General features: G+C 41.8%; 2 protein-coding genes across 3 annotated transcripts; both read left to right on the top strand.

The window, feature by feature from the left end:
- Positions 1-6630: 6630 nt before the first annotated feature.
- Positions 6631-47999, top strand: cluap1 (clusterin associated protein 1). Of its 2 annotated transcripts, none has more exons than XM_034180032.1 (13): positions 6631-6711; positions 17727-17807; positions 17899-18010; positions 18101-18185; positions 18290-18469; positions 23890-23985; positions 25044-25127; positions 30330-30463; positions 33987-34128; positions 34583-34655; positions 37354-37464; positions 44157-44203; positions 47705-47999. In XM_034180032.1, exons 2-13 carry the CDS (start codon positions 17786-17788, stop codon positions 47861-47863), a joined length of 1245 nt encoding a protein of 414 aa, XP_034035923.1. In that variant the 5' UTR covers positions 6631-6711; positions 17727-17785; the 3' UTR covers positions 47864-47999. The 2 variants fall into 2 exon arrangements, with proteins under 2 accessions (XP_034035923.1, XP_034035924.1); XM_034180033.1 differs by having other exon boundaries at positions 6689-6793.
- An 8871-nt stretch (positions 48000-56870) lies between these two features.
- On the top strand, positions 56871-60423 carry ccdc124 (coiled-coil domain containing 124). The gene is made up of 4 exons (XM_034180031.1): positions 56871-57046; positions 58196-58382; positions 58515-58620; positions 59745-60423. Exons 1-4 carry the CDS (start codon positions 56888-56890, stop codon positions 59947-59949), a joined length of 657 nt encoding a protein of 218 aa, XP_034035922.1. The 5' UTR covers positions 56871-56887; the 3' UTR covers positions 59950-60423.
- Positions 60424-66783: the final 6360 nt, after the last annotated feature.

Genomic DNA, 66783 nt, shown 5'->3' with positions numbered 1-66783 from the left:
GTAGCGGCTCAGCTCCAAGTCCCTCCCAGATAGTCGATCTTCTCACCCTGTCCAGTAGTGTAAGCCCACATACCCGATGGTGGAATCTCATTTCTGCCACTTGTATCCATGAGCTTATTCTTTCAGTTATTACCCAAAGCTCATGACCGCAGGTGAGGATAGGAGCATAAATTGACTGATAAATTGAGAGCCTCACCTTCCTGCTCAGCTCCTTCTTTACCACAACGGTCCAGTACGATGTCTGTAAAATTTCAAACACTGCCCCAATCCATCTATTGATCTCCCACTCCAATTAACTACTATTTGTGAACAAGACCCCGAGATACTTAAACACCTCCACTTGGGGCAGTAACTCTCCCTCCTAAGGGGGGGGACAATCCTCTATTTTCTGACAGAGGATCACAGTCTCAGACTTGAAGGTGCTGAGAGCCGCTACTTCTTCACATCGAAAGGAGCCAGTTGAGGTGGTACATCTGGTGAGGATGCGCCCTGGTCGCCTCGCTAAAGAGGCCTTCGAGGCACATCCAACCGGGAGGAGGCCCCAGGAAAGACCCAGGACATGCTGGAGAGATTATATTTCCCAGCTGGCTTGGGAAAGCCTTGAGATCCCCCGGGAAGAGTTACAGAACTTGGCTGATGATAGGGAAGTGTGAGATGAAGCGCTTTCTCTGCTGCCACCACGACCCTGACCCGGATAAGCAGCTGAAAATGAAAGAATGAATGAGTTAATATTTTTCAAATAATGTGAAAACTAATGTGTTTATTAACTGAGTTGGTTGTTAACTACATATTTCTTCAGATAAAAACGCAAAACATCTGTCGTCCACCTGAGTGGACACATGACAAACTCCTTGAAAAAAATGTGTTTCAATAAATTAAGGTCAAAGTTTTTTCCTTGCTCAAAAATAAAACCACTTACAGAAAAAAAAAATTGTGAGGTTTGCATAATTCATGCATGAAACGGTTAAAACACCTGAGCATTGGGTTTTGGCAGCATTTTGTGTGTGTGGTGCAGCACGGTGGATTAGTGGTTAGCACTGTTGCTTCACAGCAAGAAGGTCATGGGATTGATTTCCACCTGTGCCCTGTCTGTGTGCAGTTTGCATGTTCTCCCCATGTTTGCATGGGTTCTCTCTGCATACTCCGACTTCATCCTACATCCAAAGACATGCAAGTTTGGTGAACCGGAAACTAAATTGTTAGTAGGTGTGCATGTGGGTGTGGATGTGATTGTCTATATGTGGCCCTGCAACAGACTGGCATCCTGTCCAGGGTGTACCACGCCTCACACTCTATGACTGCTGGGATAGGCTCCAGCACCCCCAATGCCCCCCCATGACCCTTAATTGGAGTAAGCAGTTGAAGATGAGTGATAGCCCGACCCTGAATTAGGCCAGATACTGGCCTCTTTCTCCTAGCCTGTGATTGGTCGGCAGCCGAGACGCTGATGTCAGCCTATTCGTCAGCCTCGCTGATCTCCTATTGGTCGTTGAGGAGTGAGAAATCTCACTCCAAAATGGAGGCCAGTATCGGCCCAATTCATAGCTGGCCGGTTGTCGGGCTAGATGAGTGAGTGTGTGTGTGGTGCCACCTGTTGATGGTTGACAGTCACTTCACATAAGCTGCCAAAACCCCACTCAGATTAACAATAGGAACAACCACAGGCTGCACTAATAGATGGTTCCCTGGGCAAACGATGATCTTACCACTGACAAGTGACACTTTTCTGCAACCTATAGTGCAGTGATTGGGATTGCCTTTCACTGCTATGCTGATTATACTGAGTTGTACATGCTGATAACTGCTGGTAATCTCATCCACTTAAAAAGATTGGATTACTGCAATGTTTTATTTTCTGGCTTATCGCATTCCAGCATTAGGGGTCTCCAATTGGTTCAAAATGCTGTTGCCAGATTTTTGACACGAAGCAGAAAGTTTGAACACATTACACCCATTTTGGCATGTCTTGACTGGCTTCCCGTTAAGGATGTGACAATCGTACTGATGCACTGAAGCTTGCATCACTCCTTTCAAAGCAATATGGTCCGACATGGTGTGTTGGAGCTTGTGTCCACCACGTGACTAATGATGTGAGGAGCATTGTACATCACTGGTATGCTGGGAGGGGTCCGAAACATGCCGCTGTCCCAGTGGATAAAAAGACATGAAAATGTTTCACACAAGCAGGTGTATCCATGAGATGGCCTTGCGGTATTTGTGCACTCCAGCTTCCTCTGTCCCTTGTGAGAGGATTTTCTCCAAGGCTGGGAAAATTGTAAACAAACAGAGAAACCGGTTAAAACCCACTGTTGTGGAACAAATGCTTTTCTTAAATGAAAATTTGGAAAAATGTTAACCCTGTTCCACAAAACACTCCTCAGTAAACACATTACCCCAATATCATCCTTTGTTGCACAAGCACATTCCACACTTCCCCCACACTGATAAATTTGTATAGCACTTTACTGTATATAGCACAAGCACTTTTCCACAAGCCACCTATATGGAATCTTTAGCCCATTGGCTAAAAGTGCACTCCCCACCCTGAACTCATTCCCATCATGACAACACCATCTACAGTGAGGAAAATAATATTTGAACACCCTGCGGTTTTGCAAGTTCTCCCACTTAGAAATCATGGAGGGGTCTGAAATTTTCATCTTAGGTGCATGTCCACTGTGAGAGACATAATCTAAAAAAAATATCCAGGAATCACAATGTATGATTTTTTTTAAATGTATGTTACTGCCGCAAAAAAGTATTTGAACACCTAACAACCAGCAAGAATTCTGGCTCTCACAGACCTGTTAATTTTTCTTTAACAAGTCCTATTATTCAGCACTCTTTAACTGTATTATTTGCACCTGTTTGAATTTGTTACCTGTATAAAAGACACCTGTTCACACAATCAATCACACTCCAACCTGTCCACCACAGCCAAGACCAAAGAGCTGTCTAAGGACACCAGGGACAAAACTGTAGGCTGGGATGGACTAAAGGACAACAGGCAAGCAGCTTGGTAGAAGACAACAACTGTTATGATTATTTATTAGAAAGTGGAAGAAACACAAGATGACTGTCAATCTCCCTCGGTCTGTGATTCCATGCAAGATCTCACTTTGTGGGGTAAGGATGATTCTGAGAAAGCTCAGAACTACACAGGAGGACCTGGTCAATGACCTGAAGAGGGCTGGGACCGCAGTCACAAAGATTACATTAGTAACACATTGATGCTGTCATGGTTTAAAATCCTGCAGGGCAGCAAGGTCCCCCTGCTCAAGCCAGCACATGTCCAGGCCTGTTTGAAGTTCACCAGTGACCATCTGGATGATCCAGAGGAGGCATGGGAGAACATCATGTGGTCAGATGAGACCAGAATAGAGCTTTTTGGAATGAACTCCACTTACCATGTTTAGAGGATGAGAACAACCCCAAGAAAACCATCCCAACCGTGAAGCATGGGGGTGGAAACATCATACTCTGGGGGTGCTCTTCTGCAAAGGGGACAGGACGACTGCACCGTATTGAAGGGAGGATGGATGGGGTCATGTATTGCGAGATTTTGGCAAATAACCTGCTTCCCTCAGTAAGAGCATTGAAGATGGGTCATGGCTGGGTCTTTCAGCATGACAATGACCCCAAACACACAGCTAGGGCAACTAAGGAGGGGCTCCGTAAGAAGCATTTCAAGGTCCTGGAGTGGCCTGGCCAGTCTCCAGACCTGAACTCAATAGAAAATCTTTGGAGGGAGCTGAAACTCCAAACCTGAAAGATTTGGAGAAAATCTGTATGGAGGAGTAGACCAAAATCCCTGCTGCAGTGTGTGAAAACTTGGTTAAGAACTACAGGAAACGTCTGACCTCTGTAATTGCAAACAAAGGCTACTGTACCAAATATTAACATTGATTTTCACAGATGTTCAAATACTTATTTGCAGCAGTAACATAAATAAATGATGAAAAAAATCATACATCGTGATTTACAGATTTTTTTTTTTAGATTATGTCTCTCACAGTGGACATGCACCTAAGATGAAAATTTCAGACCCCTCCATGATTTCTAAGTAGGAGAACTTGCAAAATCGCAGGGTGTTCAAATACTTATTTTCCTCACTGTATGTGGAGTTTGTCAGTTATAGTTTCAACCCTAAACTATAGGCTATAGGTAGAGAAAATGCCTTCTTTCTGCAATTAGTACACATTAGAAATGATAGACAAGAAACAATCAGGTAAACATATTCGATTTCTTTAATAATCAAGTAAGACAATGAATTCTCCCGGTCATAACATTTTATAACATTCCATTTTCATGGATGTGTCAATACTGTTTCATTAGGGGTTTTTTTTTGCCTGTTATAATTGCAGCAAACCACCAAATGACGCCAGTTGTCCCTGATGCTTTGATGCCTCAAACCTTTTTCTGATACAATCAGGAAGAAGATCCTAAAGCCTCACAAGGTTTCTTGCCCATCCCTACTTCCTGTCAGTGAGATCGGATTTTAAGGTTCTGCTACAACAATGTGGTAACCTATAAAATTGTTCACGTACTGGCACCTCTCTACATAGCTGATCTAATTAAATCCTACATACGAGCCAGGGCTTTGCGTTCACAGGATGCAGGACTACTTTTGTGTCCCTAGGGTGAATAAAAGTCTGCAGATCATAGAGCTTTCTCTTATCGTGCCCGTTCTGTGGAATGATCTCCCTGCAACAATAAAGCAGTCAGATTCTGTGGAGACTTTCAAGTCCAGATTTAAGACACACTTATTTTCCCTTTTATATGGGTAGCATATTATGTTACTCTGCTTTTTACTTTTACTGTAAGTTTTAAAATCTTTTACTGTGCTTTTTTAATCTTTTAATTAATTTTGTTTTTGAATTGTTTTGTGAAGCGCCTTGAGACGACTCTGTTGTGATTTGGCACTATATATAAAATGAATTGAATTTAAATTGAATAGTTCATTGATTCTGAAACCAAAGTCGATAAGCTTTTTGCGGTCACCATACCAAACACACATACCAAGTTTGATAACGATGAGGCAATTTGGAAAGAACTCAAGATTTTTTTTAAAATACACTTCAGTAGCCTTGGCCTTTTGACCCCAATATCATTAGCGTTCTTGGGGTCACCATGCATAATATAGCAAGTGCCCCACAGTAAGATCATAGGAACACATCCCGCCCTTTCTTTGTGGAGTTTGCATGTTCTCCCCGTGTCTGCATGGGTTTCCTCCCACAATCAAAAACATGTTTATTTAGGGTCTGCTCCTTTTCTCTGCCCCTGACCAAGGCAGCGTCTCTACATGTAGAGAAGCTTGAATCTTCTACTGGACTGTGTTGCTTGACACGAGGATGTTTCCCTTCTATGAAGGGTCAAAGTTTGACCCTTCATACCCTTCAAATTGCAGCTTTCTCAGCAAAATTCCTTGCTGTGGTAGTCTGACTTCTGTCTTGATTCTTCTTTCTTCTCTGCAAGAGTCAAGACAGAAGTCAGACTAACAGAGTAAGAAATTTAGCTGAGAAAGCATCTGCGTTTTGAAGCGAAACGTCCTCACGTGAAACAACAGTCCAGTCGAAGATTCAAGCTTCTCTCCTATACACGTGGAGTTGGTTACCGGGCGCTGGACTGTGGCTTCCCACTGCTCCTCGTGGTTGGATTGTGTCTAACTGTAATTAGGATGGGTTAAATGCAGAGGACAAATTTCAGTGTATCTATGTACAATGACAATAAAGGCTCTATTCTATTCTACATGAACAGCGCCTCCTGCTGGCCTCCATCACACACATATAGCAAGTCTGATAGACGAGAGAAATCTTTCAACATTTCAAAAAGTAATCAGGAAGTTACAAAGGCACTATACACATTACAACAACAACAGTCATTTATTATATTTTCATATTTCGTAGTGGATATTTCTGTGTACAAAAGCTGGCATGACGATCTTTCTAACGAATGTTGACACGGTAAAAAGGTCCAGTGGATGCAGCTGCACTCTGACGTTGCTGTTTTTCTTCACCATTCCTCCGCGGCCCTGTTGGAGTCCTCGTCGGCCACGGCGCAGTCCAGCTGCTGCACGCCGCCCAGACTTCGGTCTCTTTGGTTCAGTTTGTCCAGGAAAGAGGACAGCAGCCGTTTGTTTAAGTGGTCCGTCAGCGTTCTTTCCTCTACCTGCCGCTGTTTGCTTACAGCCGCCGCCTGTTGCTGTTCCGCTTCCGTGTCACTGCCCGCGTCCATCGGGGAGTCCGTCTCCATCCGCGTGATTAAAGAGGTCTGCAGGGCCGCGTTCTCCAACTCCTTTAAACGTTTGCTGTGGGAGCCGCCAGCTACAGCTTCGTTTCCAGCCAGTGTGTTGTTGCTGTTGTTGTTGTTGGTGTGAAGCGGCTCGCTGCTGCTGCTGCTGCTAACTTGCTCCATAACGACAAAAGCGCTTCTGTGGTAGCAATCACGTGACGCGTCTACTGATACTTGTCGCCGCCTGTGACCACCAGCAGTACTGCACCAGTAAAATTCGATCATCAGCGCACCAATGTCAGTCTATGCACCTATACTCCAGAACAGAAGGTGGCGATAATGAACCAATACGCTGGATGCCAAAGGTCGTAAAGAAGAAGTGAATCGCGACATCTCAGCAGCGGAAGTTGAAACTTGATTTGGTTTGTTATGTTGACGGGAGGAACGAAGGGAAGGTTGAAGTATTTTGCGTTCTTACTGGTAAACTGTACATTTACTAAGGACCTTTTAAAAAGTTATTTGGCTTTTTGAGCTTGTTTAATATTTTATATGGAATAATCCGGTGAGCGTAAGAGAAAATAACAAATACATTTGAAAATGCCAAATGAATTGTGCATCAGGTCATGTCAGCATCTTTTTTTAAAATATGCGTGTAATTTAAGATAATCTTTACTTTAAATGATTAAAAAATGTGTACCATGCTGTTGTGAATAAGCTGTTTGATTTGCAGCCTGGCTGTTGCCATGGCAGCAGGTTGTAGGCCATTACTGAGTTGAAAATTATTCTAATCCAATTGCATTTGTTCTGCAAATCTGATTGGTTAATCGTGTGAGATTTCAGACCATAAAACATCGCGTTGACGGTGGCAAAATTTTAAAAACCGTTTCACGTTTGATGTTTTACTCCACGCCCTGTCCGCATATGTAAATAATGGCACAGAGCGAAACTGCCAGAGCAATGCTGCCAAAATGGATTAATTTAAGATACCATACGAAAGTATTGATGTCAGTTCTGCTCAGAGTTTCCACTTTGGCATGAAGACGCTGTTGTTACGGTAAGCTTTGACAAGCCGACCACACCCTTTGCCTGCGTAACAGTTTAATCGACCTATATTATTATGCAGATTAAGATGTAGCCTTCAGTGGTAGATATGGATCCATGCAAACGTTGGAATTGGATTAGAATGGGAATAACACCCTTGTGTCTGATGATTTGTGGACGTTAATGCTGGATTACCACCACTTTAATCATATCTTAGATCTTGTTCTGACTTATGGTATGGAAATAGAAGACTTAACAGTATTCCCTGATAACTCCCTTCTGTCTGATCATTTCTTAATAACATTTACATTTACTCTGATGGACTACCCAGCAGTGGGGAATAAGTTTCATTACACTAGAAGTCTTTCAGAAAGCGCTGTAACTAGGTTTAAGGATATGATTCCTTCTTTATGTTCTCTAATGCCATATACCAACACAGTGCAGAGTAGCTACCTAAACTCTGTAAGGGAGATAGAGTATCTCGTCAATAGTTTTACATCCTCATTGAAGACAACTTTGGATGCTGTAGCTCCTCTGAAAAAGAGAGCTTTAAATCAGAAGTGTCTGACTCCGTGGTATAACTCACAAACTCGTAGCTTAAAGCAGATAACCCGTAAGTTGGAGAGGAAATGGCGTCTCACTAATTTAGAAGATCTTCACTTAGCCTGGAAAAAGAGTCTGTTGCTCTATAAAAAAGCCCTTCGTAAAGCTAGGACATCTTTCTACTCATCACTAATTGAAGAAAATAAGAACAACCCCAGGTTTCTTTTCAGCACTGTAGCCAGGCTGACAAAGAGTCAGAGCTCTATTGAGCTGAGTATTCCATTAACTTTAACTAGTAATGACTTCATGACTTTCTTTGCTAACAAAATTTTAACTATTAGAGAAAAAATTACTCATAACCATCCCAAAGACGTATCGTTATCTTTGGCTGCTTTCAGTGATGCCGGTATTTGGTTAGACTCTTTCTCTCCGATTGTTCTGTCTGAGTTATTCTCATTAGTTACTTCATCCAAACCATCAACATGTTTATTAGACCCCATTCCTACCAGGCTGCTCAAGGAAGCCCTACCATTATTTAATGCTTCGATCTTAAATATGATCAATCTATCTTTGTTAGTTGGCTATGTACCACAGGCTTTTAAGGTGGCAGTAATTAAACCATTACTTAAAAAGCCATCACTTGACCCAGCTATCTTAGCTAATTATAGGCCAATCTCCAACCTTCCTTTTCTCTCAAAAATTCTTGAAAGGGTAGTTGTAAAACAGCTAACTGATCATCTGCAGAGGAATGGTCTATTTGAAGAGTTTCAGTCAGGTTTTAGAATTCATCATAGTACAGAAACAGCATTAGTGAAGGTTACAAATGATCTTCTTATGGCCTCGGACAGTGGACTCATCTCTGTGCTTGTTCTGTTAGATCTCAGTGCTGCTTTTGATACTGTTGACCATAAAATTTTATTACAGAGATTAGAGCATGCCATAGGTATTAAAGGCACTGCGCTGCGGTGGTTTGAATCATATTTGTCTAATAGATTACAATTTGTTCATGTAAATGGGGAATCTTCTTCACAGACTAAAGTTAATTATGGAGTTCCACAAGGTTCTGTGCTAGGACCAATTTTATTCACTTTATACATGCTTCCCTTAGGCAGTATTATTAGACGGTATTGCTTAAATTTTCATTGTTACGCAGATGATACCCAGCTTTATCTATCCATGAAGCCAGAGGACACACACCACTTAGCTAAACTGCAGGATTGTCTTACAGACATAAAGACATGGATGACCTCTAATTTCCTGCTTTTAAACTCAGATAAAACTGAAGTTATTGTACTTGGCCCCACAAATCTTAGAAACATGGTGTCTAACCAGATCCTTACTCTGGATGGCATTACCCTGACCTCTAGTAATACTGTGAGAAATCTTGGAGTCATTTTTGATCAGGATATGTCATTCAAAGTGCATATTAAACAAATATGTAGGACTGCTTTTTTGCATTTACGCAATATCTCTAAAATCAGAAAGGTCTTGTCTCAGAGTGATGCTGAAAAACTAATTCATGCATTTATTTCCTCTAGGCTGGACTATTGTAATTCATTATTATCAGGTTGTCCTAAAAGTTCCCTAAAAAGCCTTCAGTTAATTCAAAATGCTGCAGCTAGAGTACTGACGGGGACTAGAAGGAGAGAGCATATCTCACCCATATTGGCCTCTCTTCATTGGCTTCCTGTTAATTCTAGAATAGAATTTAAAATTCTTCTTCTTACTTATAAGGTTTTGAATAATCAGGTCCCATCTTATCTTAGGGACCTCGTAGTACCATATTACCCCAATAGAGCGCTTCGCTCTCAGACTGCAGGCTTACTTGTAGTTCCTAGGGTTTGTAAGAGTAGAATGGGAGGCAGAGCCTTCAGCTTTCAGGCTCCTCTCCTGTGGAACCAGCTCCCAATTCAGATCAGGGAGACAGACACCCTCTCTACTTTTAAGATTAGGCTTAAAACTTTCCTTTTTGCTAAAGCTTATAGTTAGGGCTGGATCAGGTGACCCTGAACCATCCCTTAGTTATGCTGCTATAGACGTAGACTGCTGGGGGGTTCCCATGATGCACTGTTTCTTTTTCTTTTTGCTCTGTATGCACCACTCTGCATTTAATCATTAGTGATCGATCTCTGCTCCCCTCCACAGCATGTCTTTTTCCTGGTTCTCTCCCTCAGCCCCAACCAGTCCCAGCAGAAGACTGCCCCTCCCTGAGCCTGGTTCTGCTGGAGGTTTCTTCCTGTTAAAAGGGAGTTTTTCCTTCCCACTGTAGCCAAGTGCTTGCTCACAGGGGGTCGTTTTGACCGTTGGGGTTTTACATAATTATTGTATGGCCTTGCCTTGCAATATGGGGCGCCTTGGGGCAACTGTTTGTTGTGATTTGGCGCTATATAAAAAAAATTGATTGATTGATTGATTGATTACGGTTGCAAATAGCCATTTTACAGGCTCCGATGACACGTCACCAGTAAAACTCAATTTGTGACTGTAAAATCCAGCATTAATGTCTGCAAATCACCACACACAACAGGGTTATTCTCTAAATAGTTAACAGGCTGAATACCCATAGCCCCCTCACTGGGTGGCCTTCTATATATCCTCCTGACTACCTACCAGTAGTTCAAATTTGTTTTCAAACCTCCTGCCAAATAAAAAGTGGTTAAAATAAACACGGCTTTGATTAAACTGCATCTTCATGAGGCCAGAAATACGCTCTGTCTGTGCCTCCATGGATCAGAATCAGAATAGCCCTTATTCACCAAGTATCTACAAGAATACAAGGAATTTTACTCCGGTTTGAACTGTACTCTCTCTGTGCGAGCATGTATAAATAGGCACTAAATTCACAGTAAAAATGTGAAAATTTTAAAATGTGCAATTAAAAAAAAATTTGTGCAAATGTACATGATGTAGGTATATGAATTAGTGAGTTTTTTGGCAGGTGAAATTGTTCATCAGTGTGATGGCCTGTGGAAAGAAACTGTTCCTGTGTCTAGTTGTTTTCACGCACAAAGCTCTGTAACATCGACCGGATTGGAGGAGTTTAAGCAGTGTCCAGGGTTTGAGGGGTCTGCAGAGATGTTACCAGCTCACTTCTTGGTCCTGGACCGGTATAAGTCCTGGACAGAGGGCAGGCTGGCGCCGATGATTTTTTTGTTTTTCCTGCAGTCCTGACAGTTCCTTAAAGTCTGCCTGTCATGTTTGGAGACAGGTTTCCCTCTGTCTCCAAACATCAGTCACACGTTATTGTGCCCATGATAACTCGAACAAGAAGTTACCAGATTTTCAGCAAATCTTAACATCCCAAATCAGGGTATCTTGGAAATGTTTGAATTTGAGCATAATCTTGTGTGGCCAAGTTTGTTCACATTATTTTGTCCATGATAACTCGAACAAGAAGTTACCAGATTTTCAGCAAATCTTAACATCCCAAATCAGGGTATCTTGGAAATGTTTGAATTTGAGCATAATCTTGTCTGTCCAAGTTTGTCCACTTTTCACTGAAGATTACTGCTCTGCATCATGATAATTTGAAGAAAATGTATCAGATTTTCATTAAATTTAAACTGGACATCTTAATTAGTGCAGCAGATAACCGAAACAATCCCACAAATGGTGATACAAGCACCACCATTTTTTATTTATTTTTTTTTTTTTTTTGAAAAAAAAAAAATTGACGAGCCACTTGAATTTTCAATAGGTCGGGATCAATTGAAGAATTACACAGGGGTCAAAATTAAAAATGCTCCAGTCAAAATGAAAACTAAACTACATTATTTGTCTGATCATAGCGATTCCAAAAAGGTATAGTTTGGACTGCTTATTGTTGTGTGACGCTGAAGAGGAGGTACTGCTGGCCCACCACCACCAGAGGGCGCCCTGCCTGGAGTGCGGGCTCCAGGCACCAGAGGGCGCTGCCGCCTCACAGGAGCAGCCGGGGTGACAGCTGTCACTTATCACCTACGACAGCTGTCACCAATCATCTGATCTGCAGTGGTATATCAGCAAGACGACATCTCCACCTCTTTGCCGAGATATCGCTCTACCTAGGAGGTACAGTACTCAGCCGGCTGTGTTGTCTTTTTGACATTAACACTTTGTTACTTTTGTGCGTTGAATAGCAGACATTTCTTCCGACGAGAGGTGGAGGTGGTTTTCCCGCCATACGTGTTGCTGGGTGCAAACGCACCCACATTTAACTGTTTTTGTTCCTCGCTAGCAGTACCAGATCCGACACGCGGACGCAGTGGCCACCTGGGAGTTCGGGACTTGGCGGCTCCAATATTCCCGGGGTTCGGTGGCGGAGGAAATCGTGTGGTTCCGGTTCTGCTTTGGACAGACGTCTCTTATCTTCGAGCCTGCCCACGTGACACATTTTGTGAATTGACTTCTTTGTCTATTATTGTAATCTGTTGTGTCTGTTGTGCTTATTCACAACAGTAAAGTGTTATTTGACTTCCTCCATTGTCCGTTCATTTGCGCCCCCTGTTGTGGGTCCGTGTTCCTACACTTTCACAACACTTATGACTGATTGTTCAGGACTTATGGGTTAAAACACCAAAATCATTTTTTTCAGTTTTTACCCCATAACTCCTGAACATTCAGTCATAGATAGTCAAAACTATACCTTTTTGGAATTGCTATGATCAGACAAATAATGAAGTATAATTTTCAATTTGGTTGTAACATTTTTAATTTTTTTTTTCCCCTGTCTGCATATAGAGTAATGGTAAATGCCACACTGGCAGAACCATTTATGAACATTAATACACATATATGCAATTTATTCTTGCAGGACAGAAGGTATGTAGTGCGTGAGTGAATGTGGTGTGCCTTGTGTGACCCCCATCCGCCCTTCCCGATCACCCTACAACATCCTACTCAAACCGACTGACAACTTCTACCAGGAGGGACCGACCACCAAAACGACACGAAGACAGACAAAAACGAAAGACAAGTGGTGAAAGCAATAACTGTGAAGTGAGAAACCGAGGAGACGGGGACCCAGCATAAAACATGCCGGAACAAACCACCACACATGAACAAGCAGTGACAGTGACAGTCTGTTGTCTAGTTAGTGAGCATTCATTCCCTAATCTAGGACACCAGGGTCTTGATCCCCTTGAGAGCACCCAAAACCGAATTGTGGTGTCGGCCACGAGCATTTTTAATTTTGACCCCTGTGTAATTCTTCAATTGACCCCTATCTGGCTGCCTATTGAAAATTCAAGTGGCTAGTCAGTTTTTTCAAGAGTAATGTCTAAGGAGTATTTGTGCCAAATTTGATGCTTGTATCACCATTTGCAAGATTTTGCTCTAAATATTCTCTTAGCTGCTGCACTAAATTGAGTGTATCTCAAACAAGTTCAAATTTGAGCATGATCTGCATTCAACAAAGACCCTCCAAGGACTGCCTAGTTGACTCAACATAGTATTGAAATTTGTAACAATGATCACTTGAGCAAGCTTGAACACATCTTCAACAAACTTGAAGTGCACGTTGTAAATTGATGTGTTCCGTGTAGTTTCTGAACTGGGACAAAGTCAGATATTGTTTATTATATAATGGCTGAGTGGATCCTTGTCATTTAATTGGTGCTTTGTATGTCACATGACATGGATTAATTCCTCCCATTTGTGTTGTATTGCATTTAGAGTGCAGTTTGGTTCCATACGTTTGGTACCATTGCACTCTGCACACGTGCACACACACACACATGCACGCGCACACATGCTTGCGCGCACACATGTTCACGCACGCCCATACATGCTCATGCACGCAGACACACAAAACGTGCACGCATGCACACACAAAACAAATCCACTGCACTGTCTGGAGGCTGTTAGCAGGAAGAAAGAATGAAAAGCTGGACTAATTTCTCACGTGATTTTTTTTTTTTTTTGCTGCACTGAGGATGTACACAGTCTTTTTTTGGTTGTACGCGTGCGCACAAGTGCTGACCTGGTTGGGTGTGTGCGCGCACACGCGGGGGGACAACGACTCTATCGAGACGATGATTTGCTGGAGCTAAGTGACGCTGCTAATTCTTGGAACACACAAATCCAATCTGTTGTAAGCTGTCTGGATGCATGAAGAGATGAACAGCTGATGTGATTTTTGGCTGGACTGAGGAACTACAGTCTTTTTAATTTTTTTATGGAAGTCCGAAGTCAGTGCACAGCATCACTGGACTACACATCACAATTTGGACTTTAGCAGCAATGGAACACCAAAATGTAAGTCCCTTTTCAGTTTATAAATTAATAAAATATCAAATGACAAGGATATATTGTAGCCATTATATAAAACAAATAATTGCTAAAACAAATAATGAATGTTTTCACATTCTTTCAATGGAATGAATATTTAATTCGGTGAAAGCTGGAACAACCCATTCAACAAGGCGAATATGGTCTTCATGAAATATTCGCACCACTGACTCATAGACATTCATTATTTGTATATTTTAACTTTTGAGTCTGACTGCTATTTCAGGAATAGTGCTCCATACATCCACTGTCGGAACAATGCTTTCAACCTGTATTAGTTGCTTAGCAACCATGCAGATTCTTATTGTAGCGTTAGGATTAGATTAAGGGTTTGGGTTACTGTGGAATTTTTGTGAAGTACTTAAAAAGTTTGAAAAATTGAACAATACATCTGCTGTCCGAGCATAGGTTTGTGCACTTCCAGGAGTCTTGGGCAGTAGCACAAATCTCATATGGTCCAGGTCCAATTTGGGTGTTGTTCATGTTTGTCAACTTCGCAGATTCAATGCATTTCAGATTAGTTCGAATTTGAGCATGAGTGGAATTCACAAAGACCCACTAAGGGCTGCCATTTCACTGATCACAGAATTGATTATGTGAAGGCCAGCAGAAAGGTTCTGCCTCCAACGCAATTATTTTAATAACGAGCTTTGTGGGTACCTCAAAGAATTTTTGAGCATGGCAACACTGTTAACTCTGACCACTATGTGGACACTTTGCAAAAGCTGCATGTACACTTGAAGCAGGTTTGTCCTGGAAAGGACGCATGACAGTGCTCGTCCACGAGTCGACAAACAGGTTGCATTGCAGCAGCTCAAATTTTTACAGCTCTTACCACACATGCCATACAGTCCAGATATCGTGACCTTTGACATTTTACCTCATTCCAAGCTGAGAGCGAAAACTTCGCACATCAGACTCCTCAAACGGGTGCGTAGGAGATAAGGCACAAGCCCAGCTAAACGTGAAAATAAGAAAGTCCAGCACTCCGTCTTACTTACTGTAGAAAAATTTATTCAGGACTGTATCACCAATGTTTCGGCACTGTGGCCTTCATCAGGCAAATGAAGACTGAGCTCCAGGTACCCATCTTAAAAAGGGTGGGGCAGTTAAATGCACAATGCACCTAAATACAAATATCCATGAAAAAGTCAAAGTACAGAACAAGTACAGACATAATTATAAAAAGAAAAAGAAAAGTGTTTGGATACACAGGCCACAGTTCCGAAACATTGGTGATACAGTCCTGAATAAATTTTTCTACAGCAAGTAAGATGGAGTGCGGGACTTTTTTATTTTCACTTCATTCCAAGCTAAAAGAACACCTGAAGAGACACTGTTACACTCATGATGCAGAAGTGCATGCAGCTGTGCATCGCCAGACACCTGATTTCTTCATGGACACAATGCAAAAAACTTGCAATGCAAAACGCAATGTAAAAACTTGTCCGAAGTTGGCGTTAAGTGTGTGGAAAGGAAACGTGACTAAGTGGAAAAGTAATGACAGTTCCTGATAGAGAACATTCCAAGCTTTAATCAGATATGCAATTCATGTGCTTTTTCATATCCCTACCTTAACAAATCAGGCAGAAACACATTAGTATTTGGTTAGCATAATTTATATTTCCCATTTTAAATTTTAAAAACAAAACTGCCAGTGTTCTATTTGCTCAAATTCCAATTTGGTAGCAGGGTTAAAGAAGCCAGTTGAAACTGCTGATATAAATTACCAGTGGGGGATGCTTGGCACATGAGCGTGCACTCATGTTTTGGTTTTGGTTTTTAGTTGTTTGTTTTCCTTTTCATGTTGTATTATTTATTGCTTCAAGCATGAGAGAAAGGTGCTTATGACCAAAATGTCATGGGTGCAATTCCCCAATCAGTCAAAAAGAATCACTCAGGTGTCCTTGAGTAAGATTTTTAATCCCTCAAGTGCTCTCACATGCAGTAGTGTTCAGAATAATAGTAGTGCTATGTGACTAAAAAGATTAATCCAGGTTTTGAGTATATTTCTCATTGTTACATGGGAAACAAGGTACCAGTAGATTCATTAGATTCTCACAAATCCAACAAGACCAAGCATTCACGATATGCACACTCTTAAGGCTATGAAATTGGGCTATTAGTTTAAAAAAAAAGTAGAAAAGGGGGTGTTCACAATAATAGTAGCATCTGCTGTTGATGCTACAAACTCAAAACTATTATGTTCAAACTGCTTTTTAGCAATCCTGTGAATCACTAAACTAGTATTTAGTTGTATAACCACAGTTTTTCATTATTTCTTCACATCTGCGAGGCATTAATTTTGTTGGTTTGGAACCAAGATTTTGCTCATTTACTAGTGTGCTTGGGGTCATTGTCTTGTTGAAAAACCCATTTCAAGGGCATGTCCTCTTCAGCATAAGGCAACATGACCTCTTCAAGTATTTTGATATATCCAAACTGATCCATGATACCTGGTATGTGATATATAGGCCCAACACCATAGTAGGAGAAACATGCCCATATCATGATGCTTGCACCACCATGCTTCACTGTGAACTGTGGCTTGAATTCAGAGTTTGGGGGTCGTCTCACAAACTGTCTGTGGCCCTTGGACCCAAAAAAAAAAACAGTTTTACTCTCATCAGTCCAAAAAATATTCCTCCATTTCTCTTTAGGCCAGTTGATGTGTTCTTTGGCAAATTGTAACCTCTTCTGCACGTCTTTTATTTAACAGAGGGACTTTGCGGGGGATTCTTGCAAATAAATTAGCTTCACACAGTCTTCTAACTGTCACAGCACTTACAGGTAACTCCAGACTGTCTTTGATCATCCTGCAGCTGATCAGTGGGTGAGCCTTTGCCATTCTGGTTATTCTTCTATCCATTTTGATGGTTGTTTTCCGTTTTCTTCCACACGTCTCTGTTTTTTTTGTCCATTTTAAAGCATTGGAGATCATTGTAGATGAACAGCCTAGAATTTTTTTGCACCTGCGTATAAGTTTTCCCCTCTCCAATCAACTTTTTAATCAAACTACACTGTTCTTCTGAACAATGTCTTGAACGTCCCATTTTCCTCAGGCTTTCAAAGTGAAAAGCATGTTCAACAGGTGCTGGCTTCATCATTAAATAGGGGACACCTGATTCACACCTGTTTGTTTCACAAAATTGACGAACTCACTGACTGAATGCCACACTACTATTATTGTGAACACCCCCTTTTCTACTTTTTTTTTTTTTTTTTTTTTTTTTACTAATAGCCCAATTTCATAGCCTTAAGAGTGTGCATATCATGAATGCTTGGTCTTGTTGGATTTGTGAGAATCTACTGAATCTACTGGTACCTTGGTTCCCATGTAACAATAAGAAATATACTCAAAACCTGGATTAATCTTTTTAGTCACATAGCACTACTATTATTCTGAACACTACTGTACAGTCAAGCACCTTACATGGCAACAGCTGTGTGTGTGTGTGTGTGTGTGTGTGTGTGTGTGTTAATGTGGAGCATCATTATAAAATGCTTCGCGTGTCTGCATCAAATGGAAAAGCACTCTAGATATGTGGTCCCTTTACCATTGAATCATGTAATATCTGCATACTGAGCTTTATTTTTGTTTTATCATATTCATGTATAACAAGTATTACCGCCTGTTTCAACAGAACCATTCCCCAAAGGAGGAACCTTTGCACACCTTACAGTGCAGCAATCACAGGTCAAAATGTCTTTCAGAGACTTACGCAGTAAGAGATTTCTACTTATTCCTTTGTGATTTTTCTGTCATAAATATTCTATACTGTGCATCTTCCAAGTGTTGTACATCTCACTTGGCAGATTTTACAGAGCAGATGAAGACCTTGGGCTATCCTCGCTTAATATCACTGGAGAACTTTAGAACTCCAAACTTCACACTAGTTGCAGAAATTCTGATATGGCTTATAAAAAGGTATTCAGTTTTAAATCCTAAATCTGCACAGAAGATCTTGTACTCGTCAATCCTGTTATTCATCGCCCTTGTCTCTATCTCCACATGCAGATATGAGCCTCAGATGGATATTCCCACCGATGTGGACACACAGTCAGACAGAATTTTCTTCATCAAGGCTGTGGCTCAGTTTATGGTGACAGTTTCATTTTGTACAGTGTTTACTGTTTTTTCTTCCTATGAATATTAGCGTCCTGCTTTTGGTCCATGTTTACTAATCATTCACACACTTGTTTGTAGGCAGCAAAAGCTCACATCAAGTTGAACACAAAGCACCTGTACCAGGCTGATGGCTACGCAGTGAAGGAGATGCTGAAAATCACCTCAGTGCTCTACAACGCCATGAAGATTGAGCAGATGGCACCAGAAGACTTCATCGAGGAGACTAACACAAAGTTCAAGTTTGACCTCGGCTCACGGGTAAGATTTTTACAGTTGTATAATTTTTCTGTTATCTTTTACTTTCTAAATCCTGGCTATTTCATTCCTAAGCTTGAGTAATGAGGTGCAAGTTGTGACGTTTTTGAAGTGATATCATTTTCAAACAGGTACACACTGATAGCAGTATTCCCTGCGGTGGTAACAGCATAGGATTAGGAAACCAAAAACATAGTGATGGGCTGACTAAGTACATCCCAGCCAGCTTGTGTAGAGAATAACTCAAAAACAATAAATGCTATTATCTTGCAAAGCACCTTGTCTGCCACCTGCTGGATGGTAAGCCACCAAACAACACCCAAACAACCCTGAAGACGTTATAGGCTTCTGTTGCTACAATTGGACAGATTGGACATAGTGCCTCACATTCACCCCAATGTGAGGGTGCTGCCATACAAGGCACTCACTACACACCGGGAGCAATAGGGGATTAAAGACATTGCCCAAGGGCCCTTAGTAATTTTCCAGTCAGGCTGGGATTTGAACCGATCTGAACCTGGTCTCAAGCCCAATGACTTAACCACTAGACCGTCACCTCCCCAGGTATAGAGGAGGAAAGTTAAGCTACAGTTTGCCAGAAGGTACATCTGAGATGCAAGCCTAGATTTGATGTTTTGGTGAAAGAAAATACTTATCTGTACCACTTCATCATGAAGCTGTACAACTGGGGATACAAAATGCAAAACATGCACTATGCACAATTTCTCCAATCACAGCTAGAGAAGCCTGAAACGTCTTCTGGGTTGTCTGAGTGTTTTGGTGGCTTTCCTCACTCTTCTCCTTCTTGCACAGTCACTCAGTTTTTGAGAACCGTCTCCTCCATACAAATTTACCATAGAGTGCCATACTGTTGGTACTACTTCATCACTGATGTAAATAAAGTCCAAGACATATTCAGTGACTTGGAAATGTTCATGTAGCCATCCCCTGACTTGTCTGAAGAAAACTGCAATAAAACTGATTATTTACAGGTATTATATGAAAGTGTTCCATTAATTATGCAACCCATCATCTTGGCTTTTACATTTTTAATTAATTCACAGTTGTATGCAAAAAGATTGGGCACCCCTGATAATTTTCATGATTTTCCTTTATAAATCATTGGTTGTCTGGATCAGAAATTTCAGTTAAATATATCATATAGCAGACAAACACACTGATATTTGAGAAGTGAAATGAAGTTTATAGGATTTACAGAAAGTGTGCAATAATTCTTTCAACAAAATTAGGCAGGTGCATAAATTTGGACACCTTTGTCATTTTATTGATTTGAATACATTTAGCACTAATTATTGGAACCCAAAATTGGTTTGGTAAAAAGCAGCAAAGTAAATTTAATAAATGATCATCTTCACCACAGCCTCAGTGAAACAGTAAAGTGTGAAAAATTGATTCAGAAAGTTTTTCATCCATGATTTCATCATTAAAAGTGCGAATTTACTCCTTCTTCCAGAGTAGAGAAGCTTGAATCTTCGACTGGACTGGGTTGCTTGACGCGAGGACGTTTCGCTTCAAATCGCAGAAGCTTCCTCAGCTAAAATTCTTGCTCTGGTGGTCTGACTTCTGTCTTAGAATTATTCTTCTCTACAAGAGTCACAAGAGTCAAGACAGAAGTCAGACCACCAGAGCAAGAATTTTAGCTGAGGAAGCTTCTGCGATTTGAAGCGAAACGTCCTCGCGTCAAGCAACCCAGTCCAGTCGAAGATTCAAGCTTCTCTACTATGGAAACCACCTGGACAACTGAAAGCCTACACAGAAACATCCTTCTTCCAGAATTTTTTTTTTTTCTCATTTTCTTTTTATTATTGTTGTTTATGCACTAATGGTCTAGTGGTTAAGGTGTTGGGCTTGAGTCCAGAAGATCATTGGTTCAAATCCCTGCCTGACTGGAAAATCACTAAGGGCCCTTGGGCAAGGTCTTTAATCCCCTATTTCTCCCGGTGTGTAGTGAGCGCCTTGTATGGCAGCACCCTGACATCGGGGTGAATGTGAGGCATAATTGTAAAGCGCTTTGAGCGTCTGATGCAGATGGAAAAGCGCTATATAAATGCAGTCCATTTACTAATGACACCCCATCAAATTACTTGCATGTGAGAACTTACTTGGCAATAAATTTGATTCTGATTTGACAGTCAAATCAGTCCAGATTTAGCTCTTGTTCAAACAAGACAATTAGGGGTTATATTGTTTTTTAAAAATAAATATGCAATTCCACTCAAAAATGTTGGAAAAAAAAAAAAGCTAAACTGTCAACATGACAGAAAAACTCTGCCTGGACTCTTACTGGACTAAAGGTACAGTGTGTCATTTTAAAAGAAGAGAGCAAATGCTATGTCCATCAAATATTAATGTGTTTTAAAACTTTTCAGTGTTATTTATTTTCCTAACATAGACAGAAAAATACAAAAAAGAACTTTGATATTACAACATAAGTGTAATTTTTTTTGTCTATTATTCTTGCTTTCAGTGCATCTAAAACCATTGAAATTTGAATTTTACCACCCACACAGGAGAGAAGCAATTTATGAAAAAGTGTAATTTCAGTACTTCCACAGTAGCATGCCCCTGGAAACCCCGAGGTGACACGCGCCATTGGTGCCTTTGGCATGCTTCACGCGGCTCGCACCTGCGGCGCTTACTTGTCCAGACAACCAGCTTTTCCTATAGGACGAGTAAACTGCCAGGGTTACTTGTCCTATGGACAAGTACACTAAAAAGCTTAAAGTCAATGCCTGCACATGGATTCCAGTCAATATCAGCAGATTCTTGAGAACAGTGTTCATGAATCAGTGACAAAGTTGAAGTTGCACCGGGGCTGGATCTTTCAACAAGACAACAGCCCTAAACACTGCTCAAAATCTACTAAGGCATTCATGCAGAGGAACAAGTACAATGTTCTGGAATGGCCATCTCAGTCCCCAGACCTGAATATTACTGAAAATCTGTGGTGTGATTTTAAGCAGGCTGTCCATGCTCGGAAACCAACAAGTCTGTCTTAACTGGGGATGTTTTATAAAGAAGAATGATCCAAAATACCTTTAGCCAGAATCCAAACTCTCATTGGAAGCTATAGGAAGTGTTTAGAGGCTGTTATTTCTGCAAAAGGAGGATCTACTAAATATTGATGTATTTTTTTTCTGTTGGGGTGCCCAAATTTATGCACCTGCCTAATTTTGTTTAAAGAATTATTGCACACTTTCTGTAAATCCTGTAAACTTCATTTCACTTGTCAGATATCACTTTGTTTGCTATATGATATATTTAACTGAAATTGCTGATCCAAACAACTAATGATTTATAAAGGAAAATAATGGAAATCATCAGGGGTGCCCAAACTTTTACATACAACTGTATATCAAGTTATAGAGATTTGCTTTCAGTTTGAGTTTAAGGAGGATAATTTTAGAAATTCCTATTTTTTTGTATTTGAAATGACATAAACAAATTAAAATATGTAAAATACCAAGTGTTCCAATACTTCTGGAGGACACTGTAGATGTGTCTGCCACCTGCTGGATGGTTAGTGGAGGCATCTGCCTTCACATAATCTTTAGAAAGTGCAAGAGATGGGTGAGGAAAACCACCAAGACACCCAGACAATCCAGAAGAAGTTATAGGCTTCTGTAGCTACAATTGGACAGATTGGGCATCGTGAAAGTTTTCCATTTTGCATCACCAGTTGTACAGCTTTGGCAGCATGATGGATTAGTGGTTAGCACTGCTGCCTCACAGCAAGAAGGTCATGGGATTGATTCCCACCTGTGGCCTTTCTGTGTGGAGTTTCCATTTTCTCCCCGTGCTTGTGTGTTTCTTCTGGGTGCTCCAGTTTCCTCCCATGTCCAAAGACATGCGGGTTAGGTGGATTGGAAGCTTTAAATTGTCAGTAAGTGTGTGTGCAGGTGTGAATGTGGTTGTGTGGCCCTGCGACAGACTGGTGTCCTGTCCAGGGTGTTCCACGCCTCACGCCCTATGACTTCTGGGATAGACTCCAGCCCCCATAGTCCTTATTTGGAGTAAGCAGTTGAAGATGAGTGAGTGAGTGAGTTGTACAGCTCCACGATGAAGTGGTGTTGAGGAGGATCATGTATCCATCTCCTGACTCGTGTGAAGAAAACTGACCGTAAAAGTGATGATTTACTTGTAAGGTGCCATTGCTTATGCAACCCATCATTCTGGCTTTTATATTATTATTTATTTCAGAGATTAATGTTCACTCTCAGTTTAACCCCTTCCAAGCCTGTACAACCCCTGGCAAAAATTATGGAATCACCGGCCTCGGAGGATGTTCATTCAGTTGTTTAATTTTGTAGAAAAAAAGCAGATCACAGACATGACACAAAACTAAAGTCATTTCAAATGGCAACTTTCTGGCTTTAAGAAACACTATAAGAAATCAAGAAAAAAATTTGTGGCAGTCAGCAACGGTTACTTTTTTAGACCAAGCAGAGGGAAAAAAATATGGACTCACTCAATTCTGAGGAATAAATTATGGAATCACCCTGTAAATTTTCATCCCCAAAACTAACACCTGCGTCAAATCAGAGCTGCTCGTTAGTCTGCATCTAAAAAGGAGTGATCACACCTTGGAGAGCTGTCAATGTCATGGCCTGCAAATAGTCCAGATCTTAATCCAATTGAAAATCTTTGGTGGAAGTTGAAGAAAATGGTCCATGACAAGGCTCCAACCTCTAAAGCTGATCTGGCAACAGCAATCAGAGAAAGTTGGAGCCAGATTGATGAAGAGTACTGTTTGTCACTCATTAAGTCCATGCCTCAGAGATTGCAAGCTGTTATAAAAGCCAGAGGTGGTGCAACAAAATACTAGTGATGTGTTGGAGCGTTCTTTTGTTTTTCATGATTCCATAATTTTTTCCTCAGAATTGAGTGAGTCCATATTTTTTTCCCTCTGCTTGGTCTAAAAAAGTAACCGTTACTGACTGCCACAATTATTTTTCCTGATTTCTTATAGTGTTTCTTAAAGCCAGAATGTTGCCATTTGAAATGACTTTAGTTTTGTGTCATGTCTGTGATCTGCTTTTTTTCTACAAAATTAAACAACTGAATGAACATCCTCCGAGGCCGGTGATTCCATAATTTTTGCCAGGGGTTGTATATCCCATCAATGGGGAAATTTCACTTTATTTGTGAGATACTGACAAACTAAAATGAGGCTGGTGGTAGGGGTTAAAGGTCATCATTTCAGAAATGTGTATTTTTAATACTTTTTGTGTTATTATTTTTAAATTCTTTATATTCCAACATTCAAACATGTAATATCCAATGGGTTCACATTATTTTTCTTGGCACTGCATATGGTCAAATTAATTTAGAGTTGTTGATCATATGGAAAAATAACACTGAGCCTGTATTTAAAATTTTGTCTTATTTGGTTAAATCATCAGGTTTCGAAAGTTAAAGCAGCTCGACAACTGGCCTCAGACATCACAGCCAAAGGAGCTTCACTTTATGATTTACTAGGAAAGGAAGTGGACCTGCGGGTGAGAGAAAACACAAACACACACTCATACCGCAGCTGAGTTTTCATTCGTTCCACTTTTAATAACCGTCACTGAAAAATGTACTGAGGTTTCAAGGAAAACCTTTGCTCTGGAAGAATCATGTCACACTTAAATTTTTTGACTTCCATTTCACAATCACAGATTGAATATTTACAGGACACATTTATGTAGTAAATAATGTCAATTTCTTTCCAAGTTTAATTTAAAAGCATCCTTTTCCACAGCTAATTTAAAAACAAATTGTACTTTTCCTTGATAGACTGCAAAATATCTTTGTGTGAAGGATGAATGCAAAATTTCAGAATACTGGAATTTTTCTGCTGTTTTGTTTCATCCACCAACCAGCCTAGGGACAGAGGATACATGGTCACCCCAATTTGTCTGTTTCTAGGGTTATTTTTGAACAACATATCTCAGTGTAGCTAAAGAATTTCAATGAAATAGTAAAGTAAGATACTACCTGGTTTAGGAGAGATGAATAAATTATGATGGTGATCCAGATCTGCCTCAGAATAGCTGTAATCAGGTTAAATCAGTGTGGCTTCCTTGAATGAGGTTAGGGCTCCCCCTTGTGTCAATTTATATGCAGACAGCTGCATGAAAACTTAGAGCGTGTATTTACGTAGAAAACTTAGAATGTGTGTTTACATAGTGGGAAATGGGTTGTTGTTTGACATAAAATTTTCCATTAAAAAATTTTAAGACATTTGTTGAAGTATGGCCATTTTGGGTCTCATGTTTTGTGATTATTAAATTGTTTTATTGCATCATATGCATTCCCCCCACCACCACCATTGGCATTGTATATCTACTATCCCCCACCCAATTCTTAAAAACTCAGCATTGCTGTTTGAAAATCAGCATTGTTGATTGAAAATCCTGTATCAGGTTTTTGAATTGTGGGCGCTAGTTAGACTAGAACTGTGGTATGGCTTTGTTTTTCTGATGTTCTTGCTTTCAGGTGGTCAGCATTTGTGAAGCAGTGATTAAGAATTTTTATGTTTTTTTTATGTATGTATTTTTATGTATGATCACAGGAAATGAGAACTGAGGCCATTGCTCGACCACTGGAGATCCATGAGACTGAAAATGCCTTGAGAACGGCCATCAAGGAAGTTTTGGTATGGATGGCTATAAATTTTAAATATGCTGAGAAACAAATGTAAATTAACTACATTTGTAGATTCATATTTATTTAAATGTCCAAAGTTGCCAAACAACAAAAACAAAAAAAATTATTTGATTCTTGTCACCTTTAGATGAATTCACATTAAATGGTCACTTTCACAGTCAGTTTTATTTAGGCGTGGATGGCTATATGAACATTTCCAAGTCAGTGAATATGTTTTGGAGTTCATTAATGGCCCTGTCACACCTTTGATGACAAGGCCTGTGTGTGCCGTTGTATGAAAAATATGTTGAATATGCTGGTGTACCTATAAGTTATGGGTACGTTTTGTGTAAGTTAAGAGCATGTTGAAGCACACTGGTATGTGGTGTAGTACAGCAAATGCGTTGAAAACTTTTGGGCGCCCACAATATTTTCAACACATGCCAGCGTATGTTTCATACATCCTGCATATGTGGGCCATAAACTGTAGGTAAGTTATGTGATTGTTGACACACGTTACTTGTTAGTTACTCGTAAGTTGAAATAAGTCCATTGATGCTGTCCACTGATTGGCTCTACAACTGAAAGCTGCAGTCTTCATGTAAACAGACTATTTTAAATATTAAAACCATTCAGACTAAGGGCAGCTCAGAACCTCCATGACCAGTGAAAGATCAAGGACCGAGACGTCGCCCGGTATGGCGGAGCCGGGGTCCCACCCTGGAGCCAGGCTTGGGGTTGGGGCTCGCGCGAGAGCGCCTGGTGGTCGGGCCTTAGCCCATGGGGCCTGGCTGGGCTCAGCCCGAAGGAGCAACGTGGGCCCGCCCTCCTGTGGGTTCACCACCTGCAGAGGGAGCCATGGGGGTCGGGTGCAGAGAGGATTGGGTGGTGGTCGAGGGCGGGTGGCCCGGAAGCCTGGTCCATGCTCACAGCCCCTGGCTGTTGAGACGTGGAATGTCACCTCGCTGGGGGGCAAGGAGCCTGAGCTTGTGCGGGAGGTTGAGAGATACCAACTAAAGATAGTCGGGCTCACCTCCACGCACAGCATGGGCTCTGGTACCCAACTCCTGGAGAGGGGCTGGATGCTTCATTTTTCTGGCGTTGCCCACGGGGAGAGGCGGAGAGCTGGGGTTGCATTGCTTATTGCTCCCCAGCTCAGTCGCCATGTGTTGGAATTCACTCCGATGAACGAGAGGGTCGCGTCCCTACGCCTTCAGGTCGGGGACAGGTCTCTCACCGTTGTCTCGGCCTACGGGCCGAGCGGCAGTGCAGAGTACCCGACCTTCCTGGAGTCCCTGGGAGGGGTACTAGATAGCGCTCCGACTGGGGACTCCATTGTTCTCCTGGGGGATTTCAATGCCCACGTGGGCGGCGACAGTGAGACCTGGAGGGGGGTGATCGGGAAGCATGGCCTCCCCAATCTGAACCCGAGTGGTGTTCAGTTGTTGGACTTCTGTGCTAGTCACAGTTTGTCCATCACGAACACCATGTTCAAGCACAAGGGTGTCCATAAGTGCACGTGGCACCAGGACACCCTGAGCCGGAGGTCGATGATCGACTTTGTAGTCGTATGATCTGACCTTCGGCCACGTGTCTCGGACACTCGAGTAAAGAGAGGGGCAGAGCTGTCGACCGATCACCACCTGGTGGTGAGTTGGATCTGCTGGGAGGGGAGGAAGCCGGTCAGACCTGGCAGGCCAAAATGTATCGTGAGGGTCTGCTGGGAACGACTGGCGGAACCGTCTGTCAGGGAGGTCTTCAACTCCCACCTCCGGGAGAGCTTCTCCCAGATCCCGGGGGAGGTTGGAGACATGGAGTCCGAGTGGACCATGTTCTCCACCTCCATTGTTGATGCGGCCGCTCGTAGCTGTGGTCGCAAGGTCTCTGGTGCCTGTCACGGTGGCAATCCCCAAACCCGGTGGTGGACACCGGAAGTAAGGGATGCCGTCAAGCTGAAGAAGGAGTCCTACTTATCTTTGTTGGTAGGTGGGACCCCAGAGGCAGCTGACAGGTACCGGCAGGCCAAGCGTGCCGCAGCCCATGCAGTCGCAGAGGCAAAAACTCGGGTCTGGGAGGAGTTCGGGGAGGCTATGGAGGAGGACTATCGGTCGGCCTCGAAGAGATTCTGGCAAACCGTCCGGCGCCTCAGGAGGCGGAAGCAGCTCTCCACCTGCACTGTTTACGGTGCGAGTGGGGAGCTGTTGACCCTGACTGGGGATGTTGTTGGGCGGTGGAAGGAGTACGTCCAGGATCTCCTCAATCCCATCGTCACGTCTTCCGAAGAGGAAGCAGAGATGGGGGACCCAGAGGCGGACTCATCCATTACCCAGGCAGAAGTCACCGAGGTGGTTAGAAAGCTCCTCATGGCAAGGCTCCTGGGGTGGATGATCCTGAGTACCTTAAGTCTCTGAATGTTGTGGGACTGTCTTGGCTGACACGCCTCTGCAACATCGCGTGGTGATCGGGGACAGTGCCTCTGGATTGGCAGAACGGGGTGGCGGTCCCGCTGTTTAAGAAGGGGGACCGGAGGGTGTGTTCCAACTATAGGGGGATCACACTCCTCAGCCTCCCCGGTAAGGTCTATTCCAGAGTACTGGAGAGGAGAATTTGACCGATGGTCGAACCTCGGATTCAGGAGGAGCAGTGTGGTTTTCGTCCTGGTCGCAGCACACTGGACCAGCTCTACACGCTCCATCGGGTGCTCGAGGGTTCATGGGAGTTAGCCCAACCAGTCCACATGTGTTTTGTGGATCTGGAGAAGGCGTTCGACCGTGTCCCTCGGGGCACCCTGTGGGGAGTGCTCCGGGAGTACAGGGTCCGGGGTCCTTTGCTAAGGGCTATCCAGTCCCTGTACGACCGCAGCAGGAGCTTGGTTCGCATTGCCGGTAGTAAGTCAAACCTGTTTCCAGTGCATGTTGGCCTCCGCCAGGGCTGCCCTTTGTCACCGGTTCTGTTCATTATTTTTATGGACAGAATTTCTAGGCGCAGCCAGGGTGTAGAGGGGGTCTGGTTTGGGAACCACAGAATCTCGTCTCTGCTGTTTGCGGACGATGTGGTTCTGTTGGCTTCGTCAAATCAGGACCTTCAGCGTGCACTGGGGCGGTTTGCAGCTGAGTGTGAGGCGTCTGGGATGAAAATCAGCACCTCCAAATCCGAGGCCATGGTTCTCGACCGGAAAAAGGTGCTTTGCCCTCTTCAGGTCGGTGGAGTGTCCTTGCCTCAAGTGGAGGAGTTTAAGTATCTCGGGGTCTTGTTCACGAGTGAGGGACGGATGGAGCGTGAGATCGATAGACAGATTCTGTGCAGCGTCTGCAGTGATGCGGTCGCTGTATCGGACCGTCGTGGTGAAGAGAGAGCTGAGTAGGGGGGCAAAGCTCTCGATTTACCGATCGATCTACGTTCCGATCCTCACCTATGGTCATGAGATTTGGCTCATGACCAAAAGAACGAGATCGCGAGTACAAGCGGCCGAGATGAGTTTCCTCCGCAGGGTGGCTGGGCGCTCCCTTAGAGATAGGGTGAGGAGCTCGGTCACTCGGGAGGAGCTCGGAGTCGAGCCGCTGCTCCTCCACGTCGAAAGGAGTCAGTTTAGGTGGCTCGGGCATCTTTTCCGGATGCCCCCTGGACGCCTCGCTGGAGAGGTGTTCCGGGCACGTCCCACTGGGAGGAGGCCCCGGGGAAGACCCAGGACACGCTGGAAGGATTACATCTCTCGGCTGGCTTGTGAATGCCTTGGGGTTCCCCCGGAAGAGCTGGGGGAGGTGTGTGTGGATCGGGAGGTCTGGGCGGCTTTGCTTGAGCTGCTGCCCCCGCGACCCGACTCCGGATAAAGCGGAAGAAAATGGATGGAAAACCATTCACACACTGAAATCTTACATGTTTGTTTCAGTCTGTTTCATCATCGCAGCCTGACAAAAACACATAAAATGTCCTGATTTTGGAAAATGACATCTATTTCCTTTGTTGTGGCTGAAGAAATGCAGCATTTTTAAACAAGTTCCTCGGTAGCTTGTCTGCTCCAGATGCATTTCTCAGCTTGAACCAGAGAACACCAGTGCTGTGTTGCACAACAAGAAAATTAACTTATTTTAAAAGTTGGAAGAGTCACAGCACCTCACATTTGTGTTTACCGCAGACATCAGTCGATTCTTCAGCATTCTGCACATGATGAAAATAAACCCCATAATCCACCAAGACAAAAATTTTAATTAAATTTAAAAAATATTGTTACTCTATTTAGCCTCTGTGTGGAGGGGCGAGGCCACGTACATGCACTCTATGATGTGCATGGCAACATCTACATGCTCCGCCTACCAGACAAAAGAGTTCTACTGGTGGTGGAAATGCAAGCCAAGCCAGACCTACCCGTTCCAACCCGTTCCAAGACCTGAACTGCTTGGTAGAAATGGGGCTGTCGGCATACGCTTGCTAAATCGTCATGGTGTGACAGCTGCATAACATCAATCATTAAGAAGTCAAAACAGTATGGTACTATGTGGTAAATCTGTCTGGAGTAGGCAGTTCTCCAAATTTGAGTGACTGTGCAAGAAGGAGACTAGTGAGGGAAGCCATCAAAACACTCATGACAACTCTGAAGGAATTGTAGGTTTCTGTGGCTATGATTGGAGAAACTCCAAAGTGCAGCTATTCTCTGCTGAATCGGCAGTCACAGGTTCATGTGCAATAACACTTAAGTACCTTGTTGCAACTAAACAAAACTAACTCAAAAACAATAAATCATTTTTAACTCACTAGATTGAAATAACATAAAATGACAACAATCCCTCTTGCATTTGATGAATTTCAGCAGCTTTGTTTTAGCAATTTAATATGCTGCTATTTGCTAGACATTTGAATTAGGTGCCTGTCTTCACATGAGCATCAGGGTATGGTTGATGAGTGCATAAATTATTGAAAATTAACAATGGACACATCGTTGCACAAATACAGTCTCTAATCACAGCCACAGAAACCTGTAACTTGTGGTTGTCTTGGTTGCTACCTTCACTAGTCTGCTTTTTGTATTTAATTGTATATATTTTATATTCTGTCTTTACAATTCAGCTATGCCAGTAACACTGACTAGGTCTATATTTCTTCTGGCAAGCTTTCATGTAATTTTTTAATTCTTCCCTCGTTATTTTTTATTTACCCACAACTTACCCATCAAGTAGTACTACATCTGAACATGGTCTTTGTGCTCACTGCCAAGGAAAATGTGGAGAAGACCAAAGAGATGCTGAACAACGTGGTGTCTGATGAGAAGAGTCTGGATGGCAAGATAGAAAAGAAGAGACAGGAACTGGACAGAAATCGGAAAAGGCTTCAGACGCTGCAAAGTGTCAGGTCGGTACATGTCGTGAAAGCAAACACTCAAAATGAGGCGGAATCGTTCAAATCACATTTATTTATATCGCCTTTTTAGCAGAAGAACTTTACATAAGTTGTACTTTAAGCCTTGATTTAAAGACTTCAGCTGAGTTAGCTTGTCTAATATTGTTCAGTAAACTATTCCATAAAGTTGGTGCCTTGATAAGCAGAGACTGCAACCTGCCAACTTCTTATTCACTTTAGATGCACACAGCAGGCTCACGCCCTGAGGCCACAGTGTATGAAGCAGCACATATGGATCAAAAAATTTAACAAGAGGAGCACAATCACTCAACGTTTCATATGTTAACAGCAGATCTTTCAAGTCTGTCCTCTAGTAGCTGCATTTTGGATCACTTGAAGACCCCTTGTACTACCACATGGCAATCCAAAACATAAGACACAGCTGTCAGTTCTGAAAGACACAAAAAAAAATCTCAGCATGACCCAGAGATGGAAGCACTTTAATAATTTTTGTCTTGTGTTAATGAATAAGGAAATTTTTAGTCACCTCTTCATTCTTTTGTTCATGCTCTACAACTTATTTAGGTCTGGGTCACAGTGCAAGCAAATTAAACAGCTTAATCTTCAATCAAGTCCTCTAACTCTCCCTGGGGGATTCCAGTATACTGTATTCCTTAATCAGGTTGGAGACCTAATCTCTCCAGTGTTGTCTGGGTCTTCCCTGGGGCCTCATCCCAATTGGACGTGCCTGAAAGACGTCCCACATCCTCACCAACTGACTCTTTTCAATGTGAAAGAGCAGCACTTTTACTCTAAGTCCTTTCTGCATATTTGAATTTCTCACCCTGTCCCTGAATGTAAGCCCAGATACATCCATGACATTGTTCTGTGGTCATTACCCAAAGCTTATGACCATAGATTGATGTAAATTGATAGAATCATCTTCTGGCTCAGTGTCCATAAGTCCTCAGTGGTGTCACCGGTCCTTCTATCAATCTCATGCTCCATCTTACACCACTTTTAAACAAGATACTTGAACTCCTCCACTTGGGGCAATAACTCTCTCCTGACAGAGGACCATTGTGTCAGATCTGTAGGTGCTATTCCTTATCCCAGTTGCTTCACACTCTTCATCCAACCTGCCCAGTGCATATTGGAGGTTATTGCCAGATGAAGCTAACAGAACCGCATCATCGGCAGGAGAGATGAACATGTTGATTTGGTTTGAATTTTTTCATGCCTATAGAAATTATCAAGCCAATAAAAGCTTTGTTTTGCAAAAATTCTTTTCTGACATTAAAGTGCGTTTACACATAACCAAGATGCGTTACGAATCTCATTTTTCTGTCATTCGTGACACATTCTGACATTCTTAATGTGACTTAATGCATCTAAATAGGTTTCTTAATAGTGCGTGTTGGTGCGTGATATTCTTGATATTCGTGGAGCATGTTTTTGCCTTTCAAAAAATGTCACACACCACCCTCATTTCGTCTCACGTCGTGGAGGTCACAACTGCGCGTATTGATCCGTCTTGATGAGTATTGATCCTTAATAGAACGTGACAACGTTAGTAGTGGTTCCTGTGATGGTTCTTGGAGCCCAAACTGTCAGGCGTTATTACACAGTGACACGGAAACTGTCAAGTTTTGACACGACTTGTAACGCGGCATCACATTTCACTGTGCGGCACGACAAATCAGTTTTCTGTCACGTGCGCACAATAAAACTCGGCTCCAAATGTCGTTCCACAGTTCCTGCTGAAGCTCCTCAGGACGCTCCTGCAGGTGTTCCACCTGCTGTTGTAACCGATGAGCGGGAGAACGAGTCTGAGCAACCAGAGCAGCGAGAGGAGACTCATGTGCAGCCAGACATCTCTGCACCTCCTCCAGTCTGGCGGAGGAAGAAGCGTGCGCACAATTAAACCCTGCTGCACCGCATTTAGTTTGATTGCTGACACCAAGTCGGCTAAAAGTCTAATTTCAGTGTTCTTCAGCGCGCTGCTGCATGTGCATGATGTTTGGTAAAATGCACGAGACGACAGCCGCATGAAGCCACACATCTGGCTCTGTCTGTCTCCTCCTCCTCCTCTCTGCACCACTCCATGGCACAGAGCCCAACTACGCATGCAGTCACAAAGTTCTTCTGAAAAACTGGAGCGATCTGAATTCGGTTGGATGAATATGGGTGTGTGTGTGTGTGTGTGGAGACAATTCACCTCGTTCACAATGTGACAGAACTTAACGATGCGCTAGCGCAGTAGTGCGTAATAGCGCGCAACAACGCGGAACACTATTCTTGACCGTGCGTAATGGTTCCTGATCATTCTCCAGCAACACGTGCCATTAATCGTAATGTGTGGTAACAGGTTGCAGCAGTTCCTGAGGACACCTGACACCTCTGCCCCGAATCATCACATTCGTGATCAGCGGCCAAGAATGTATACTTCGTGACATTCGTGACTTGTCGTCATTATGTGTAAATGCAGCATTACACATAGGCAAGATGCGTTACGAATGTCATATTTGTGTCATTCTTGGCACATTCCTGACATTCTTAATGTGACTTAACACATCTGAATAGGTTTCTTAATAGCATGCGTTGGTGCGTGATTTTCGTAGAGCATGTTTTTGGCTGTTAAAAAATCTTCCACGAATGTCACGCACCACCCTCATTTAGCCTCATGTCATGGAGGTCGCAACTGAGCGTGTTGAGCCGTCTTGATTCGTGATGATCCTTAATAGAGCGTGACAGCGTTCTTCTCTGACTTGCGCACAGTTAAACCCTGCTGCACTGCATTCAGTTTCATTGCTGCAGTATGCTGAAGAAGGACAGTGACGCCTAAAGGTCTCATTCCAGTGCTCCTAAGCGCGCTCCTGCAGGTGTTCCACCTGCTGTTTGTGCCTGATGTTTGGGAAAAGGAGCGAGACAAGTGCTGCGTGAAGCTACACGTGGAAGTTAAACATCTCGCTGTATCCTCCTCCTTTGCGCAGAACCCAGCAAAGCATGTGGTCACAAAGTTCTGCTGTGGCTATTGAGGAAAAACTGGAGCGATCTGAATTGTTCGGCAGCTGATGGATGAATATGGGTGTGTGTGTGGAGACAATGCGCCTCATTCACAACGTGACAGAACTTAACGATGCGCTGTTACGCGCGAACATTATTCTTGACCGTGCGTAATGATTCCTGATAATTCTCCAGCAACACATGCCATTAATTGTAACGCGTGGTAACAGGTTGCAGCAGTTCCTGAGGAGACTTGACGCCTCTGCCCCAAATCATCACGTTCATGATCAGTGGCCAAGAATGCATACTTCGTGGTATTCGTGACATGCCATCGTTATGTGTAAACGCAGCATTAGATTACAATAATCTGACTTCAGAATGGACTTCATGAGATCTGAGGCTTCCATTTTTGTGGTCTGTAGTATGTTCAGCAAAGTCCTTGAAATAAAACTGTGATGGATGAAGTAATAATTTGGTATTAATCTTGTCGTGTTCCTGGTCAAACCCCCCTCCCTTATCAAAATCCTAGACCTACATTTATGGATGAATATGAGAAGCTTGAGGAAGAGTTGCAGAAGCATTATGATTCCTACGTGCATAAATTGATGAATCTGTCTTTCCTGGAGACTCAGCTGGAAGAATATCATCAACTGGAGCAGAAACGCTTTCAGGTGTGGTTCTGTGTGCATGATATGACCTATAATGAATAAGGGCATAGTGTACAAAAAATTATATAGAGAAGCTTTGATGATGATTATATTTTAAATGTGATACAACCCCACCCCTCCAAAAAAAATGTAATGTGCAAGAGTACCCAAACCTTTGCCTGCCACTTTATTATGACACATGGTCTTTCTTCATATTTAAAAAAAAATTATTATTATTATGACCCCCCCCCCCCCCCCCCAAAAAAGCAAAAACTGCATTGAAAGTATTTTTGAACAATCAGTGAGTCATTTTTTTGGTGGATGAGAAATGTTGCTGTTTTTCATATAAAGTTAAATTTAATTCAGGATTGGCTTTTGCATTTGGCAGGCACGTGGATGCTCAGTGACACGTTCTCTTGCATGGTCTCTGCTTGTTGTTGAAAGATGTTTGACCTCCGTCTCTGTGTCTCCTCTGCAGGAGGCTGAAATGGCAATGAACGTGATCCAGCAGAAACTCAGGGAGGAAGAAGAAATGGAACTGATGAGCTCCCGTGAGACAAACACAAAGCAAATATCACATAGATGCTTATGCGCACTGTCAGCTCATCTGTTTGGGTGCCACGTCTTCGTGGGTGACAGATCAAATCATGGCATCAGCCACGTCTCACCATGTTAGGCGTGGCTCTTCTGTCCCTCTGCTACTTTTTTAAGTTGCTGATCTATTTGTGCCAGAGCAGTTTGTGACTCTTGAACAGTATTCATCACCAAACCCGCTCGTAGAGCCTTTCAACTCTCCCCAGAGCTAATTTAGGGTATTTTCTCACTGGGCTGCAACTGTTGGTGAGTAGTAGAATTTACGACAAAACACACAATTGAGTGACAAATTCTCAGTTGGTAACTCACTGAAATGACATGTTTGGTAACAAAGTGCTCAGGATGGTTGTGTGCTGCCATTATACTGCCATAATATGGCATTATTATGTGAAAGAGGCTGTCAAAATACCTAAACCTGTAGACATGGAAAAAAGCACTGTAAATAATAACTAAATTAAATAAAATAATAAATGATTTGGCAACATACTCACTGAGGGCAGATACATCCAGCAGAATGGGTCCCCTGCTGTGTCTCCTCATTAAATTCTCTCTCCTCTCCTCCGGCATTGACATAGAAGATAATGATGTCCTGCTCACTTCTCGGGGATGATCAGTATGTGCTCCTCTCCACAGACTGAGGGGCTTCTCTGGATGACCAACTCTGTGCGCACAGGCTGGAACGGCCATCTCTCCTTCTCCGGATTGCAGAGAATAAAACAGTAATCAAACTTATTCCCATTGTGCTGCTCCATAAAAAGACAAAAGAATAACTCCAGAACATGCAGCAGAGGGGCTGCCGCACTCACTCAGCCACCTCCAGAAGTGCTGTTCTTTTCGGATCTGCTCCACTATTTTGGCGTTCTCCCAGGGCAGCTTGTGCATGTATCCTATGAGGAATGTGAGATCTTCATTTTTTTTTTGTCTCCAATCACTCATAATGTACTTTCATCCGTCCATCAACCACTCATGAATTTCTCTCATAATTCTCGAATGTTATGCGTCGTGGAGACTACGTTCAAAGGGCTTTGCGATGCCTGCGGTGGCTCTCTAAGTATGTGGCGAGGACCTTTGTCACCTTGCTAACTTTGAACTGTTCAAAATTCAGGTGCAACGCCCTGCATTTCAAGCAAGGGGATAGCAATGCTCAGCGAATGTTGCACAAATTCTCACATTCCCTTGCCAAAGCAGTTCCCAAGCTGTTGCAGCCTAGTGAGATAGTACCCTAACACAGCCAGGTGTGTTCAGCCAACAATCTGCTCACAGATACCAGAGTTAAGCCCCTTTCAGAGTTGTGATGAACAATGTGTTAATATTCCATTCTGGCATTATGTGGGATTTAAAGATGGAGCTACTGATACATAAAACCTGATCCATTGTATTGCAAATAGAAATTCTACTTAACACAAACTCAGGTGTGAATGTCAAATCTGTGGCCAATGCTCAATCACTTGTCTTCCTTATGCCCCTTTCACATTGGGCCTGATTTGAGTTGCTTCATGTGGCGTCATGACAACGCAGGAATGTCTGTGTCAGGTGCACACAGCAGGGGGGCAGAGAGGAGGTGAGAACACAGCCTGCAGGTCCTCTGCACAGAGGAATCAGAGTGCACAGTTTGGCAGCAGCCAGACTGTGCACTCCGTCTGTGTGTAAATGTGGAGATGTCTGGAGTTAATGTGGACATGGCAATCAGTCTGTGACTTATGTCCTTTTTTGTCCTTTATTTAACAGAATGATGAGAGAGTTTGAGGGGTGAGCGAGGAACTGCAGCAGCCAGACAGTTTTTTTTTTTTCTTTCTTTCTTTCTTTTAACTGTTCACATGTGCGCGCGCGCTAACGAATCGTCCGTGAGTGGACTGGAGATGTCCGGACTTTTTACTGGATGTGGACATGTCCTGTCTCTGGCAATCAGTCTGTGAGCAGGACTTTTATGGACTTTATTTAAACACATTTGTGAGAGAATTTAAGAGGGAGGAGCTGCAGCTGCAGTTAGGCAGCAATCAGCTTTTTTTTTTTTCTGTGCTCTTTGAGCGTGTAGTTTTACTGCATTGTGTACACAGTATAAAAGCAATCATGCCTGATTTATACTTCGGGAGCAATGGAACACAGCAGGAATCATAAATTGACGTTGGGTAACGTTGTATTGTGAGGGTGTGGCTTCCAGTCACGTTGAGTACCGTTGCGTTGCCCTGACCTGCGCTGAAACCACTTAATTTCTGCATCCTGTGCTCGATGCAGAAAAAAATGAAACACGTTTAATTTTTGGCATCTGACTTGCTTCATCCTTTGCGTCCCTCGCGCTGTTGTGGCGTTGAGCTACATTGTCTCGGCACTGGATTGCTTCAAATCATCCTGACACCGCACGACGCAACTCAAAGTGGGCCCAGTGTGAAAGGGGCTTTAAGTGTACCCAGATCCATGTGTGAAGGGGCTTTAGGTAATTGAATGTAGATAGAACAGGGAGAGAACAAAACTATTCAGGACTCTGGAAGGAGAATTAGTGGCCGCTGCACTCAAATGAAGTTCAAACCATATAATTCCAGCTGCTCCTGCACATCGTCATTGGCATCAGCTATGGAATGGCTTTTGTATGTATCATAAATAAGTCTGAAGTTTATTTTCTCTCATTTTAATACCTCTGGCATGTTTGTTCTGCAGTGAAAGATGACAACTCTGTCATGGATATTCTTGAGGATGAGGGCTCATATAGTGACATAGACAACTTCCGGCCTTCCAAACCGCAGGCCATTAGAAATGGCATCATGGCAGGTGAGGATTTGACCACATCCTCCTGGACACTTTGCAAATAAATAGATTTTTTTTTTTTTTTTTTGTGACACAAACTGGCTCCACACTGAGCTCTTTGTGAGGATTTTGTATGAATGTGACCATGTACCATCATTTATTCATGCATTCATTTTTTGCCACTTATCTGGGTCTGGTTCACAGTTGCCGCAGACCACACAGCTCATCCCATCCCAGTCCTCGGCTAAGTCCTGCGACTCGTGTAACTTTTTTTTTAAATGATAAAAATTCCCTGCGATTATCCCCTGTGATTAGCAGGACAAGCATAGGATTAAAGGGGTCACTCACTGAGTCGGTCTGCAAAATGTATGCAAGTAACTCACCAGAAACTACAGCATATTCATGTTCTGGGTTCTGATAGATACAGGCGAGAACTAGTCTTCTATTTTGATTTTGTTTTGGTTTTTTTTTCTTTAAGTGTAATAATTTGCAGGCATTCTTTTATGTATTAGTTTAAATAAGAAAATTCCTGAGAGCATTTTTAGCTTGCCCTGTGCCTTCACATTAGCCAGTTAAAAGGAGACCCTTTATACTAGAGGACCCTGCCATTGAGTTCCTGACCAATTTTCATGGAGCAATTTTTGAATGCAGATTCCTTGAGATGGGCCCAAAGAAAGATTTTACCCGGTGTAATTTTTTTTTGAAAGTGCGGGCTAACTCCACCAGGGTAGCAATATTCAAGATGGCCGCCAAAATCAATAATATGATATACTTTCACTTCTATATTACCAAGAGCAGTGAAATTCCAGAAATGGCCAAAAGGGCAGGTTTTCTTAGCAGCCACTGACTCCAGCAGGTGATTTCACTGACTCATCCCATCTGCTCAAAGTGATGTTAATCAGTGAAATCACCTCCATGGCACACAAACACATGGCAAATTTGTGTTGGCAGACATCATGGAATGCAGGATCACAGATGAATGTTTACCAATCATCAACATAAATAGCACACTATGGAAGACTCAGAAGTCTAAATTAATTGAGGTCCTGCATTTGGAAGGTCTGCTGCCTCCAAATGAGTACACTGCCATAATCGACATGGGCTTCATATCCTCACACACACACATTTTATTTATATATATATATATATATATATATATATATATATATAAATCAAGGACAGTAAAAGGATCATGTGAGCAAGCAAACACGGCAGTGAAGGAACAACAAATATATTCATCAGGGCAGAAGAAAGTTTCCCATCACCTACTTGGTGACCTGTTCACAAGTCCCAGAAATAAACAGCATTTGCAAGCATTTCTGAAATACCAGTTCAGAAGTATGTCACCTGGTCTGACAAATGTGAAAAGTGAGATGGAAGTGAATGAATATGAGTGCAACCACACTGAAGCAGACACCACAATATTCTACATATATTCCCAACTCATAAAGTATGACCCAGACATACCAGTCATTCTTGATTCTGAAGACAAAGTTGTCCTTGCTGTTTATGCCGCTCATAAGGTTGGTGGCATTCTTGGACTTAAACAGAGAGACACTTTCCTTAATTCTCACCTGCTCTGTACAGAAGACATTGCTGAAATCATCATACCACTTTATGTTCACAGTGGCTGCGATACCACTGCTGCCTTCTATGGTCAAATGATCTGTTTTTGACAAAGCGGTATGTACAGTGGCTAAGCAAATTCTGCTGTCGGTAGGAAGGGCACTTCCTGCTTCCATCATGCCCATATACACAATACTGATACATCTACAGTGACAAAATCAGCAAGACGCTTAGTCAGGCCAGAGCACTCAAATGGAAGAATCCCTAAAAGAAATCAAGAATCTCATCTTACAGAGACTCTCATGACCTGAAAGTCCAGCAAGTAAATTATCAGATCTACCTGTCTCTTAATTTTCACATGAAAGACCTGATTCCATCTCCACTGAATAATGAATGGACAATCAAGGATGAGAAATGTGTTCCCCAGAGGTATTGCATGGCAGCTCTACCTATAGACTTATTGGGGTCCATACCAAATGAAGATGATTGAGATGAGACTGTCTGAAGATAGTGATGGGGACGATGATTACAGTGATACTGATGATTGCGTGAATTGAAATTATCATGTAATGTTCATGATTATCAGTTATAATACACATGGTTGACATAATGATATTGCTTAAATTTTTGTATCTAAGAACTTAATCACTTTTTAGGTATAAGGAACTTGATGTTGACCAACTGCTAAGCGATGCTACTTTGATGAGATGTTATCGGTTAAAGTAATGGAGATTTATTTGGTATCTAGTAAGAACTTAATCATATATTGGGTATAAGGAACTTGATGTTGACCAACTGCTGAGCAATGCAAGTTTTGATGAGATATGTTAACGCCTAAAGAAATTAGATTACATATAAACAGGTAGTATTATGTACATTCGTACCTAGTGCCTAGTTCTCATTATGTATATATGCCTACATTTACATTTGCTGTCAGGTGTCAGTAAACTGTTTAAATTGAAAATTGGAGTTTATTACCATTTAAAAGTACTGGAAAAATTAGCTTTTTCACATCATAATTATACATTGTCATGAACCATCAAAAGTGCAGTTGCATATCTGCATATTCTAAAAGGCCCCCTGGTGTTGAAAATACATACTCACTGTCATATTTGAATTGCTTGACCTCAGAAACCTGCATTTAGACACCAACATTAATGTTCTAGGACTTACAGAAGTGAAAATATATCATGATATTGATTTTGAAAGCCATTCTGAATATCGCCCAGTGGTGTTAAAAATATGTGAATTTTATTGGCATATTTAAATACCTTCATCCCAAAAACATAGGTTTAGACATCAAAATTAATGTTCTAAGTCATCTAGAAGTGAAATTATACCATATTATTGATTTTGATGGCCATCTTCAGTATCGCCCCCCTGGTGGAGTTAGTCCATGTTTTTGAAAAAAATTACCCCAGCTAAAATGTCTTTTTTGGGGCCAATGTTAACCCCCAAAACGCGAATCAGCTGCAAATCGTGAATTATCCACAAACCCTTAATTGCAAAACGTGAATACTGGGAATAAAAATCTCCCAAAACACGAATATATGGGGAGGTTTCTGTCCTCTGTGAGTTTGACAGGTGGACCATCCCAGTCAAACTCCTCACCTGACACCATCCAGGAGCGGGGCACACCCAGCGGGACCAGGCGCATTACACCATCGAGAGCTGCTCGGTTCACCTCCTCAGGCTGTAGTGACCCCCGGGAAAAGAAAAAAAAAATGTATGTTGCGGTGATCGGGATTGCAATCAAAATTTCCTGCAGTAATTGAGCCGTAAACTGAAATCCATAATCTACTTAAACTGTATTATTCACATTTTGCGAGACCCATGTTCACATTTTGGGAGATATTTTTCAGTATTCACGTTTTGCAATTAATGGTTTGCGGATAATTCATGATTTGCAGCTGATTCACGTTTTGGGGGTCAAGGAATTTGCATTCAAAAACTACTCCTGGAAAATTTGTTACAAACTCAATGGCAGGGGCCTCTACAATTATTTGAACGCAATTTATCACATATTGTTACTTTTCGCAGGATCCTGGTTGGCCACGAAGGCCACTTTTGCTTGTAAGGAAGGGAAGAATTAAAGCACACCTGTAACTGTAAAAGGGGCTTTCTAGGCTCTTTTTTTATGTTTTGCAGGTCTTTCTTTTACTCAGAATTTAACTATATTAGAAATTAATTAGAGCATTATTGATTTAGAAGGCAAATTATGTTACATACTAACTGGCTAAATAATGTGATGGCACAGGGCAAGCTAAAAACTCTGTCAGGAAATAGCTTGTCGCCACTGAACAGGCAAAAAAATGTCATGAGACCTTTTTGGTAGGACAGGCAGGAATTGCTGTAGAGGTAAAGTATTCACAACGCTTCACTCTTTCCACATTTTATTATGTTACAGCCTTATTCCAAATGGCTGAAATTAATTTTATTCATCAAAATTCTACATGCAACACCCCATAATGACGTGATTTTTTTTTTTTTTTTTTTTGCGAATTTATTTAAAAAACAAAATCTAACAAATCACATGTACATAAGTATTCACAGCCTTTGCCATGAAGCTCATAATTGATCTCAGATGCATCCTGTTTCCACTGATCATCCTTGAGATGTTTCTATAGCCAGCCAGTCCACCTGGGGTAAATTCAGTTGCTTGTACATGATGTGGAAAGACACACACCTGTCTAGTGCATGTTAGAGCACAAACCAAACATAAAGTCAAAGGAATTGTCTGTAGACCTCAGAGGTAGGATTGTCTCGAGGCACAAATCTGGGGAAGGGTATAGAAACATTTCTACTGCTTTGAAGGTCTCAATATGCACAGTGGCCTCCATCATCTGAGAGTGGAAGAAATTCGGGTCCACCAGTACTCTTCTTAGAGCTGGCTGCCCGTCTAAACTGAGTGATCAGGGGAGAAGGGCCTTAGTCAGGGATGTGACCAAGAACCCAGTGGTCACTCTGTCAGAGCTGCAACATTCCTCTGTGGGGAGGGGAGAACCTTCCAGAAGGAGAGTCATCTCTGCAGCAATACATCAATCAGGCCTGTATGGTAGAGTGGCCAGATGGAAGCCACTCTTTAGTAAAAGACAAATGACAGCCCACCTGGAGTTTGCCAAAAGGCATCTGAAGGACTCTGTCCATGAGAAACAAAATTCTCTTGTCTGATGAGACAAAGATTGAACTCTTTGGTGCAAATGCCAGGTGTCATGTTTGGAGAAAACCAGGCACCATCCTAGCAGTGAAGCATGGTGGTGGCAGCATCATTGTGTGGGGATGTTTTTCAGTGGCAGGAACTGGGAGACTAGTCAGGTTGAGAGAAAAATGAAAGCAGCAATGTACAGAGACATCCTGAATGAAAACCTGCTCCAGAATGCTCTTGACCTCAGACTGGGGTGATGGTTCATCTTTCAGCAGGACAATGACCCTAAGCACACAGCCAATATATCAAAGGAGTGGCTTCAATACAACTCTGTGAATGTCCTTGAGTGGTCCAGCAAGAGCCCAGACCTGAATTCGATTCAATATCTCTGGAGAGATCTGAAAATGGCTGTGCACCGACGCTCCCCATCCATTTAACCAAAATTTCAAAAAAATCTTTTTTTCATGTAGTCATTATCGGGTGTTGTGAGTAGAATTTTGAGGGGAAAAAAAATGAATTTACTACATTTTGGAATAAGGATGAAACATGACAAAATGTGGAAAAAGCAAAGCGCTGTGAATACTTTCTGGGTGCACTGTACATTCCTAAATGTACAGGAATTCGATAAGATGACCAGTCATACAGTTGGCTGCTTACTTTAGTCTTGCAGTCCTCTCCTGGCTCTGCCGATAAGGAGCTCATTCTGTGAGACACAGCTCCTTACTTACTTGCAGTTTACTGGTAATGTTTTTAACTTGTCTCGTGCCATTTCAGTACACCCCTGTCACACCTTGATGATTTAGCCAGCGTATGCCGACCGTATTAAAAATGCTGGCATACGCTGGAGTACATCTAATAAGTTCTGGGTAATTTTTGTATAAGTTAAGAGCATGTTGAAACATGCTGATATACATCGTAATATGGCGAATATGTTGAAAGATTTTGGGTGTTCACGATATTTTCAACATATGCCAACATATGTCTCATACGTCCCACATATATGAGACATAAGTTGTCGGCAAGTTATGCGATTGTTGACACACATTTCTTGTAAGTTACTCATAATTTGAAATGCGTCCATTGATTGAACAATTAAGACTATTACAAATATTAAAACCATCACACAATGAGTAAATATAAAGTTTTAATCTTACTTGTATGTTTAAGTCTGTTTCATCAGTTTGACAAAAACTTACCTGAATAAAGCGTCCTGATTGTGGAAAATGACATCTGAAAATATTTTAATTTCTTGTCATGGCTGAAGAAATAGTGTTTTAAAAGAAGGCCCTCTGTGTTTGTCTGCTGCAGGTGCATTTCTCAGCCTGAACCAGAGAATGCCAGTGCTTTGTGCCACAACAAGAAAATTAATTTATTTTAAAAGTTGAAAGAGTCACAGTGCCTCATTCATTCACATCAGCGTTTACCACAGACATCAGTCGATTCTTCAGCATTCTGCACGTCATAAAATAAATCCTGTGATGCACCAAGACAAAAATAACATTAAATTTTAAAAGTACTCTGTTTGGCCTCCCTGTGGAGTGGAGAGGCTGCACGATAGCGTATGCATGCTCGATGACATGCTCATCAATATTTACGTGCACCGCCTGCCGAACAAAAAGGCTCTGCCACCGGTGGAAACACAAACCAAGCCAGAGTTAACTGTTCCGACCAGTACCATACCATGCAGTACCGACCAGAGCCACTTGGTGGAAAGGGGGGGGCTGTCAGGATATGCTGGCAAATCATCATGGTGTGACAGCTACATAACGTATTCGACGTATCCGGCGTATTCTGCACATTTTGCATACGTCGGCATATGCTGACTAAATTGTCAAGGTGTGACAAGGCCCTTAATTAGCCCGTGATGGTGTTTGCATTCTATATCCTCAATGAAATGAAACGTAAACTAACTACTGCTTTTAATTTGTGTAACATTTCTTTTCCATGAAGCTCCTAAATTTCCCTCATGTCACTTCAAATAATTTATTTCTTGTTCTTATTCTAGGAAGAGGAGCTCGTTTCATTGGGAACATGCAGGGTGACAGTGATGAAGTGAGTACTGTCATACATTGAAAATCAAAAAAGATTGCTTCTGTCTATTTCTTAAATTACAAGGGCATATTGGCAGCGCATACTTACACCAGGAAAAAAATAGCCAGCCATTCTGACCTCCGTCCATTGACCAGAGGACTGTCAGAATTACTGCTTTTTTCTTATCAGGGGTCTTATTTACAAACATTGTGTATGCACAAAACAGGACCGAAAAGAGGCACATGCCACTTTTCATGCAAACATTGTGATATATAGAAAAAAATTGACAGCAGAATGTGTGAGTCTGTACGGAAATTCTGATCCCATGCGTACAAACCTTTTGGAGATGGTGGATCGAAGCCAGACTGGAGTAAAGTATGTGGCATCATTGCACATTGTGTGCTAGTGAGTCATAATTCAGATATTTAGTTTCACTTAACACATCATATGTACTTTTTCATGAAAAAAAGTTTGTGATAGTGAGCCATAATTGTTCCATCAGGTTTTTTCTAAAAATCTATGTATTAAATGCCAAGTGGCCTCTGTGCGTGCGTGCGTGCATGTGTGTGTGTGTGTGTGTGGCTTCAATCCAGGAGAAACTGGGGAGAGCTGACATTTGCCTTTTGGTATGCTTATGTGTTTTGGAGCAAGGATGAACGCCGTGAAGTAGACACGTAGATGCAGCGGCTCTGTGGTCTCATTTTCAGTGCTTTTGTTTTATTGCTTATTATGTACAACCTAATCGATTTAGCTACTTTCTGTTAAGCTAACACCACCTACACATGATCTTTTAAAAATTGGAGTTTCATGCGAGAGGAGTATTACAGTGGAGTATTCTCGTTCATTCAACATCCCAGTACACAAAGCAAGGGACCCCAGCTGTCTGTGGATCACCATCTCAATGAGAAAGAAGCGGAGGGAGCACAGGAAGCAGAAGCGGGGATGCAGGGCCAACGGGCTAGCCAGGTTACGGAAATGGCCACACAAACCAGTGCTTCCCAGCCTCTCCTTCGCCAATAGAAGATCCCTCTCTAATAAAATGGACAAAGTGAGGCTGCAGGCGGCTGCAGATAATTTTACCAGAGACTGCTGTGTCCTACTCTTTACGGAAACCTGGCTACACTCATCCACCCCAGACTCAGCTATTGAGTTAGCATGCTATTCAATGCAGTGCCTCGACAGGACCAGTGACTCCAGCAAGAACAAAGGAGGAGGATTATGTATGTACATCCACAACACCTGGTGTAACAATACAGTGAGGGTAGCCAGCCACTGTACCCCAGACCTGGAAATTTGACTGTTAAATGCAGACCGTTGTACCTCCCCCAGGAGTATAATGGAGTCTTGCTAACCGCTGTTTACATTCCGCCGGATGCTAATAATGCATCAGGATCGAGGACCACCTGGCCAGCAACAACAGCAGACAGATATGGATGGTGGTCTAGCACCAACTACAAACCCGGCATCAGAGCTGCTGAAGGTGGCGCCACCTTGGCAGAAGAGTTAAATCTCTTCTTTGCTTGCTTCAAGACTGTGACAACAGGAGCAGTCACGTCGCTGCCAACAGCCGGGAGTAACTTCACGGTGGGGGAGCATGAGGTGAGGCGCACTCTGAGGGGTGTCAACCCATGCAAAGCAACCGGGCCCTGATGGCGTTTCTGAACGGGTGGTGAAAGACTGTGCATTTTCACTAATCTCTGGCACATTCTCCTGTCCCGTCACACCTGAAGACTCCACCATAGTCCCCCTACCCAAGAAATCCCCCATAACTAACACCAGTGGTGATGAAGTGTTTTGAAAAACTTGGTGGAAGTCACATCTTGTCATTCATACCCCTCACTTCAGACCCAATTTGCTTACAAGGCCAACATGTCAATGGGGGATGCCGTGACCGCAGCCTTCCACACCACGCTGATCCACCTGGAGCAACAGGACAACTACGGCCATCTTCTCTTCGTGGATTATAGTTCAGCATTTAACACTGTCTTCCCTCATGGCCTCTTGAGGAAACTGCTGAACTATAATCGACGAAGAGAAGACGGCCGTAGTTACATTTCAGGATCACATATGTTTGGCAGAAAAGTCCGCAAATTTACAGTCGGAAAAAGAGGAAATTGTACATCTTACCTTTGAATTGGAGGTGATGATTGTAGAAAGCAAAGCTTGTTGAGGGTCATATTAATCCAGAATAAAGCATAATCCAGTGATGGAGAACTTTAAGACTGTCACGCACGTCATTGCATGACACGGAGTAACAGAGCTGCAGAAACGTAAATCAGGCTTTAAATTAATTAAATAAATCATCATAAATAGTAAATTTGATAGCTTAACTATTATAATTATTTTGATAGTACATGTACCTGGATGTGTTGCTGTATGTGGTGAAATGATAAAAAAAAAAAAGTTGAAAACATAAAAGGTTCATTCAGTTGTTCAGCACAGTTAGACCAAAAATGGTGCCATGTTCTAAGTTGATGCTACTCTCACAATAAAGGGAGCCTAGCTCTGTGCTTAGGGTCATTGTCCTGCTGAAAGATGAGCCATTGCCCCAGTCTGAGGTCAAGAGCACTCTGGAACAGGATTTCATCCAGGATGTCTCTGTACATTGCTGCATTCATCTTTCCCTCAATCCTGACTAGTCTCTCAGTTCCTGCTGCTGAAAAACATCCCCACAGCATGATGCTGCCACCACCATGCTTCATTGTAGGGAGGCTGCCTGGTTTCCTTCAAACATGATGCCTGGCATTCACGCCAAAGAGTTCAATTTTTGTCACATCAGACCAGAGAATTTTGTTTCTCATGCACTGAGAATCCATCAGGTTCCTCTTGGAAAACTGCAGGTGGGCTGCCATGTACTGCTTACTAAGGAGTGGCTACCACCTGGCCACTCGACCATATAGGCCTGACTGGTGGATTGCTGTAGAGATGGTTGTCCTTCTGGAAGGTTCTCCTCTCTCCACAGAGGAATGCTGGAGCTCTGACGGAGTGACCATCAGGTTCTTGGTCACCTCCCTGACTTAAGGCCCTTCTCCCCTGATCACTCAGTTTAGAAGCTTTAGGAAGAGTCCTGGAGGATCTGAACCTCCATTTATGGATGATGGAGGCAACTGTGCTCATTGGGACCCTGAAAGCAGCAGAAATGTTTCTGTACCCTTCCCCAGATTTGTGCCTCAAGACAATCCTGTCTCTGTCTCTTTTAGGAAATAACACCAGTGAGACCAGAAATAGAGGTATAAACTTCTAAGAATGTAACGTTTAAGTGTTATGTTGTTTTTTTTCTTTATATTCATCAGAGTTAAGTGCTCCTTGTAGTGAACGTAGTTGTTCCAGATGTAGTTTATAATGCAGTCGTCGGTTCTCTGATTAGATCATCTTGTCTAATGAAGTTGTGCTTATCAGCTGGTGTTTAGCTCAAATTTAAATGTCTCTCCCTGCCACATGTTGTGGTGTTTCCCAAAAAACATCATGTGAAAACAGACTTTGTGATCATTGTAATTTGTTCCTGCTCATTTGCCATTTCAGACAGAAGACAGCGAGATTGGTGTGAATGAGGATGATGAGGACGAGGAGAGCAGGGATTTGGAGGATTACAACCTGGGGGATCTAGTTTCTGGGACAACTAGTACTTCCAGGGGTGTGGCAAGACCACCTCTGCTGGATGAGAGCGACAATGACTTCTGAGTGAACTAAGACACACACACAGTGCTGTCAAAATGTTCATCAGTCATAAACATTAACTGATGATCAGTCTCCTGGCCTGTCGCATTTCAGTAGAACTTTTCCACTAATGTGAAATGATCATAAAATGCAGCTTTAGTGCCACAACCACAAAAAAAAAAAAAATTGAAGTGGCGAGAAAGTTATTGAGCTACACTCCATAACAATATACATTCTAATTTAATATAACCATATAAATTATTTTATTTTTATTACAATTTTTTTTTGTGAATTTTGTTTTCAAGTGTGGTAAAATATGTCTTAATAACATAGGTGTGTAATATCAAATGATGCTGAGTTAGCAGCATGCTTATTGTATAGATGGCCTTGAACTGGTCACAAAAAAGGCTACTTTAAAATGTGCAACAAATTTTTTTGGGGGGGGGTCAGACTTACACAGGTGAACCTTGTTAACTTGCGCATGTTGAGTTATCTGAAACCACAAGTTAATGAGGTTGACCAAAAACATGCAGTAATCTTTATACAGTAGTCAAAATTTTGGGGGTCCACAAATCCACCGCGAGTAAAGCCGAAAGGCGAGTTATGTATACACATAGGACTACTCAAATTTGGTGAGAATCCATGAAGTAGTTTTGATGTAATCCTTAAAAGCCTATAATGTGAAACTTGATCCAGAATCCGGATCCCAATCACCTCCAAAATTTAATAAAGCCTCCCATGCCCTAATATCTATCTGTTTTGCAATTTTGTTGAGAATCCATGAAGTAGTTTTGACATAATCTTTCAAAGTCTGTATAAGGTGAAATCTTGATCCAGAATCCGGATCCGGATCACCTCCAAAATGTAATGGAGTCTTCCATGGCCTAATATCAATCTGTGGTGAAAATTGACGTAATCCTGCTGACAGACAAATAAATAAACACTGATTTTATTTTATTATTTAAGACTGTACATTTTAGAGTGGGCTTTTATTGTGACTAGTCAAAGGTAGTAATCGTACTGTTTAACAGCAATAATCATGCTGTTTAATCAGCATATTGATATGCTACACCTCTCAAGTGGAAAGATTGGCTTGACAAAAGATATTGATCTGTTACTTCAATTTATGAGAAATGGGAATGCAAAAAGTGTTTCATTTGTATTTCTGATTGTATGTCAATCATTGTGGTTCAGGTGAGGAAGTGTAGCTCACCTGAGTTGTTGAGTTTTTCTTGTTCTTGTGTGCTAGAGTCCTTGGAAAAGATACTGAACCCTGAACATAGATGCTTTGTGTTTTTAAACTGTCTGAAAAGTTATATCAATAAAATATGAATTCATATGAATGATTTTGTCTCTTAGCATCACTATGGCCACAGCAAAGTTAGGGTGGGTAGAGGATGAGGTAAAACGAACATTAAAAACAAATTCACCACAGAGAACATTTAGGAAAGTAATTGCAAGAATGTGGACTTTGTGTACTTTCTCTGAAATAACTGACATCTTAATAACTTCCAATTAGATGAACCTTATAGATGAGAGAGAAATTGAGATACACAGTAATATCCAATTAAAACCAACTGTTGCCTTGAACAAGTATAGCATTTTAGGTTGAAATTAGATTAGATTAGACAGAACTTTATTAATCCCTTGGGAAGACTTCAGGGAAATTGAGGTTCCAGCAGCATTGTATTGCAGCACACAGAGTATCAAACGTGAAAGTTAAAAAAAAAAAAACAATTTGCAAATATACATAACTACCAGACATACTGATTGCTACTGGTTTACTGGCTGCTTCTGTTCCTCTCCTTCCCATCCTCTGTCTTCCTGTTACTCCTTCTCCCCCTGAGTGAGGAGTTGTACAGTCTGATGGCCTGAGGGACAAAGGAGTTTTTCAGTCTGTTGGACCTGCACTTGGGAAGGAGCATTCTGTGGCTGAAGAGGCTCCTCTGGTTGTTGATGACGGTGTGCAGAGGGTGACTGGCATCATCCGTAATGTCTAACAGTTCGTCCAGTGTTTTCTGCCACTGTCGTGAGAGTCCACCTACATGCCAACCGTGCATCTATTTCTAATAATGCATACATTGCACGGGTTGAATGTTCATCCAACCATTTGCATCTTCCAATTAAGGGTCATGGGGGTGCCAACGGCCATTGGGGCCTTTGACCCACATGGTGGATACACCCTGGACAGGATGCCAGTCCATCAGGGGGCCACATATGGACAGACAAACACACACATACATACATACATACATACAGTGAGGTATATAAGCATTTGATCCACTAACAATTTTGCAAGTTTTCCCACCTACAAAGAATGGACAGGTCTGTAAATTTTATCATAGGTAAACTTCAAGTGTGAGAGACAAAAAAAAAAAAAATCAGAAAATCACATTGCATGATTTTTAAATAATTAACTTGCATTTTATTGCATGAATTAAGTATTTGATCGCCTACCAACCAGCAAGAAGTATGGCTCTCAAAGCCCTGTTAGTTTTTCTTTAAGAAGCCTCCAATAAGGACACCAGGGACAAAATTGTAGACTTGCAGAAGGCTGGGATGGGCTACAGGACAACAGGCAAGCAGCTTGGGGAGAAGGCAACAACTTTTGATTATTAGAAAATGGAAGAAACACAAGATGACTGTCAGTCTTCCTCGCTCTGGGGGCTCCATGCAAGATCTGGCCTCATGGGTTAAGGATGATTCTGAGAAAGCTCAGAACTACACAGGAGGACCTGATCAATGACCTGAAGAGAGCTGGGACCACAGTCACAAAGATTACATTAATAACACACTACACTGTCATGGTTTAAAATCCTGCAGGGCAGCAAAGTCCCCCTGCTCAAGCCACCACATCCTGGCCTGTTTGAAGTTCACCAGTGACCATCTGGATGATCCAGAGGAGGCATGGGAGAAGGTCATGTGGAAACTGCTGAACTATAATCCACGTGTCCTCTGTGTTTGGAGGATGAGAACAACCCCAAGAACACCGTCCCAACCATGAAGCATGAGAGTGGAAACATCATTTTTGGGGGTGCGTTTCTGCAAAGGGGAGAGGATGACTGCACCATATTAAAGGGGAGGATGGATGGGGTCATGTATCATGAGATTTTGGCAAACAACCTCCTTCAGTCAGTAAGAGCATTGAATATGAGTCGTGGTTAGGTCTTCCAGCATGACAATGACCCCAAACACACAGCCAGGGCAACTAAGGAGGGGCTCTGTAAGAAGCATTTCAAGATCCTAGAGTGGCCTGGCCAGTCTCCAGACCTGAACTCAATAGAAAGTCTTTGGAGGGAGCTGAACTCCAAACCTGAAAGATCTGGAGAAGATTTGTATGGAGGAGTGAACCAAAATTCCATTTCAATTTATTTCAGTTACAGTGGCTTGCAAAATTATTCAGCCCCTTGGTATTTCACTCATTTTAATTTGTTTATGGCATTTCAAATACAAAAAGTAAATCAGCCTTCTCACTATAAAAATTTATAAAATTATCTTCCTTAGACTCAAACTGGAAGTAAATCTCCACAACTTGATATAAATTAATTACAAATATAAAAGCCAAGATGATGGGTTGCGTAAGTAATCAGCCCCTTTGGTATAATACCTGTAAATAATCAGTTTAATTGCCAGTTTTCTTCAGACAAGTCAGGGGATTGATACATGAACATTTCCAAGTCACTGAATATGTCTTGAACTTTGTTTCCATCAGTTATGAAGAAATACAAACAGTATGGCACTCTATGGTAAATCTGTGTGGAGTAGACAGTTCTCAAAAACCTGAGTGACTGTGCAAGAAGGAGAAGAGTGAGGAAAGCCACCAAGACACCCAGACAACCCAGAAGACGTTACAGGCTTCTGTTGCTGTGATTGGAGAAATTGTGCATAGTGCATGTTTTGCATTTTGTATCCCCAGTTACACAGCTTCATGATAAAGTGGTACAGAGGAGGGTTTTCTTTCACCAAAACAATAAATCTAGGCTTGCATCTCAGATGTACTTTTTGGCAAATTGTTGCTAAACTTTCAGGTCTTCTCTTTAGTAAAACCCTCTGACCTCTGTAATTGCAAACAGATTTCTGTACGAAATATTAAGGCTTGTTTTTCTATTGTATGAAATACTTGTTTCATGGAATAAAATGCTAATTAATTATTTAAAAATCAGACTGTGATTTTCTCTCTTTTTAGATTATGTCTCTCCCAGTTGAAGTGTACTTGCAATAAAAATTACATACGAGGTCTGTTAGAAAAGTAACGGACCTTTTTATTTTTTGCAAAAACTATATGGATTTGAATCGTGTGATTGCATCAGCCAAGCTTGAACCTTCGTGCGCATGCGTGAGTTTTTTCACGCCTGTCGGTTGTCATTTGCCTGTGAGCACGCCTTGTGGGAGGAGTGGCCCAGCCCCCTCGTCGGATTTTCATTGTCAGGAAATTGGCTGATCGACTGCCGCTTTGCTTCATCAAAATTTTTTCAGAAAGTGTGAGAGACAGCCAAGTGGAAACCATTTGGAAAATTCAGATGGCTTTCAGTGAAGATCTTATGGGGATCACACAGATTAAGGACAATTACAACTGGATTATAGAGGGCCCACAGCGGCGGATGGCGTGCCGCGCACCGAGCGGCGATCGACAGGCTCAAAAGACCAGATCATTTCCAAAATGAATGCTTTGTTGATCCAGGACATCGTCTGACTACCAGAGAAATGGCAAGACAGCTGGACATAGCACTTTTTTGGCACATTCCACTGTTACAGCAGTTTTTGTAATGGAAAGAAGAGCGGAGAAATTTGCCACGGAGCTGCTCATGGCGCGGGACGAAAGCACCTCCGTGTTGGTCTCACAGGACAAGCCCTAACATGCCCAGCTCTTGCACCATTCGAAAAATTCAGATGGCTTTCGGTGGCTTTTCAGTCGTGTGACTATCCGAGAAATTGTGAACGAGCTGGACATGCCACAACATGTCCTGTGAGGCTTCATCACGGTGTTGCTTTTTGTTCTGTGCCCTGCGCCTCTGTCCCGATGCGCGAATTTCTCCGCTCTTCTTTCCATTACAAAAACTCCTGTAACAGTGGAATGTGCCAAAAAAGTGCTATGTCCAGCTGTCTTGCCATTTCTCTGGTAGTCAGACGACGTCCCGGATCAACAAAGCGTTCACTTTGGAAATGATCTGGTCATTTGAGCCTGTCGATCGCCGCTCGGTGCGTGGCACATCATACGCCGCTGTGGGCTGTCTTTAATCCAGTTGTAATTGTCCTTAATCTGTGTGATCCCCATAAGATCTTCACCGAAAGCCATCTGAATTTTCCAAATGGTTTCCACTTGGCTGTCTCTCACACTTTCTGAAAAAATTTTGATGAAGCAAAGCGGCAGTCGATCAGCCAATTTCCTGACAATGAAAATCCGACGAGGGGGCAGGACCACTCCTCCCACAAGGCAGTGCTCACAGGTGAGTGATACAACCGACAGGTGTGAAAAAACTCACGCATGCGCACGAAGGTTCAAGCTTGGCTGATGCAATCACACATGATTCAAATCCATATAGTTTTTGCAAAAAATAAAAAGGTCCATTACTTTTCTAACAGACCTCGTAACTCTCCATTCTTTGTAGGTGGGAAAACTTGCAAAATCGACAGTGCATCAGTACTTATTTGCTCCACTCTACGTCTTCAACCGCTTATCCAGTATCAGGTCACGGGGACAACAGCTCCAGCAAGGGACCCCAAACGTCCTTTTCCCGGGCCACATTAACAACCTCTGACTCTGACACCGTGGCATTCCCAGGCCAGTGTGGAGATATAATCTGTCCACCTATTCCTGGGTCTTCCTTGGGGTCTCCTCCCAGCTATACGTGCCGGGAACTCCTCCCTAGGGAGGCGCCCAGGGGGAATCCTTACTAGATGCCCAAACCACCTCAGCTGGCCTCTTTCAACGCGAAGGAGCAGTGGGTCTACTTTGAGCTCCTCGTGAATGACTGAGCTTCTCACCCTATCTCTAAGGGAGACACTAGCCACCCCCCCTGAGGAAGCCCATTTCAGCCGCTTGTACCTGCAGTCTAGTTCTTTCGGTCATGACCCAACCCTCATGACCATAGGTGAGAGTAGGAATGAAGATTGACCAGTAGGTCAATAGCTAAACTCACCTAAACTGCATATCTTTGGAAGTGGGGAAGAAGCCAGAGCACCTGGGCCCTTATGCACAAAGCATCTCAACGTCCTCTTAAAGACCTCCTAATTTAGCCTAAAATTTCCTGGCAAGGAATCTTAGCCTAAGAGTGAGCAAGGAGGTGTCTGAGAGCAAGTCTGAGCAACAAGGAGACTGAAACTCCTATCTTAGTGAGGAGGCGGGGTTGACCCCAGTGCTAGGTATGATGTGGTCCTGTAAGAGCTATGATTGGTTGTCATGGAAAGGGAAGGGAAAATTTAAAAAAATAAATGCACTCTGCGCTCCTACATATGAATGAACAGTAAAATCCATGATAATATAACTGCATTAAGAAATGCGTAATCATGAAAATAAATTAATGTCATGATGATAATACTCAGCAAAGTTACACTGGAGCGATCGTCGGATCGGTTGCTAAACCTGTAAATTCTTGTGCTGCAATGCATTATGGGAGTTCTGGGTTTTGGGGTATTAAATGTTGCTATTGTGGTTCATGTTAGTGTAGCGGGATGAAAGTCCCGGGTCCCAATTGAAAAGACATTCCCGCTAGCTTGGCTAACAGGGAGTTCCCCTTTGGTTGACCTGATAGAGGAACGGTCTTTTGGTGCGAGCCGCGTGGGTTCGATCCCCCACCGTCGTCCCGGCCACGAAGGTCCTGCTGCTTCAATCTGGCGTCATGAACAGGATGTGGATCACAGAGTATGCTAACATGCACCTGTGACTTCGGGACAAAGTCAAAAATGGTGGGGAGATGTGTAGCGGGATGAAAGTCCCGGGTCCCAATTGAAAAGACGTTCCCGCTAGCTTGGCTAACGGGGAGTTCCCCTTTGGCTGACCTGGTAGAGGAACGGTCTTTTGGTGCGAGCCGCCTGGGTTCGATCCCCCACCGTCGTCCCAGCCACGAAGGTGCTGCTGCTTTTGTTCGTGTTGTTGATTTATTGTGTTTTTGTAGTTCAGTTGGTTTCGTGAGTTAAGTGTCACCATGTTGTCACCATAAGTGAAAAGTGTACTGTGTTTGATACCGTCCCTTCCACCATGTGTTGTTTTATCTGAAAAATAAGAGTGCCGCCAAGTGGCAGAGTGCCAAAAAGACAAAATCTCTCACTTGTCTTTCATTATTTCACGCAGCTCACCACAAAATGAATTGTTACACAGCTTGAAGATGTTTGAACATATCTCATTCACGTGCCAATTATCACCATATTAATAGTGTGGTTGGGTGCGTGAGTTTATTAATAAGTTCAATGTAAGTACATAATATAATTGTAAATATGTTAAAATTGTATGCACGACACAAGAAAGTAAAAACTCATTTCCATTGTTGTCCATTTAAAAATCAAATGACAAAATAGAAGTAAGAGTAAAATAAAAGTATCAATAATAGGGACAATAATAATGATATATGTGTGTATATGATAACAACAACCTAAACAATTTACAAATACATTAAGACAGTAAATTAACATAAAATAAGTACATAGATCAAGCTGGTAGTGTGTTACTGATTCACTGTCATCCAACATATGGAAAATATCTCTGCTTCCTCTGTGTCTTTTCCACCAGCTTATCTGCTTAAGACACTCTAAGAATTCGAGAAATTCTAAAATTTTCTTAGAATAATGTCACTAGGAGCTATTTTTAGCCTTAGGCTGCTTCATGCATATAGGCCCTGGAGGTTATCCACTTAAACACCACACAGAAAAGCCCAAGACCTTCTTGCTGTGCTAATCATCGAGCTACTCAGTTCGCGTTTCACAAAATATATATTTTAGCATATAATTAAGCAGATTTAAAACGCATAAACGATTTCTATATATAAAAACTACAAAAGAGAAACTACAAAATGACAGCTGACGCCTGATACGTGACGTCATCAGAGTGCGTTGGTGTTTTCCGGAGGAGAAGAAGGCAAATGCCTTTTCGAAACGAGACTTAATTGTCTTTTTAACGACCTGATTTCACTTACACTGACATCAAAAGGTATTTTTACTTGAACGTGTATGTATTACGGGCATAACTGTTTTAATGAAAGTCCAGAAAAGTTACATAAAATTGGTTGAAACGGAGGAAAGTCTTGATTACCTAACCATCCATAGCTAGCTGTAGCTAGCTACAGAAAAATATATAATTTTGTAGAATTACTTACGCTTCTCATCCTCTTTATTTTGTATGATAGCGTTATTTTATGAAGTAATAACCATCAAATGTCTAATCTTGTTCTTTGAAATGATTGAGGAATAACAAATCTTTACTTGTACCATCCCAAGGTGTGTGTGTGTGTGTGTGTGTGTGTGTGTGTGTGTGTGTGTGTGTGTGTGTGTGTGTGTGTGTGTGTGTGTGTGTGTGTGTGTGTGTGTGTGTGTGTGTGTGTGTGTGTAATATACACATAAAATTTTACGTCGCTCTGTATTGAATAATCTGATGTTTGATCAGTAAAATAATAATTGAAATCACCTTGCGCTCTGAAATAATTGTCATGGCCAGTGTTTGTACTACTTTGACATTTTGCAGGTGAATTGTTAATCTCAGAATTAATCAAAAGATTATAATAATAATAATTGATTACAGCCTAGTCCACAGAATTTATATTCATTTTTTTTTTAATGGAGAGTACCAGTCCAAAGTTTGCAGACACCTTACCATTTGAATGGGAACGTGTGTCCAAATGTTTGACTGGTTGTGTACAATAAGCACAAAAAAAAAAAAAAAAATCATTACCGCTTTGATAAAAATAATTGCTGTGTATATGTGTGACTTGTATGTTTTTTTGGTTTGTGATGCCTAAAAATGTCTTTGTTGGCCTTGGCAAAACTACTTATTCTTCTGGGTGGTTTTCCTTTTCCCATCACTTGTCTGTCTCTAGTGAAGATCAGCTGTTGGTCGTGATGCCAAAGAAGTTTCAGGGTGAGAACTCTAAAGCTGCCACAGCCAGAGCCCGCAAGGCTGAGGCCAAGGCGGTGGCAGAAGCTCGCAAGAAACAGGAGGAAGAGGATGCTTTGTGGCAAGAGACAGACAAACATGTACTCAAAAAAGAGCAGAGGAAGGTGAGTTGTCAGTTTATTTTGAGATGTTATTTCTTTTATTTATTTTGTGTGTTTTTTTTGGGGGGGGGGGGGGTTATAGCATTCCTCAGCAGCCATTATTTCCACTGAATTTCATAAAAGAAAATATAATCTCCTTTGGAGAGTTCTGTGATGAAGCGTCCCTCAGCTCTGGGAGCATAATCTGGTGACACTGTTGTTGCATCCACCACACACGGAAGCACTTTGGTATCCTTGATGGCAAACAACCACTCCATCCCCACTTCTCAAAAGTAGCCATCTATCTTCTGCAGCCAGGTCAAACGTGGGCATCCCCTTGGCATTCTCCAGACACTGGGCTCCCGAACACCAAAACATGTGTGTGGTGTATCGTGTATGCATTGCCAAAATGTTTTGGTTGATATTCACTCACAGTACAAGTGTTTCTGTGAAGGCTGTAAGTAGTCCAGGTGGTTTCCATGGTAGAGAAGCTTGAATCTTCGACTGGACTTGACGTGAGGACATTTCGCAAAACGTCCTCGCGAAAACCAGTAACTACACAATACAAGTGTTGCTCCTCATCTCTCTAACCATACATTTGGCACACAGTCATTCAAGCAATACCCAATGATCATTTGATGAGACCCAGTACCAAAGACACTGAGTATCAAACATCTCTGTCCAGCGACTCCGTTAGCTGTTCCTAATGTCTTTTGATCTCAGGTACTCTGATTCCTTACTCAGCTTCTCAAGTGCTGCTATCAAGGTTTCCATTGATTCCACAAAGATCAGAACATTGTCGCAAGGTCAGTAAATTTGTCCTCTTCTTCAATTTGCCTAAGCCGCAGGTTTCCACAACTCTACCCAACACCCAGTCCATGCAAGGCTTTAATAGTGTAGGAGCCAGAAGACATCCTGCAGAACCAAAGTTTCTGCCCCCATTCTGTGCAGCACTCATGATACCTGGGTATGGGTTGACTATGATGCCATCAACTTCTTGAGATGCCCCAAATTCTCAGAATGTCTCAGAGAGCCGTTCACAAACGGAGCACTTTTGTAGACACCACAGTTATGTGGAAGTTTCCTTTTTTTTTTTTAATGAGCATGTAGCGATGAAGGGCACACTTTGTAATCTTTATTTGCACAAAAATGAATTTTTTTGCACCTTTGCAGGATGACAAGGAGAAGAGGAGGCTAGAATTCCTGGAGAGGAAAAAGGAAACCCAGCGTCTTCTAGATGAGGAAAGTGCAAAACTGAAAGGCAAGTCGACCAAGGAAACTGCAAAAAAAGTGACTCGTGCGCAGATTGAGGAGATTCTTAACAACGAGCAACAGCAGGACCCCCAGCTCAAAATAAAAGGTAAGCGTCAAGTTGCAGATGACCACCGAAGTGGTGCTAGCTCAAATAAGGGTGATGTGTAGCAGCATGAACTGTTGATAAGAACCACAGCAGTGAATGCTGCAGTGCTTTACGGAAAGTTGTCTTCCGCAGAAATGAGCCACATGGAAATTCCACTAGAAGAGAATGTGAACAGAATTATACCAGATGAAGGAACTGTGGAAGCCAGATCAATAGAAGATGCCATTGCTGTGCTCAGGTACTGATAGCTTGTACAAGAGAGATTTACTCTTTTTTTTTTTTGTGCATTTGTGTGATTGTGTTTTACAGTTTACGATGTTAATACATGTCAAGAAAGAAAAGAACAAAAAGACCAAAATATCAAATCTGCTATGTGATGAGAGGGAATTGGTATTTACCTTGATGGATGATGGGCAGTTTGTCAAACCCAGTCTCAGAACTTTAATGCATCATCAAATTATAAATAGCAAAACGGAATCTTACTAATGTACCTTGTTGTGGTTCTACACACTTCTACAATTACAATTTGATAAGTCAGGGTTAAGTCAAGGCTATTCATAAAGCACAATTAAAAGGATACCTGTTCACAAAAGTGCTGTATAGCAGCAACAAACTTATCAAAGTAGAAGTAGTAAGTCCGATATAGGCCCTGAGATTCCATGGTGTTGGCTTTTATCCCCACATTTTAGTATAGTGAGACTGTAGACAGGACACCAGTCTGACGTAGGTTACTTCCCCATCCAACTCCAGTACCCATTTACAGCTGGGGGGACTGGAACAATGCAGATGAAGTGTCTTGCCCTAGGACGTAGACAGGTCGCATGACCAGGAATCAAACCCACATCTACTCAATGGGAAGTCAACTCCTTTGTCCACTGAGTTATCTGCTCTACAACAAGCACATACCACAACAATCAAGAAAAATTATCCAGCAGCATCACATAGTGATCCTTGTACTATGTACCAAATAAATGGCATAAAACAGGAACAGTGATCAAATCTAGGCTTGGAGTTCCAGTGTACCTTCTGCCAAACTGCAGCTGAAATTTTGCAAGTTCTGTAAGAAAATTCTCTTCTATACCACTTCATCATGAAGCTGTATAACTAGTGTTGCAATGGACAAAAGTTGCACTGTGTACATTTTCTCCAGCCACAACCACAATAGCCTATAATTCATTCAGAGTGGACTAGGTGGCTTCCCTCACTCATCTTCCTCCAGCGTGGTCAGTCAGTTTTTGAGAACTGTCTATTTGACACAGATTTACCGTACAGTAATGGTGGATGTAAAAGACGTGTTCATGTATCCATCCCATGACTTGTCGTGATGATTTAATACTTATTGCCTTCATCTTCGTCTTCCAGCACGGGACCTGAGGAGATGGAGCGCCACCCAGAGCGGAGGATGAAGGCTGCGTTTATTGCCTACGAAGAGGCCAACATGCCACGGCTAAAACAGGAGAACCCCAACATGAGGCTGTCGCAGCTCAAGCAGCTTTTGAAGAAGGAGTGGATGAAAGCGCCGGAGAATCCCCTGAACCAGCGCTTTGCCAGCTACAACTCAAAGTGAACGCACTCTTTCCTCGCATATAACTCCATTTGGAGACTCTGCCTATGCACATTGGAGACGTACATTTGAAAATTAAATGATTTCATTCCAAATTTGTGTAGCTGATGAAAGCTTCACTGGCTGCCCAGAAAGGCAGAGGCCCAGCACTGTCGTTCCTTTCAACTGTTGCAAAAAGATAATTTTCCTCAGTCATGGTCACAACTGGTAGTCATGAGACATTTTCAGTAGCTGTTAAATTAAATTTGAATTAATTTTATTTTCACTTTAGTTCTTCTGGAGAAGTGAGAAACCTGAGGGATTAACTTATTAAAAGGTCAGAACTCTTTCATCCACATTTCGTGTTGCTTTGAAATGAAAGGCGTGTGTTCTTCCTGCTGTGCCAAACAAAGGAAGCTGAAGTCGTATGTAGAATGTGTTCCGAGTGTTTTGCCCCCAATAGTCAAGGTGGTATCAGTAAATGATGAAGCTCCTTAAATATTTGGTTTCTTTTACTTGCACATGCCCTCTGAGAGATCATGTGGTTCCCACTCATTATTCAAGGTACTCTTTTCACTAATGTTCACTTTATCAAAGGAATTATATTTCAATACAAGTTCCAGATAACTTGTCTTAACATCCCCAGCCTCAAATTTTGGTTTTACTGCACCAGATGCTTTAGCTGACAAAACCAGTGTAACAGTATATCTTCCCTCCCTGGATATCGTTTCCCCACTCCTGAAAGGCAACATTCCTACAGGGCAGCACTAATTAAAGTTTACTCAATCCTTGACAAGGCCCAATCAGGATAGAGCAACCTCACTAAATTATTATAAGCGGTGACAAATTCAGCCCAACATAACCTTGGCAGTATTAAAAAATTATGCAGCAATCTAGATCAGGATATCTTACCCTCACCCCAACCTTACGTGGGAAGGTCAGATAACACATGACAACGGAAGAAATTATAGATGTCAATTGAGAGAATGTACACAAATGAGGGGTCAGCCACTTCAGAATGGAGGATCTTGCTTCTATAGCCAACCTTTGGGAGAATAGGTTTTCTATCAAATACAATCACTGAGACATCTACATTATAATAACCAAATGGCCACTGTGTGTGTATGTGTATGTCTTCAATTATGGCCAAACTGGAGAGAACTGACATTTGCTGTTTGATATGCTTAGGTATTTTGGGTCAAGGATGAATGCTGTGAAAACAAAGTTGATAGGACAAATATTTATTGAGAAATTACAGATTATCACTAACCAGTAAACAATAGACTTGTGCTGCTTTGCACCATGGGAGTTGGGGGTTTTGGGATTTTAAATTGTGTTGTTGTTAATTGGTTGTTATTGTGAGTCATGTTAGTTTAACAGTTTTTAGTGTTATTGATTTATTGTGTAGTTCAGTTGGTTTAGTAAATTTAGTTAAGTGTTATGTTGCTGTTACCATGAGGGACTAAAGTGACATGCTCCAGGTACCATAAAGCAAAAGAACAGCCTTTTTATTGTCATTGTACATATATACATATATACATGCATACAGCAAAGTTTGTCCTCTGCATTTAACGCATCCTAATTACAGTTAGACATAATCCAACCACTAGGTGCAGTGAACAGCCACAGTCCGGCGCCCAGGGATCAATCCAGATGTAGAGACGCTGCTTTGGTCAAGGGCAGAGAAAGGAGCAGACCTCAAATAAGCATGTTTTTGATTGTGGGAGGAAACCAGAGTGCCCAGTGGAAACCCATGCAGACACGGTGGAGAACATGCAAACTCCACACAGAAAAGGTGGGAAGCGAGCATGGACCTTCTTGCTGTGAGGCACCAGTGCTAACCACTAAGTCACTGTGCTGCCGTAAGTGTAGTGCTTTTAATGTCTTCCACCACAGTCTCTGTTTGTCAAATTTAAAGCACCTGCTTACAGCAGAATGCAGAAAAGACAAAAAGCTCTGCATGCGTGTGTGCAATTTTGGTCACGCACTAACTGGGGAAAGCTTTACATTTGCACCAAAACTGAATATTGATAGGACTAATATTTTTAGAGAAGCTACCTATAATAGCCAACACTGAACAATGGGCATTGATATTTACATTCTGGACTCGCACACCAATCCAGCAGGGGATAGCATCTATATATTAAAAGCGTGAGTGTGTGTGTGTGCACATGATTTTATTAGCAAGTTCAGTGTAAGTATGTAGTAGTAAATGTGTTTAAAATACCTGGATGACACAAGAAAGTGAAAACACATTTCCATTGTGGCTCAAAATCAAATGACAAAATAGAAGTAATAATAAAATATAATAAGGGTGTATATGATAACAAGAACTTAAACAATTTATAAATACATTAAGACAGGAGATTAACGTAAAACAAATTATGTAATTAATAGGAAATGAAAGGGTTGAGTTCTTCTAAAAACTGTTGAGATCAAAAGTTCTAAAAACATCCTGGAATCACACACCATTCCAACTCATTATAGAAGCTTTGCACAATTTATTGCCACTCTTGGAAAAAATGTCAGTTACCTATTTTATAAACACTACCCAATGTAGAGCCTGTGGATCCTCACAGGCAACGCGCTAGTATAATATTATTAATGTTGTTTCCCTCTTTGTCAGCCATGTATAAATCTGGGTAGGGTGAAATGGGTGATACTACTACAGCAAACGTGCTTTGCAGGGGTTGTGGGGCGATATCCAGGTCACGATATCTTACTCCCTACCCAATCATAAGTGGGTAGGTCAAATAATACATTACCAGGGAAGAAATTATAGTTGTGAATTGAGAGAATTTACACAAAAATGGGGTCAGTCACTTCAGGGTTTGCTTCTATAGCCAACCTTTGTGCATCCACAAGTAGATATGTGTTCAAGATGGGAATAGGCTTTTTATCAAGTGGCCTACAATCAGTCCAAGGCAATACCACATTGAGACGTATAGTATCAATGTTGTTTTCTACTCTGTCAGTCATGTATAAATCTGGATAGGATGAAATGGGTGATAATACTGCAGAAAACTTGCTTTGCAGATGATGGGGTGGGAAGATACCCTGGGGGTTAACTGGGATACTGGCTCCTCCTACCGTGTTTCTGGGCTTTACTGTGAATTCAAAGTACCGTAGGTGGCCTCTGAGACCACAGCCCTCGTGCTTTGACCTGGAGAGTCAGTTGTGAAGTTGCTGTGTTGCTCTGGAGCTCATTGTGTGCATTTTGCACACTTACAGTTTCTTTTCATATCAGTAATTATGATTTTTCTATGAAATAAGTCATATAAGGAGCAGAACTGGGTGGTTACGCTGCTGTCTTGGAGAAATTCTACAGATCGTCTCCCTGTTGTTGAGATTAACATCAATAAATGTAAACAGACTGACCCACGAAGAGAAATGCCTCCAGATTGTTTTTCCACATGACTATTATTTTGTGTTTTGTAGTTGAATATTTGCAGCCTTTGTTTGTATGACCAGCGAGCGTTGGTCTTAAAGGTTTTTTTTTTTTTTTGCTGCACAGCAGCATTCATTTACAGAGCTGCTGAACCAGCACGCTGCAGTCTGTGGTTGTCTGATGCCAGGAAGAGACAAGGTAAACAAGGAACAGACAGTTTTGACAAATATATATCCAAATCAGTTGTATTTATTCCTGGCACATGTTAAACTGCACATCAGCTGTAATTGTAGAGACAGGTTATTTGTTCTACACAATAATGAACCTGTGCAATAAGGTCTGCTTGCAGCAGTTTTGTAATGGTCAGTTAAGGTGATACCACTTAGGTAGGATAGTGCTGAATTAAACTACAGCATCACGGCCGTAGAGCGCAAACCTCCGTCATCACAGTTTGGTGATATAGGTAAATGAGAGTGGTTGAGGCACTTTTGATTGAGATATAATGCAAAATGTACACCAAATGGGCTTTTCAGTATTATACTAGTGTGTTGTCCATGGGGATCCACAGGCTCTAGATTGGGTAGTGTTTATAAAATAGGTAGCTGACATTTTTCAAGGCAATAAATTAAAGCTTGAACAATGAGTTGGAATGACGTGTGAGCCCAGAATGTTTTTAGAACCTTAGACCTCAACAATTTTTAGAGGAAGAGCTAAACCCTTTTATTTCATCTTAATTATGTAATTTTTTAATTATAAATTACTGTCTTAATGTATTTAGAATTTGTTTAGGTTCTTGTTATCAGATACACACTATTATTATCTTTAGCATTATTATTATCAGTATTATTATATTTGGTTATTACTTCTGTTTTGTCATTTGATTTTTAAATGGACCACAATGGAAATAAGTGTTTTCACTTTCTTGTCATCCATGTTTTTTTTAACGTATTCACAATTATATTATGTACTTACATTGAACTTACTAAATAAAATCACACACACATTCATGCTTTTGATATAGAGATGCTTTTTATCACCCCCTGCTGGAATGACATGTTAGTCCAGAATGTAATTAGCAACGTTAGGTAATATCCATACACAGTACACAAAGAAACGGGCGAAACCATAACCTCTGCCCAACCTTGTTGGCAGAGGTAAAAATACCGTAAATAAGATAGAACATACACCTCTCTGAATGGAGAAGTGCACTTTAAATGAATACAATGTTACAAGAAGCATTTGCACAAAAAATAGGAGAAAAAACTTGTTTATACTAAATAATCATCCATCCATTTTCTATACCTGGTTACTTAAGGGTTACATGAGCCTGTAGCCTATCCCAGCAGTCACAGAGCATGAGGCGGGGTACACCCTGGACAGGACATTAGTCTGTTACAGGGCCACATATAGACAAACAAACACATTCGCACCCGCATGCGCACCTACGGACAATTTAAAGTTTCCAATTCACCTAACTTGCATGTCTTTGTATGTGGGAGGAAGCTGGAGAGAACTCACACAAACATGGAGAGAACATGCAAACTCCACACAGAAAGGCAACAGGTGGGAATCAATTCCATAACCTTCTTGCTGTGATGCAACGGTGCTAACCACTAATCCACCGTGCTGCCTACTTAATCAATCAATCTATAGTATAATAGCCTCTGTATGCTTGCATGTGTATGGTTTCGATCATGGAGAAACTGGGGAGTGCTCACATTTGCCGTTTGGTTTGCTTATGTATTTTGGGTCAAGTTTGAACGCTGAGAAAACAGAAAGTTGATAGGACTAATATTTTTGGAGAAATTAGCAATATTATCTAACAACAGTGAACAATAGACATTGCACTGCAATGCGCCATGGGAGTTCAGGATTTTAAATGTTGTTATTGTGGTTCATGTTAGTTTATCAGTGTTGTTAGTGTTATTGATTTATTGTGTTTTTGTAATTCATTTGGTTTAGTCAGTTTAGTTAAGTGTCATGTTGCCATTACCATGACTGAGAACTGTACTGCATTTGATGTCTTTCGCTATGTCTCTGGTTGTGGGTGTGTAAAACTGAATGCATCTGCTTGCGGCAGAATGCAGAAATGACAAAAAGCTCTGCATCTGTGCATGCAACTTTGATCACTAAGAAACTGGAGAGAGCTGACATTTGCTGTTTGGTATGCTTACGTATGTTGGGTCAAGAATGAACGCCGCCAAAATGGGATGCTGAGAGGACTAATATTTTTGGAGAAACTACGGATATTCACGAATAACACTGAACAATGGACGTTGATAATTTCATTCTAGACTCACCTGCCATTCCAGCAGGGGCGGTAAATCATCTATATATTAAAAGTGTGCCTGTGTGATTTTATTTAGTAAGTTAAATGTAAGGACATAATATAATTGTAAATACATCAAAAATATATGGATGATACAAGACAGTGAAAACACTTATTTCCATTGTGGTCCATTTAAAAATCAAATGACAAAATAGAAGTAATTAACAAAATAATACTGATGATGATGACAGTGTGTATATGACAACAAGAACCTAAAAAATTTATAAATACATTAAGATAGTCAATTAACATAAAAAAATATGTAATTAACAGGAAATAAAAGGGTTGATTTCTTCTTCTAAAAACTGTTGAGGCCTAAAGTTCTAAAAACATTCTGGACTTGGATGCCATTCCAACTCATTATCGAAACTTTGCAGAATTTATTACCACCCTTGATAAATGTCAGCTACGTATTTTATAAACACTACCCAATCTACAGCCCATTCGTCCCCAATGGCAAAGCACTAGTTAATACATACAATCTCTGTAACACATTTGAAAATTAAGGTTACTGTTCTTCTTTTATATATTGAATTATTTAACTGATTCCCATAGATTATCAGTAAGGCTCCGGTATTGCATCAGTTTGCTGTAAACATGATAGCTTAGGTCTGTTATGTGAGGCTGTTTGCATCTATGCAAGCAGGGGTTTTTTTTTTAAGTGCAAAAAGTTTAAGTATACTTACTGTGCCTAAAGTTTCAAAAGTTGCCAGATTAGTAAATATCTAATATTTCCAAATGATTAGGTACATAAAATGTTTGACTGCATTTATCCTTTAAAAATACTTTTTTTTTTTTAAGTAAAAAAATTTACACTTTTGTCCACCGAAGGCCTGTAGGAAGATTATGTCATGGCAATTTCCATCTGTCTGTCCTGAAAAGGGTATAAAAGGGAATTTCATGAAACTTAGTACAAGTCCTTGTTATAGGTCCTTGTTGCAGAGACAGTCAAGGTAAATAGTGACAGCTGAAGTATTCCTGTTGACCTATTGTGCAAGTGGCATAGTAGTGTAAGTACAGTGAGGTAATAGCAGCGGAAGTGTTTCCTGTTTTTAACAAAGTGTCAAAGTGGCATAAGAGTACAAGACAGTCATTGTGTGGGTCAGGGGATTTAAAAGTCCAGGATGTTATAGAACTGGGG

The sequence above is a fragment of the Thalassophryne amazonica genome, chromosome 10 (genome assembly GCF_902500255.1).
Source record: "Thalassophryne amazonica chromosome 10, fThaAma1.1, whole genome shotgun sequence".
Taxonomy (NCBI): domain Eukaryota; kingdom Metazoa; phylum Chordata; class Actinopteri; order Batrachoidiformes; family Batrachoididae; genus Thalassophryne; species Thalassophryne amazonica.
Note: the sequence above shows the minus strand (reverse complement) of the source record. Positions and strands in the feature narration are given on the sequence as shown.

Coding starts and splice junctions, on each gene's coding strand:
- cluap1 (XM_034180032.1), top strand. CDS start 17,786: ATGTCTTTCAGAGACTTACGCA. Junction 18,470..23,889: donor AGTTTGACCTCGGCTCACGG/GTAAGATTTTTA, acceptor TTAAATCATCAG/GTTTCGAAAGTTAAAGCAGC. Junction 34,656..37,353: donor AATGGAACTGATGAGCTCCC/GTGAGACAAACA, acceptor TTTGTTCTGCAG/TGAAAGATGACAACTCTGTC.
- ccdc124 (XM_034180031.1), top strand. CDS start 56,888: ATGCCAAAGAAGTTTCAGGGTGAGAACTCTAAAGCTGCCACAGCCAGA. Junction 57,047..58,195: donor TCAAAAAAGAGCAGAGGAAG/GTGAGTTGTCAG, acceptor GCACCTTTGCAG/GATGACAAGGAGAAGAGGAG. Junction 58,621..59,744: donor GATGCCATTGCTGTGCTCAG/GTACTGATAGCT, acceptor TTCGTCTTCCAG/CACGGGACCTGAGGAGATGG.